This window comes from Phacochoerus africanus, chromosome 6 (genome assembly GCF_016906955.1).
Source record: "Phacochoerus africanus isolate WHEZ1 chromosome 6, ROS_Pafr_v1, whole genome shotgun sequence".
Taxonomy (NCBI): domain Eukaryota; kingdom Metazoa; phylum Chordata; class Mammalia; order Artiodactyla; family Suidae; genus Phacochoerus; species Phacochoerus africanus.
In genome coordinates, this window is record NC_062549.1 from 115,503,711 (window position 1) to 115,575,799 (window position 72,089).

Below are 72,089 nucleotides of genomic sequence, written 5' to 3' on the forward strand. Positions count from 1 at the left end.
TATATATATAAAATCCTATATATAAAATCCTATATATAGATATAAAACCCTATATATAGATATAAAATCTTACACATACACATATATATATAATCTCATTCCAAAACTACAGTAAGTAAATTTTATCTCTAAAGAAATAAAGACTAGACTAATCTTGAGATGAAATGACTTTGTTATTTTTGCCCCAGTTGAGCTCCTACTTTAATAAGGCCACATGAGTGATATCCATTATGTCATGTGGAAAGGAAAAACAAATCAGCTGATCTCAGAATCATAGAAAACACTTATAAGTACTTGTTCTCATACATCAATAAGGTTTTTGGTGTGTTTTTATGACAGCAATACATTGGTGATATATAAAATGAGGTCCTGGTATTACACAAACACAAAATATGTGGCACTGGCTTTGGGACTAAGCAGCAAAGGCCTGGCTAGAAGAGTAGTGAGAAAATTGCTATTGGAAGCTCGACAATGATTTACCTAATTTATATATTTATGGAAGATTAATGAGAATAATGACCGTGTAACTTGTAAGATAAAACATGTACCTAATGACTTTGTGATTCTGGCTTTGTAATTCAGGTGATTTTTCAGACGAGATGTCAAAAGTGCCAATTGACTTCTTACAGTTACCTATGATATGGTTTTATAGGAGAAAAGTGAATGAAAGAAGGAACTATTTGGTTTCGAGCAGAGTTTAATGAAAAGATTTCTAACATAAGATCAGCTGAATTTAGAATTTAAAATTGATTTTCATCCCCAGGTTCTCAATGGATAAAAGGTTATCAAATTAGTAAACTGGGTCACCACGCCGTATAGCAGAAAATTGACAAACACTGTAAACCAGCTATATAATGTAAAAAAATAAAAATCATTATATTAAAAAAGAAAAGAATAGAAAAGACTAGAGGTGAAAATGAAATCCAGGTACTAATAGAAAAATGTGGCCTCAAAGTAAAATTCAAATCAAAACTATGACTATTAAGACGCTTTGTTAGCACCTAGGAAAGCCTCAAGGTGTTTCTTAGATCCCCTCAGCTAGAGAAAAGCCTCCTAAGAATTTTAAGGATGTTTGTTTCCTTAAAGCACATCAACTCATATCTCAAAGCAGAAGGAGATCTGTCTTGAAAATACATGTCCCTGTTACTTTTGTTCAGTGGAATGGATATGTAGAAAGTCCATACAATTTTAAAGAGGACTTTAGTATTGAAAACACTATCAGGGACAGTTCAAAACAATTTGGGCCGTCAACTTTTCTACAGCAGAAAACAGGCTGAGAAATTTACTTAGCTACAAGCAAAAGTAATTTTTTACTAAAAAACCAGGGGGAAAGAACCCAGAGAGTTGAGACAAGGGACACAGGTAGCCACTCCCAAACAGAAGATGTGGGCTTAATCAAGAAACATTCCCTGCCCCTGGAACAAGGGAATTCTGGCATGTACCTGACTGGATTCGAGAATTTCTCTGTGTCTCGACTTCCTCTCTCCTTTTTAGTGAGAGTGTCTAGCATATCTTTTTTCTATCTCACCTTTTTATGAATCTGTGTAGAGGGTGGGGGGGCTGGTAATTTACCTTTCCAGGTCATAGGCCTCTGTACGCAACTGAATCCAAGTGATTGCACCTAAGGAATCACTCTGAGCATTATTTAGATTATTTAGATTATTGTTTAGATGAACTTCAAGATTAGGCTTGATGACAATTAGTGGGATAAGACTTTGGGGTCTTGGAGAGAGCATTTTTGCATGTGAGAGGAATGGATCATCAGAGATCAGAGAGATCATGGAAAAATGTTCAGTAGCCTTAACCCTCAGTGTTTCAGCCCTTGTGAAGTCCCCTCACAGTGAACCTAGAATTGGTCTTGTGACTTGTTCTTGCCAACAGGACATTTGCAATTGTGATGCAAGCTGAGGATTGATAAGCATTTACACATTGGAATTTGTCTTTTTGGAAGGCTCCCACTAGGAATTTAGCCAACTAGCTATAAGGTTGTACAGACTAGACCGCTGAATCATTAGCGATTACATGGAGATAAGCTCTAAAGGATAAGAAGCCACCTTGGATCTTCCAGGCCAGACACACTGGCTAAAAGCAGCCATGAGTAATCTCAGCTTTATCACACAGAGCAGTAAACCTACTCAGATGAGCCCAGGCAACACACACAATAATAAAAAATGATTAATCAGTGCTTAGTCTCAAAATTTTGGAGTGGCTTGTTACCCAGGAATAGCTGACTGAAACAATTTATTTTGAAAATGCCTCACATGGAAGTTTTGTTAATCTCTTCCATGTTACTCTAAACTGTTTTTAAAAAACAAAATTCAGCAAATTCTTTCTTATTTTTCTGATAAAGTTTAAGAGAGTGTGAGGGCAATTCCTAATGATCTAGGCAGAATTTTCCTGAGTTTTCTACCTAAAAAATTCATTGATAAATAGAGTATCTGAGAGTTGTTGTTTTTTTTTTTTTTGCTGGATTCAAAAATAATTGTGACCTATATACCTAACAGAGATGATCATCCAAGTACTGACAGTTGTGAGGTAATGATAATTAACTACCAAAATGTGTTAGGCATTCTGTTAAAAACCAATGCCTGAATAATACTTTTAATCATTTTCAGTTTAAAGTGTATCATGAAATATTATTATACACATTACAATTCTTGTTTAAAATTCTAAGCATAAGTCAATGTTGAAAATAATACTCAAAAGCCAAATAAATTGGATGCTTTACATCAATTTCAAGACTATCAAAAACATTAAAAGATATTTACTATGATCTTGCATTATAAGGTTGACATTTTATTTCATATAAATTCAGTTTTAACAAAAAAGTTATTTGACCTGTTCTAGTTTATTTGTTGGTCTAATTGAGTAATACATTACAGGAAAAAAAAAAAAGAGAATCCATCAGAAAAATAAATCAGTTCAGCAAAAAAAAAAAAAAATCTAGAAAGTTTCACTTCATAAATCTATAAAATAATGTGACCATCCACAATAGCAGATTCAGAGAATGGCATTCTTTTCAACATGTAAATCTCTATGGTTTCTAGTAAAGACTTGCTTAAATAAAAATATACTCAAGATCTAATAATTTTCAAGTTAGTCTTTATAAAGACAAATTAATAAAAAAATTATGCTGGATATTGATATAAATTCTTGAGTTGCCTACTGCTACTTTCTAAAAAAAAATCAGTTACCTTTCTTTCTAATTACAAAGTGTCTATTTATTTATTTATTTATTTATGGCCATGCCCACAGTACCCAAAAGTTCCTGGGTGAGGGATTGAGCCAATACCACAACAGAGACACAACTGGATCCTTAATCCATTGCTCCACCAGTGAATTCCACAAATAATTTATTTTTAAAACGATATGTAAATAAAAATCATGAGACAGTTAAACAAGAACAGAATATCTTGAAACTGAATCTGGACAATCTGAATCTGAAAAAAAAATGCATCAATGGATATGCTGAGTATATACTGAATGATTTAAATTTGTGATACATTTAAGATGTCTGCATTTTCATCTCTAAATTGAGAGTAACATTACCTTCTCTGTAATTACTTACACAAGCTAATGAGAAAAGAAATGAAAGAGCTTTATATACCACAAAAATCCACTGTTCTTCAAGAGTAAAATATTATTACCATTACATATGATGAGACTACTTAGTGACTATTTCAAAGATGTCGTGTATTTCAAAATTTTGTAAGTCTCTAATCTTTCTCTGAATATTGCGAATCATGTTCTCTCAGGTGGCAATTTACCTTATTGTATGTAAAAGAGGGAGGCAGTATTAACTGAAAAAGAAAAATCAGACCCTTTGATATCAAAGAGCTCTTACACATTAATCTTGGACAAGTTTACTACCCTCTTGAAACTTCACTGCATATACATTAAAAAGAAATGTAGAGAGTTCCCTTGTGGCTCAGCAGGTTATGAACCCGACTAATAACCATGAAGATGTGGGTTTGATCCCTGACTTCCCTCAGGGGATTAAGGATATAGCATTGCTAGGAGTTGTGGTGTTCGTCATAGATGCAGCTTGAATCCTGTGACTGTGGCTGTGGCCTAGGCTGGCAGCTGTAGCTCTGATTTGACCCTTAGCCTGGGAACTTCCATATGCTGTAGGTGTGCTCCCTGCCCTCCCCCCAAAAGGAAGTGTAGAAGTCATGTATAAAAAGCATATCTAGGAAGGGAGTTCCCTTCGTGGCTGAGCAGTTAGTGAACCCGGCTAGCATCCATGAGGACGCGGGTTCGATCCCTCGCCTCGCTCAGTGGGTTAATGATCCGGCGTTGCCGTGAGCTGTGGTGTGGGTTGCAGATGTGGCTCGGATCCTGACTTGTTGTGGCCGTGGTGTAGGCTGGTGGCTACAGCTCCAATTGGACCCCTAGCCTGGGAAACTCCATATGGTGCAAGTGCGACCCTAAAAAGGCCAAAATAAATAAATAAAAAGCATATCCAGGAAGGATCAAGATGGCAGAGGAGTAAGACATTGTGCTCACCTTCTCCCATAAACACATCAAAAAAAACACATCTATATGTAGAGCGATTCACACAGAACATCTACTGAACACTGGCAGAAGAACTTAAACCTCCAAAAAGGACAGGAAACCCTCCACATAACGGGGCAGAACAAAGAAAAAAAAATAGAAAGAGAAAAACGAATCAGGACAGGACTAGCATTCACGACAGGGAGCTGCGAAAGAGAAAAGGAATCCACACCCTGAGAAGCTACCTAACAGATGGGGAGATCAGGGACCTCAAAGTCACCCAGAAAAGCACACCAGGTGGACTGAGGAGGGCAAAGCAGAGGGAGAACCGCACAGACCATCTGCGCCACCACCAACCTGGACACCGCAGCCTGAGATGCTTGCGGGGTGGCTGGGCGCTGAGGCTCAGGCTCCGGAGGTAAATTCCAGGGAGAGGACGAGGGTTGGCTGTGTGGAGACAGCCTGACTGGCTAGGGAGCGGTGTGCCATGGGCTGCAGAGAGGAATGCCACAGCCGAGGGAACCCGGGAGGAGGTCTGGGCTGGCGGGAGAAGCAAGGCGCCGTTGCTGGAGAGGGCTGGAGGAGGAGGGGCGGACCACCACAGGAATCTCCCCGCACATGCGCGGGCTGGCAAAGGGCGGGGCACCTCTGGCACAGGCTGCAGGTGGTAAGAGGCCACTTGCTGTGGCTACTTGAGACTAGGCACTTCTTGAGCAGGCTTTGTGGCTGGGCAACTTTTGTGGGGGCTAAGAGCAATGGGGGGTTAAGCTTGATGTGGTGCCTCTTCTGTGATCCACAGGTGGCAGCGACAAACCGCAGCAGTCCTCTCAGAAACCAGAGGGAGGTTATGGCCCGCCATTAATAGGGTCTGTGAATAGGCTCCACCTGCGGCACCAGTCGCCTCAGAGGTCGGCAAAAAAGAGCACACTGCAACTGAGCACCACCTGTTGACGCTATCCCTCCCCTGGGAACACACCCACTCTGCTGCTGTCACTGCAGGCAGCGCCCCCATGCTTGATCACTGTCCCTTTCCAGGACCCTGCAACTGGGAGCAGCCTGTGCAGCACCTCCTGGGTGGGCTACTTGGGATGGGATGCTTCTTGCAAGGTCTGCAGGTGGCTGGGGCAAAGCACTGCAGTTATCTCTGACTCCAGAGGAGGGTCTGGCCTGCTACCCCTAAGGGTCCATGAACAGGCGCTACCTGTGGCCCCAGTCACCTCAGAGGGCACCACAGAGGAGAGCATTGTGACCAAACACCACCTGCTGTTGGTCTCACTCCACTGGGAACACACCCACCTGCTGCTGCCACTGCCAAACTCTCCGGGAAGTGCCCCCATGCTTGATCACTGTCCCTTCCCAGGAAACCTGCCTGGGAGCAGCCTGTGCAGCACCTCCTGGGTGGGCTAAGAGGGACGGGATGTTTCTTGCATGGTCTACAGGTGGTGGGGGCAAACCACCGCAGTTATCTCTGACTCCAGAGGTGGGCATGGCCCGCCACCACTAGGGTCTTGAACAGGCATCACTTGCAGCTCCCTTGTTGTACAATGTGTTAAGAATCCAGCATTGTCATTCAGCTGCTGAGTCGCTGCTATAGTACAAGTCTGTCTTTGGTCTGGGAACTTCCACATGATATGGGTACAGGAAAAAATAATAATGACAGTATTATTTATAAATAATTTGATTCTAAAGTAATAACAGGGACATATTTTGGTGAGAGGGTCCAATGGGTACAATTTTTCTTTGTATATATGTATGTATCGGTGTGTTTGTGTATATGTACATGCACGTAGTTTTTACTCAAGGATGTGGGAAATAGTTTCAATATGTTAAAAGCTAGTATTTCATAGTTGTAAGGCTATATCATAGAAGTCCTTTAAGAAACTGATTTAAAACATAGATTTGTTTTGGACAAATTAATATAATATAGAATATTAATTAAAATATATATTTTTAAAAAGAGGTTTAATTTAGTCATCCCATTCAATTTAATCCATTACAGATATTTCTTTTAATCTCACTCTTACAGTATCATAAGGATAATGGAACATTTCTAGTATTATAATCTATGCTTTCTACTTTTCCTATTTTTAAATAGCACTGTCTGTACATGCAAAGTAAGGTGGGTAAATGAAGAAAGTATCTCTATAGTCTAGATTTTAAAATTCCTTTTGTCTCACTTATGTAGACCTGAGTTTATCAATGAAGTAGCCACAAGCCACATGTGGTTATTGAGCACTTGACAATAAAACGTGGTGATATGAGTTGAGACGTGCTGTAACTATAAAGTAATTATAGGATTTTGAAGACTTAATAGGAAAAAAATTCAATGTATCTCATTAATAAGTTTTATATTGATTAGATAGTAGATATATCAATATATTAGGTTAAACAACTGTATTATTAAAATTATTTTTACTCTATATATTTTTACTGAGACTACTAAAACATCTGGAATTACATAGGTGGTTCACATTACATTTCTATTGGACATCACTTATCTGGCTAATTTAAATTAGTTTTTTTAAATTTTTTATTGGTTAAGAGAAAGAGAGCAATCTCTTTAATTATCCATTTTACCTTGTGAATATGAATACAATCTGAAATATTATATTTCTTTCTAAAGCTAATGTTTTATATAGAGTCAAATAATTTATGTTTTTAAATTATACTAAGTCTAAAAAAGCAAGAAATCCAACCAAAATAATTTTGTAATTATACTGTCTAATCTAGTAGACTGTTCCCAGATTTTAACTCTGAATTTTCCCCCTAATTTCTAACCTATACTTATATCAGTACATATATATTACACACATACCTAAACACACATACCTAATACAGATATATATATAAATGAAGGGAAATGGAAATATTCCTTACATAAAAATGAGAGCTAATAAATGCAGAAGAATTTTAAAAATCACAATTGGTAAATTATTATAATGATAATTTTCTCAGACAAGAATGAACAATTAATGAATATTAAAATGGATAAAATTTTGCTGAAGACAAAGATATTTATTTTATTTCATTTTATTTCTTTTTTTTTTTTTCCCCTAGGGCTTCAGGTGTGGCATATGGAAGTTCCCAGGCTAGGGTTCTAATTGGAGCTCCAGCTTCTGGCATACACCACAGCCATAGCAATGTAGGATCCAAGCCACATTTGTGACCTGTATTGCAGCTCACAGCAATGCCAGATCCTTGACCCACTGAGCGAGGCCAGGGATCGAACCTGCATCCTCATGGCTGAGTCAGGTTTGCTGACTGCTGAACCACAATGGGAATTCTGACAAAGATATTTAAATAGGTATACAAGTGGCAAAGTATTTATTCATTAAAAAGGGAAAAATACTAATTTTACAATGGAGCTGCCCAGCAAAACATCACCTTAGCCAAGTGATGAAGGAATCAACCTCATGTTGTTATGATATAAAGAAATCACTTCACTGATATCCCCACCAAAATGCAAAAAAAAATGAATTTAATCGTGAGAAAATATTAGATAACTCAAAATTAGGAACACTGCAAAAGAACTGGCTTTACTCCTCAAGATCACAGAAGTCATGAAAGACAAGAGAAGGCTAAGGAACTACTGAAAGTACTCAAGGGGTATTTCAACTATATGCAATAGGTAAGCCTAGACTGGATCTGAATAGGGAGAAAAACTTTTTTTTTAATGTATGATAATTGATGAAATGTGAATGGAGTCTGTGAATTTATTGATAATATTGTATCACTGCTGATTTTCAGATTTTAATAATTGTACTGTGGTTACATACAATAGTGTCTTAGTCTTTTAGGAAATACTAAAGCATGCAAAAATAGTGGGTAAAAATGGCAACTTAGTTGGTTCAGATGAAAACATTACATTCATAACACACAAACACACATACATATACACCCATTTATATGTACCCATGCTTGCATACAGAGAGAGACAAGACAGAGAATGGTAAGGAAAATGAGATAAATTGTTGATATTTGACATTTTTCCTGGGTGAACTCTCTGTTCTATTTTTGAATCTTACCTATAAGATTAAAATTATCTTACAATAAAAAGTTTTTAGGAGTTCATGTCATGGAAATGAATCTGACTAGTATCCATGAGGTCTCAGGTTCGATCCTTGGCCTCACACAGTGGGTTAAGGATCCAGTGTTGCCATGAGCTGTGGTGTGGTTGCAAACTCAGCTTTGATCTGACCTTGCTTTGGCTGTGGTGTAGGCCAGTGGCTACAGCTCTGATTCAACCCCTAGCCTGGGAGCCTGCAAAAGCCATGGGTGCGGCCCTAAAAAAAAAAAAAAAAAAAAAAAAAGATTAAAAAAGTTTTTAAAACACATAAGTGGCATCCAAGGTAAACCTTGGGAAAGTGCTGACATTCTTCCCCTGGATAGGAGAGAGAAGCTATTTTTAGATAGACAGGAAGCATCTAATGGTATACAAATATTGCGAAAAATATTAGAACCACTGATTCTCTTGCTTAAGTTCCACAATTCCCTTAGTTTTCTTCTTGTCTGATCATATGCAAAGGTGGGGAAAAAAAAAAAAACTGCTCTTCAAGTGGTAGGGAAGAGACGTTCTTAAAATGCTTTGTCCTTGAGCTAAAAAATGAGAGAAAAGTCCTACTGAGTTTTGCTTTTTGATTAGCCTCAGTCATTTAAAATAAGAACCATTTCCAAGGCAAATAGAGAGCTCCACAGCAATCCTCACTTCCTTAGTAGTGCTACATGTGTTTTGGAGGGCTTCTCAACACCCTGCCTTCACGTCTTGTGAAAAGGTTTGTGGGGCATGGAATGAATTTGTAAGCACTCTTGGGAGACTCTCTTTTACTTACTTTTAGAATTTACAATTCTGGAACTATTTTACCTTTTTTAAAATGTACTTTCATGCAGAGTTTTTATAAACACTGAGCCAAATACACAGTTATTTTAATTCTACCTTCTGAGCAATCTTCCTCTTTTATGATTTCGATAACATAGAATTGCATATAGAAATAAAAAAATAAACTAATAAGCATAATAAAGTTATCAACATAACCCCACTAAGTCTGTTATAAATTCTGTTATTTTAAGCTGATGACAGTCTTTTGTCTGTGCCCCTTTGAAAAATAAATCATATTAAGTGTTTAATACTTTTCAATTTGTAGTATTAACACAAAATAAACATGAAAAATAATATAGTAGATAATTGTTTTCCCTAAACTCACAGAATAAGAAAAATATAAGCAAAATGAAGAAGCTCAGGAACCATTCCCAGTTAAAAGAATGGGAGAATTCCCCTGAAGGAGCAAACAATGAAACAGACCTCTGCAGTGTCACTGACACTGAGTTCAAAGAGAGGTAATGAAAATACTGAAGAAATTAAGAGCAGATGTGAACAGTAATGCAGATTACTTTAGAATGGATTAGAAAATCCATTTGCAGAGAGTCAATCTTAGTTAAAGGCACTGAAGAGTAGAATGATTAATGCACAGGAATGAATAAGTGACTTGGAATGGAAAATGGAAATTACCCAATCAGGGCAGCAGAAAGAAAAACAAATGAAAAAACAGGAAAGCAATATAAGAGATGTATGGGATAATATTAAGTGGGCCAATCTATGCATAATAGAGATTCCAGAGGAGAATAAAAAGGGTATTGAAAATATATTTGAAGAAATTATGGCTGAAAACTTTCCAAATCTAAAGGAAAAAAACACCAAGATACAGGAAGAACAGAGGGCCCCAAACAAGTCAAACCAAAACAGACCTGCAATAATACATGTAGTAAAAATGGCAAAAAAATAAAATAAAATAACAAAAATAAAAGTTAAGTAGAAGATTCTAAAGGCAATATGAGAAAAACAAAAATAAATTTAAGGGAACACCAATAATCAGGTTATATCTCTACAGAAACACTACAGGCCAGAAGAAAGTGGAAAGATATATTCAAAGATCAAAAAGGGAAAAAAAAATTGCTACCTAGAATACTCTACCGAGCAAGATTATCATTTAAAATTTTAAAAAGAAATGAAGAATTTCTTCGACAAACAAAAACTAAAAGCAATACTGTTCTAAGAGAAGTACTGAAAGGTCTCCTCCAAGTAAGAAGTAAGAAGATATAGGATAGAGGGAACCGCAATTGGAAAATAATCACTTAAACAAGCCAGTATATATATCTAAAAGAAAAAATATCCTATTTGTGAAAGTGATGATAAACACAAGGAATTGCAACAGGATAAATATAAAGAAGTAAAAAAGGACATCGGAACCATAGAATGTGGGGGAGGGGAGTAAGAAAATATAGGCTTTTTTTCCCCTTAGAGTGCGTTTGACCCTATAGGACTATCAGGCTAAAGTAAACAGATACAGGAAGCGGTTAACATACTTGAAAAATGAGCGACCACAAATCAAAACCAAACAATACATTTGCAAAAAACTAAAAAGAAGATGACACAGGATAAAATAAGAGGAAATTATCCAAACAAAAAAGAAAGGAACAAAGGAGAAACATAGAATCAAATAGAAAATAAGATTAAAATGGCAATAAATACATATTTATTGGTAATTACCTTAAGTGTCAATGGACTGAATACTCCAATAAAAAGACATAGAGTGGCAGATTAGATTAAAAAAAAAGCAAAAAAAGACCCGACAATATGCTTCCTACAGAGACTCAATTTAGGGCAAAGGACACATATAATTTGAAAGTAAGGGAATTGAGAAAGATAGCTCATCTGAATGGAAATGATAGGAAAGTGGGAATTGCAATACTCATATAAGACAAAATAGACTTTAAAACAAAGGCCATAAAAAAAGATAAAGAAGGAAGCTATTTAATGATAAAAGGGTTGCATCAAGTAGAGGATATTATACTCGTCAAGATATATGCTCCTAAGATAAAAGCACCCAAATACATACAACAAATACCAACAGACATAAAAGGAAAAATTGATAGCAACACAGTAACAGTAGGGGAATTTAACACCCCATTTATATCTATGGATAGATTCTCTAGACAGAAAATCAATAAGGCAACAGAGATCCTAAATGACACAATAGAACAGTTAGACTTAATTGACATTCAGAACATTCCATCCAATAAATAAATAAATAAATAAATATCTGATAAATAAATGGAATATATGTTCAAGTACACATGGAACAGTCCCTGGGATTGACAATTGACAACATACTGGGGAACAAAACTAACCTCAACCAATTTGAGTACAGAAATTATTTCATTCTTCTTCTGTGATCACATGGCATTAAACTAGAAATCAACTACAGGAAATAAAATGAGAAAAAAACTGACTACATGGGAACCATGTTACCTAAAAACCAATGGGTCAATGAGTAAACCAAACAGGAAATTAAAGCATACCTTGAGACAAAAGACAATGGATTTAATTTGCTAATATTTTGTTCAGGGCTTTTGCATCTAAGTTCATGACAGACACTGGTCTGTAGTTTTCCATTCTTTAAATTATTTTCAGTTGTATATTATAACCCAGTATGTGGTCTATCTTGGTAAATGTTACATGCGAGCTTGAGAAAAATATATATTCTGCTGTTGTTGGATAAATGATCTATAGATGCCAATTATATACAGTTGGCTAATGGTGTTGTTGAGTTCAACTATGAAATGATTTTGTACTTGTTGGAGCTATACATTTCTGATACAGGAATAGTAAAGACTCCAACTGTGTTAGCGGAATTCATGTATTACTCCTAGGAGTTCTATCAGTTTTCCTCACGTAGTAGGAGCATTCTCTCTTTTTTTTTTTTTCACTTAAGTGTGTTTTAATTTATTTTTTAAGCATTTTAATTGTGGCTGCTTTAAAATTTTTTCAGTTAATTCTAACATCTCCGTCATTTCATTGTTGACATCTATTGACATTCCATTCACAATTTAGCTCTTTCTCATTTGGACTATGATGATTGATTTTCAACTGAAACCTGGACATTTTTGTATTATGTATGAGTCTCTGGGTTTTATTTAAATCTTCTGGTGTAACTGGACTTTGCTGACAACACTTTGATAGGAGAAGTGGGAGTTCTACATTGTTACTAATAGATGGAAAGTATTTGAGCTGAAGCTCAGTGATAATATAGCAGGGCTTATTGTACGATTTTTTCTATTTTTGTATATGCTTGGAAATTTTCATATAAAATTAAACAAAATGGAAGAGTATATAATAATTTTTACATTGAATATTTTTTTTTCTTTTTATGGCCACACATATAGCATATGGAAGTTCTCAGGCTAGGGGTCGAATTGGAGCTGCAGCTGCAGGCCTCTGCCACAGCCATGACAACACTGAATCCAAGCCACATCTGTGACCTGTGCCTTAATTTGTTGGATCCTTAGCCCTCTGAATGAGGCCAGGGATGAAACTTGCATCCTCATGGACACTGTGTTGGATTCTTAAGCTGCTGAGCCACATTGGGAATTCCTGAATAAATATTTTATTTATCAGAGGCTAACCTTTTCACTGGACGCTAAATGCATAATAAGTAAATAAAATACCTATATCACCAAAATATTTATATTGGGATTTTAAGGTGAAACTCCATTCATTTTTAGGCTATGCTGAGCACATTAAGCCTATGTGATAAATCTTGGGCTTCAAAATATGAAATACCATCAATGAGTAACAAAATCTTTTTACATAAAAATTCTCATTCTTTAATTTACTTTTCCATAATTTTTATAAGTGAGGTATGTCAGTGGGATAACACAGTTAAGATATATTTAATGCAAAATGAAATTGTCTGCTTTGGGTTTCTTATTAAAATTTCATATTAATGGCTTGTCACTTTAAGATGTATGCTTTAAAATGACATACTATGGTTTTGAACTTTGGATAAACTCACATTGTGGAACATTTTATTTTTTATTTATAGTTACTTCTGCCCTTCCAAAGAAACAAACTTCCTTCAGGCATATTTAGGGACTTTGGAAGAGACATATATTAGAAACCAGAAGGTACCTTAGCAATCATGTAATTCAAATATTTCATTTTAACAGATAAAATCATTTAGTCCCCACAGAGGATATGAATGTGATTGTTTGTACAACATCCTTTCCTCCAGATTTCCTGAAAACTACATTTCACCTATTTTATCTACAATGATTTTTTTACTTTCATCTTAATTTATTTCATTTACCCCTGACCACTGTTGATTATTTCAGAAGTTGGTACCTTCACAAAGATTGTTAGATTTTGATAAATTCTAAGTTATAAAATTGTTAGAAGCTGTGTTTTCCATCATTTGGGAAAAAAAAACTTCTTGGCAACAAGAGAGAAGGCTGAAACCAACAGAATCAGAGATAAGAGCCCCATAAGGACTCAAGTCTCTGACCACTGCATCCCTGAACCTCTGCTCAATGTTTTTTTATTCCACTAGATACCCCAATATCATTCAAATAAATTTCTTCTTCTGCTTTGAAGTATTTGTCATTGCAACACCAAGAACCTTAATCAATGTTGCTAAGCGACTTATCCATGGCTTCAAAACAAGTTCAAAAGTTGTTTTGGAAGCCATATATTCTCCCAGCCCAGTAACAGAAACCATTAAATTCTTGTTGAAATCAAATAGATTGCAATGTATCATGTTTTCTAGACATTTTTTATAATTTCATGTATATTTATGACTACTTAATTGCACTGTCTTTAGTAGAAATTTGTCTAAAGTAATGAAATGTGCTATATTTGTAACTTCTGACACAATTGGGAAGTTCTTATAATGGAAATAATGTTGTGTCTGGGATTTTCTTTAAAATACTATAGCACTGGATTTCCCGTCATGGCTCGGTGGTTAACGAATCCAACTAGGAAGCATGAGTTTGCAAGTTCCATCCCTGGCCTCGCTCAGCAGATCAAGGATCTGGTGTTGCTGTGAGCTGCAGTGTAGGTCACAGATACAGCTCGGATCCCACATTGCTGTGGCTGTGACATAGGCTGGCGGCTACAGCTCCAATTAGACCCGTTGACTGGGAAGCTCCATATGCCATGGGTGCGGCCCTAAAAGGACGAAAAGACAATAAAATAAAATAAAATAAAATAAAATAAAATAAAATAAAATAAAATAAAATAAAATAAAATAAAATAAAATAAAATACTATAGCACAAAAAATGGGAGGCAGCAATGTATAAAACAAGATTAACAAAATAATAATTGATAAAGTTGAGATATGAGTAAATGAAGTTCATTATAATACTTGCTCTTTTGTGTATATTGGAATATTTTCATTACACAAAATTATGAGAAAATTATGTTTGATAATACGGCATATTATAGTCCCTCACTAAATACTGGCTAACTTTAAATAACCCCAATGGCCCAATTTTGGGGAAAAATAGTAAGAAAAGAGACAAACCAAGAAAGGCAGGGCCATACTTCCTAATGCTGGGTACCTCTGCTTCCTGAATTATGAGATAGAAGGACTTTTAAAGTTCAGATCTTAGTAGCTAGTTTCAAATTGTATCTACTTTTATGTTGTCTTTCACCATTTTCCATTTGACCATTTGACAATTTCTCTGATACTTTTTTTTTCTTTTTGCCTTTTCTGGGGCCACTCCCACAGCATATGGAGGTTCCCAGGCTAGGGGTCTAATTGGAGCTGTAGCTGTTGGCCAACACCACAGCCACAGCAACGTGGGATCCAAGCCGTGTCTGCGACCTACACCACAGCTCACTGGCAACGCCAGATCCTTAACCCACTGAGCAAGGGCAGGGATTGAACCCGCAACCTCATGGTTCCTAGTCGGATTCGTCAACTACTGAGCCACGACGGGAATTCCCTCTGATACATTTTTGTGCAATTTCACTTTTTGATTCACAATTCTATAGGTATAGGAAATGAAAACATTTTATTTGTTAAAGAGGGATTCTTATCACTTGTACTTTGGTACATTGCAAGTTATGCTTTTTTCTTCTCAGCTTTTCTGTTGTGGCTAAATTTAAATGAAACTGGAGAAATTCTCGTACTTATTCATTGGAGAAAAAGATAGACAAATGCATATATACAATATATTTTCTTTCTTCCTAAGTGTTTTATTTTACTTTTTTAAAAATGGAAGTAAAACCTCGAATGCTAATGGATATATAGCACGAGGAAATTTTGTTCTATTTATCTATAAAACACAAGCATGCAAAAGGATGTGCCAGGCCATTTGTTATTTAGGTATTTAGGATAGAGACAAGATAAGAAGGTAAATAAAAGGAAAGAGTTGGTTGAAAAGGAAAGGGGGGACATAGAGAAAATAATAAGTACAAAATAAACATTTTTTATAAAACAACCTCTTTCTATGACTACCTACACAAATTTATGTATATGTTGAGGGAATCTTGCTGAAGAATTATCACTAAATCTTTTACAGTGGTGGTTGTACACCACTACCAAGAATAACGTATAAAGAAAATTGTACATTATTTTAAATTACAAAAAATAAAGTACATGGAGTCTGAAATTAGAATATCCGGATTTTTTTTTCTTTTTTTTTTGTCTTGTCTTTTCTGGGGCCACTTCCCGCAGTATATGGAGGTTCCCAGGCTAGGGGTCGAATTGGAGCTGTAGCTGCTGGTCTACGCCAGAGCCACAGCAACATGGGATCTGAGCCCCGTCTGCGACCTACACCACAGCTCAAGGCAACGTCAGATCCTTAACCCACTGAGCAAAGCCAAGGATTGAACCGGCAACCTCATGGTTCCTAGTCGGATTCGTTAACCACTGTGCCACGACGGGAACTCCTAGAATATCTGGATTCTTATACCAGCTCACTGTGTGGTATTAGACAAATTGCCATATCAGGATCAGTACTGAATCTAATTCTTTCAGATCACCCCCAAAAAGAGAAAGGATAGCCTCATATTTGAAACAGCAGTGCCACCTTGTGATGAGTTGTTTCAACATAATTCTGCTCCTTATTTCCTTATTCTTAACCAACTTTATTTACCTATAAACGTATAAAGATAGAATGAGGAAAATAATGCACTTTGATTTTTTTTAGGACACTTTAAAATCATTTATTAAAGGGGATAAATGTCGATTTTCCTTTATTTATTAACCATCAGACTAACAATCATCAACGTTTTTAAAGCAGCCACTATATTAAAATATTTTCATAAGCTCAACACAAATTTGTAAACGAAATAGTCATTGGCTCTGACTGCGCTTGAGAAACACATAATAAAATAGAAAAATTTACAAAATTGCGCTCAAGAAACAAACATTTGGTAAGTAAATTAAACAACAGAGAGTGGTTTTGTTTTGTTTTGCTTTGTTTTTTCATAGTACTTCAAACTAGGAAGGCATCCTGGAGAAGAGAGAAAATTTCTATTCCCATACAATTCTTCGCTTAGAATGGAATGATTTTTTTTTTCTTTTAATGGCTGCACATGCAGTGTATGGAAGTTCGCAGGCTAAGTGTTGAAACATAGGCCTATGGCACAGCAACACTGTATCTGAGGTACATCTGTGACCTATACCACAGCTTGTGGCAACACCAGATCTTTAACCCACCGAGGCCAGGGATTGAACCCACATCCTCGAAGACACTATATTGGGTTCTTAAACCCTGAGCCACAATAGGAACTCCTGAAACAAATATTTTAACAGGGCCTAATAAGGACATTCTCTTTATCTTGCCTGATGTTGTTGTTTTGTTCTATATTCCTACTCTATTTTTCTAGATATAAAATATGTAAATTTTTAAAATTTAAATTAAAAGCAGGAAAAGGACCAATACAGTGAAATTTTTTTCTGTGCTGGAGGCCTATACTAAATAGACACTATAAAAACTTTTTAATGTTTTCTAGCGTATTCTTTTCTTCGGGGTTAGAGGGTGCAAGCTATTATATTTAGAATGGGTAAAAAACGAGGTCCTGCTACATAGCACAGGGAACTATATCCAGTCACTTGTGATATAACACAATGGAAGATAATGTGAGAAAACTGATTAAGAAAAAAGTTCCTATTGCATACACAGGGAACAATATCCATGATTCTGTAAGAGACCATGATACAAAGTAGGATAAAAAATGTATATATGTGTATGACTTAGTCACTTTGCTGTACAGGAGAAATTACAAAATATTGTCAGTCAACTACACTTTAAATTAAAAAAATATGAAATATTCTTACTGAGATGAAGGAGTATGTATTTAGCTAGAAACAATGATTACCATATTACATACGATATTTCATTTAATACATCAGGCTAAAAAATTAGATATTACTTTCATTTTATGGCTGAGGAAACTGAGGTCAAAGAGGTGATTCAAAAATGTCCTTTATTCGAATTGATTATGAAAATATATAATCGTTTCATGACAAAAAATATTCTTAGTAGTTTCAAAAATCTGAATTGGATCTTGCAGAATTGCAATTGCAGTTACAGGAAAATAACAGCTACCACCTTTTATTCGTGTGTAAGTGGTACTTTTTGTACCTTCACACTTCCAACGCACCCATTTCTACCTAAAACAGATTATGTTATGTTTTGGCTCTTAGCCACACGTTTTTTTGGTGGTGGTTGTTTTTTTCCCCAGAGCTTATGTTCAAGGACAAAAAGAGCAAGCAGACTGTGTATTTGCCCATCTGTCCAATTTCCTGTGGAAGATCTTGAAAGGTCTTTTAATATGTCATTTCTCTTTTTTTTTAAGCATTGTTTTTATTGGCACTCTTGAACAATTTCTCCTAAAATTTTATAATTCTCTGCAACAAATGGTAAGGTGCGTCTGATAAATCAACATTATTTTCCCCTTTATTTCTAAAGGAAAGAGACTTTAGAGGAAAGAAGACAGAAGGAAAATTGAGTTAAATAACTTAATTAAACTAACCCTGAATATAAAGACTGAAATTGTTTCCAGTCGATTTCAACTAGATGAAGGAATTTGTTTTTACATATTCATAAAAACAAAGTGCACGTTCTAAAAGTTTTGGCTTAAATAACTAAAGATTTTTTTCATCCTTTGTGAAAGATCACCACACTTAACTCTTCATACCACAGAAAGTAATCTCTTTAGGAATTTGGTTTATTAAACGTATGTGTCTTTTCGGAAGCAATAATGACATATTGGCCCAGCATCTGGCTGCACTTTATTTGGAAGCTGAATGATAACCAACGAAGCTAATAATCAGACTATTAAGATGACTCTGCAAAGGCATGAGCTAATGCCCCAATCATTCTCTGTGATCCGTCATGTTCTACCACGATGTTTGCTGGTTCAGGTTTGAGTGATAAATGAGTCCAAGCATACGTCATAATTTTTCAACACAAATAGCTATTTTGCTTTCCGCAAGAAGAGACATAACTCAGTATTCACAGGCAGAATTACTTCTGCAGATAAAATCAAACACCTATACGAAGAAACTGGTAACATGTTATTACGTAGAAGAGTATTAGAAAGCACTATGAACAGAGTAAAAATAAGTTTCCAATTGATTATCTCCAGACCAAGTGGCACCCTTTTGGCTGTCTTGAGCATACTTGGTTGACATACCAGGGGTATAGCTCACCACAAAGTTGAATGATCTTATGACGTAAAAATCCTGAAAAGTGCTCACCAGGTTAAGAACCTGACTAGTATCCATGAGGATGTGGGTTTGGTTCCTGGCCTGGCTCAGTGGGTTAAACGATTCAGCGGAGCTGTGAGCTGGGGCAGAGGTCGGAGACACGGCTCAGATCTGGCTTTGCTGTGGCGGTGGCACAGGCCAGCAGCTGCAGCTCCTATTGGATCCCTATCCCAGGAACGTCCATATACCACAGGTGTGACCCTGAAAAGAAGACAAAAATTAAACTTTCAGAAAACAAAAAATCCTCAAAGCATGATGGAGCTTTGCCAAGATACTTGACTTCCCCAATTGTTATGTTTTCTAGCTTTACTGAGGAATAAGTGACAGATGAAGTTGTGTATATTGAAAATGTACAATGGGATGCGTTGCTATACATAAACACTAGGAAATGCTTGCCACGATCAAGTTAGTTAACATCTTCGTCACCTTGCAGAGTTAACTTTCTTTGCTAACAATTACTAAGACCTTTTCTAAGCAAATTTCAAGGGTCACCCTACTGTGCAATAGATCCTCAGAGTCAACTTATAACTGAAGGTTTGTACCCTGTGTCCCATGACTCTCCGTTTCCTCAGCCCCGAGGCCCTGACAACTACAGATTCTACGTGCTGTTTCTATCAGTTTGACTCATTTTTTAAGATATCACATGTAAGTACTACAACAGAACATGTGTTTCTCTTTTCTGGCTTATTTCATTCAGCGCAATGCCCTCCAAGTCCCTATGTAACATTATCTTTATCCATTCACTACGGACAGACTTCAAGTTGCTTCCATGTCTTGGCTATTGTGTGTAATGTTGCCATGAACTTGGGGGTGCAGATATCAACTCAAAATATTGATTGCATTCCTTCAGAATATATACCCCGGAGTGGGATTGCTGGGTCCGATAGTCGTTCTACTTTTAATTTTTGGAGGAACATCCATACTCTTTCCCACAATTGCTGTACCAATTTAAATTCTTAACCACTGTGGACTTGGGTTTTCTATTCCACATCTTCGTTAACACTTGCTATCTCCTGTCTTTTGGATAATGACATCCTAACACACATGAGGTGATATCTTATGGTTTTGCTTTGCACTTCCCTGAAGATAAGTGATGTTGAGTATCTTTGCATGTATCTGTCGGCCATTTGTATGTCTTCTTTGAAAACTACTTTCAGGTCCTTTGCCATTTGAAAGTCAGATTCTTTGGGGTTTTTTTCTCCCGAGTTACAAGAGTTCCTTATATATTTTGAATAGTAGCCCTTTATCAGAGAATGGTTTGCAAGCATTTCCTCCCTTTCCATAAAGGTTGCCTTTTTAATTACATCGACTACTTTCTTTGCTGTGCGGGAGCTTTCAGTTTTTAGTGTGATGTCATCCACTTGTTTATTTGGGGGTTTTTTTGCCTGTGCTTCTGATGCATTATACATGGAAACATTGCAAAGACCAATGTCATAAAGATTTTTTCTATTTTCTTCTAGGAGTTTTATGATGACACCTGAGAGGTTCTACATTTAAGTTTCTAAATTCTTTTTTTTTCACTTTTTTGTCTTTTTAGGGCTGCACCCACAGCATATGGAGGTAACTAGGCTAGGGGTCAAATCGGAGCTGTAGCTGTGGGCCTACACAGAAACTGAGGATCCTAGCCCCATCTGTGACCTACACCACAGCTCACGGCAACACCAGATGCTTACCCCACAGAGCGAGGCCAGGGATTGAACCTGCATCCTCCTGGAGGCTACTCAGATTCATCTCCACTGAGCCACAATGGGAACTCCCTAAATCCATTTCAAATAAATTTTCAAGTGCTGTAAAACAGGGGTCCAACTGTATTCTTGCCTTGAGGATATCCAGACTTCCCAGTACAACTTGTTGAAGAGACTATCCTTTTCCATTGTCTGGTACCGAACTCCTTGGCAAAGATAATTTAACTATGTACATAAGGGTTTGTTTCTAAGTTCTTTGTTCTGTTCCTTTGCTCTATGCTTTATTTTTATGCCAATACCATACTATTTTGATTACTGCAGTTTCAAACTTTAGTTTGAAATAAGGAATTCTTATGCATCCAGATTATTCCAATTCAAGAACACAGGACCTGTTTCTGCTTGTTTGTGTCTTCTTCAATTTCTTCCACCAATGTCTTCAGCATAAAGATCTTTCACCTCCTTGGCTAAATTTTTCCTAAGTACTCTTTTCTTTTTGGTGCTGTTGCAAATGGAATTTCTTTCTTAGCGTCTCTGTTAGTTTGTTGTTAGTGTATTGAAACAAATTTATTTTTTCAGGTTCGTCTTTTATCCTGTAACTTTACTGATTTTTATGCCTTCTCACCAATTTTTGGTGGCATCCTTAAGAGCTTCCATATATAAGAGCACATCATTTGAATGCAGGAAAAAAAAAAATTCTTCATCTCTGACCTTGATGCCTTTTTATGTCTTTGTCTTGCTTAACTGTTATGGCTAGAGCCTCCGATATTATGCTGAATAGAAATGAGGAAAATGGACATTGCTGTGTTTTCCTGATTTTAAAGGAAAAACTTCCAGCTTTTCATCTTTGAGTAGGATGTTATCTGTGGGCTTGACATACATGACTTCTATAATGTTGGGGTATATTCCTTCTACACTTCATTTCCTGAGAGTTTCTCCCACGAAGACATGTGGAACGTTGTCAAATAGAGGCATACCTCACTCCTTGTTTTGTTGTGCTCTTTATAACCTGAAGGTCTGGGCAACTTTGAATTGAGCAAGACTATAGGGCATCACCGTTCCAATGCTATGTGCTCACTTGGTCTCTCTGCTACATTTAGGCAATTCTTGCAATATTTCAAAAATTTCCCAAACTTTAGGGCAGTCTGTGATCAGTGATCTTTGACGCCACTACTGGAAAAAGATTATGACTCACTGAAGGTTCAAATGAGAGCTTCTTTTCCCAATAAGGTCTTTTTAGTAAGGTATGCACATTAGAAAGATATAATGCCATTGCATGCTTAACAGACTACAGTGCATTGTAAATTTAACCTTTAGAGGCACTAGAACACTGAAAAAAAAAAAAAAACCACAGCATGTAACTTGCTTTATTGATGTCTTCACAGTATTACAGTGCTCTGGAACTAAATCAGCAACATATCTGAGATATGCTTGTACTTTTTATGCTTCAGTGAGACCCCCATGACATTTATGACCTGAGATATCAGGGTAATCAGAAGTTAATTAAACTGGGGAAGACTTGAAGAGAGAATGGGGAGGAAGATCTCTATTCCTAGGCCTTCCTTTACAAATAAGTTTCCCCTCAAAAAGAAAAAAATGCATATACACATATTTCCTTTTCTTCTCTTTCATGATCTCAATTTATTTTACAAAGAATTATTGAGATCATAAAGCATATGTGCCAGAGCCTGTCCTGAGACAAAGGATTCAAAAAAGAGCAAAATAGACACAGTCCCACAGTATCATGGTGAGAGCTAAAGAGGCAAGTATTGAAAGTCATGGCATAATAGGGAGACTTGACCTAATCCTGAGTAAGTGTCCATGTTGACGTGGCCTTTGAACTAAGATTGAATGATGAATAGGGGTTAATTAAGAAAAGAACCTTCAAAGTAGAAGAAGCAGAATTTCCTAGAGTTGAACTTGAGGAGATAAAGGGATCTTGGCCAGCTTGATTAACTAAAAAGTTAGCATAGCTAGAGGGGAAAGAAAAAAAAAAAGGTAAGAAGGGAGTTTTAGGAATCCTGCTGTGGCTCAGTGGTTAAGGAATGCAACCAGTAACCATGAGGTTGTGGGTTCGATCCCTGACCTTGCTCAGTAGGTTAAGGATCTGGCATCGACAAGCTGTGGTGTAGGTCGCAGACGTGGCTTAGATCCCACGTTGCTATGGCTGTGGGGCAGACCAGCAGCTGTAGCTCCTGTCCAACCCTTAGCCTGGGAACCTCCATGTGCCTTGAATGCAGCCCTAAAAATACAAAAGACAAAATAAATAAATACATACATACATACATACATACATAAGACAACTTGCCTTAAAAAAAAAAAAAAAAAAAGAAGGGAGTTTTGTGAGGTTCCATTTCCGATACAGAAGGATCTTATAGGCCTGTTAATAAGTTTGTCCTTTTATTCTAAGGTGAGTGGTAATCCATTGATAGGATTTTGAAAAGGTGCTGGTGCTGGCAATGATGGAGTGGCTTTCTGATTTGAAAAGATCACTCTAGACGCACTGTAGAGAGTGTAATGATTTAAGGAAGGACTAAAGTAAATGATGCTGCTACAGCCAGCCTCACCAGAATCAACAGAAGATGAAGTTCTTTAGTCAACTAATCGAATAGCTAAAATTTCAATAGACATTCTTGATGTGTTATGTTCCTGGATAAACTCTTTAACCTAGAATATGCTCCTTGTACTATACAGTTCCATGAGAGCTGTAAATACACCCATAATAGGGGTTAAGAGGGGGAACAAAGAGCCATGCAATAGCATTAGGTTATAGCCATTAGAAAGGGAAAGTAAAGGAGAAAATGATGTAAAGTAGATGAGTCCTGTGAGCTCCATAAAATTAAGAATTACGGATTGCATTATTTTAGTGTCTTTTATTGTTTTACCTAATAAACCATGAAAGGGCCTATATATTGTGAAAAACACCCAGACCTTATACCTCTGTATGGGACTCATCATAACATCAGCTACCCCTACCCAAGGGTTAGGAACACCTTATGGAAGAAATACAGGCACACATGAGAGAGACACAGCTCGGCAGATTGTGTTCATGGCCAAAAAAATACTTGTCAGCATGCTTCTCTGAGTTCGTAGAAACTTTTCTGACAAAGAGGTTAATGTGAGTCTTCTGCCACCTGACAAACTGTTGTTTGCGATCATCTTATAATCATATATGTCATTTCCGTGCTTTTCTGAGTTTTCCAAGTTTATTGCTGATGACAGCTTTTACCAAAAACTAATGAACTGTAGGAAGTTATATGTCGCATACATAAAGAAAGGAAACAAACACTTCTTATTGCTCTTGGAAGATGTATTTAATTCAAATTTTATAATTTGGATTCAGCATGAATTGCAATAAATGGATCTTCAGCAGAGTTACTAATAGAAAACTGAGCTCTGCCATCACTGGAAACATTGACTTTAATTCCCGTACAACTGTTCCCAACTTTATCTCCAGAGATGACGTCGCAATATGTGCCACCAGGAAGACCAGTTTGCAAAGTTGAAGATAATTGCCTGTAAAATAAAAGTTAAGATGTAACTTGAGTTCAACACAATTAAAAGCAGGAACACGGGCCATCTCTAAAACAAGCAGCTTAACTCTGAGCCATAGAACTCTAAGAAGTCGGGGTCTCCGTGCAAGGAAAATACAACACAAGAACTTCTCCAGTGGGTGTAAATCGTTTCCTCAGGGCCAAAACTATTCTTAGAGAAAACACAGCAATTCCCCAGTCAATAGGGAACATTGTTCTTAAAAAATTTAAGGTTGAAGAGTATCACTGCAAATTGGACTGGATCGCCTCTCTTAGAGAAAAGTGCTTCTCGTGGTAAACGCACGTATCTTAAATGTGTCCTCATCTGAGCACAAGAAAATACCGATTACTTCCAAGAATTTAAATTTGATTATTTCCTCAAAAATTTATTCTTTTCAAGAGGAGATAAAAAGTCGCTTGCATTTCTGTGAAGCAGTATATGGTTTTAAAATGTAAAGCTGGAGTTCCCGTCATGGCGTAGTGGTTAACGAATCCGACTAGGAACCATGAGGTTGCAGATTCGACCCCTGCCCTTGCTCAGTGGATTAACGATCTGGCGTTGCCGTGAGCTGTGGTATAGGCTGCAGACGCGGCTCGGATCCTGCGTTGCTGTGGCTCTGGCGTAGGCCAGTGGCTACAGCTCCGATTCAACCCCTAGCCTGGGAACCTCCATATGCCGAGGGAGCGGCCCAAGAAATAGCAACAACAACAACAATAACAACAACAACAAAAGACAAAAAAAAAGGTAAAGCTATCTCATAAATCTATTTTGCTCTTCCCATCTATAAAAGATAGAAATTAAAGAACCAGCCGTGGATTCTTTGAGCAAGAAAGAAATGAATTTGATTTATTTTTCATTAGTAAAATACAGTTTGGGCTAGAATGAGCTAATCATGACTGGAGGCTGACCCTGGACTGACACATGTCAACTGCTTGCAAAGTCAGTAAGGAGAAGTCTCAGAACTGAACTCTCCTGAGGTCAATCACTGAATGTAACACACATATTCTTTACACATGAGCTTTAAAAAACATTATTTGTCACAGAGAGATAGGACAGTGAAAACAGAACTAGAAAAAAATCAAAAGCACTGGAGACCAGAATAGGCCAGAGAGAGACAGAGAGAGAACGGTGTTTTAGTCCTGAGGCAGAATTTTTCTTGATTTCAACAAAGGCTGTAAGTCATTCTTCCAGGGATTTCGCAACTTTTCTATTAACTACTTTGTGTATTTTGTGTGAAGTGTGTATATGTAAGCATATACACGGGCATCCTATCTATCTGCATATGATACACAAAAGTGCACGGGAAGTAATTGCGCAGAACAGAAAGCCCTTAGGAGAGGGCTTATAAGGAGCAGATCAAAAGAATAAAGCTATGTTTTTCTTTGGGCCCTTTTCTCATCACTATGTTTTCTTAATCCACTGACTAGAGGATTTTTCAGGTGAAAAATCTGGAAAAATCAGACTTTTTCACCTATGAAAAAATTAGGTGAGCAGAAAGAAAACAGCAATAAACCAAGAGCATATAAAAGCACAAACATTATTTCAAATGGGTATCAACTTACCAATCATCATTGTTAAAGACAATGAATCCTCTGTTTCCTCTTCCAAAAGCTATCTGGTTGCTTCCGTTATCCCACCAGTTTGCAAAAGGTTGGCCGTCCACCACGTTACGGAACCAAACCATGTTCCTAAAACAAAATGGCATGTGAAACGTTGATGAGTAATCCCATGGTTTCAGATAAAGTCTTAAGAAGGTTTATTATTAGAGGGAGGATACCTCTAAACAAGTAGTCTCACCTTATCTGACGCCATCGATGCTCACAGACCCAGCCATTGCCACAGGTAGTATCTGCATTAATAGTAACTTCCTTAATGACCCCGTTATTATTTGGTGGCCCAATCCAATCATTAACATCCTTGATTGGCAAAAAGAAATCATTGTAAAAGACGGCATTTTTAACACAGCATGTTCCCCAAACTCAATCTGTTCTATTGGGGTCTTCATGGTGTCTTCATTTAGAATCCAACTCCTTCATTACTTTTACTTTTCTCCTTCCAAACTTCACCTTCTCCGGGCCCTTATTTCAAACAAGGGTATGACTGGTTTTGGTTTTTTTTACTCTCTCGTTTTCTTTCCAAGGAATTGCAATGATTTCTTAACATCACTTGTACATAGATAATGTAATGTCGTGGAAACGGCAAGGACTTTTGCGTCAGAAACAGCAGGTTCTATGACAACTGGCCAAGAACACTTAGATAATATTCATCATTTCTGTGCCTGATTTTCCTCTTCTTAAAATGAAGCTTTTGCTTCGTTGCTATTAAACTGAAATAATTTAGGTAAAAATGCTTCAAAAAATCTGCTAAACAAATATTACTTTCTGTCATTCCTCCTTGTTGAGTAAGGGCACTAATCAAAACACCACAATAATCTTTACACACCTGACCAAACTTTTAATATTGTGCGTTTCTCTTTTAAATGCAGTTCTCTTTTTTCTTCAGTTTTTCAACGGCCACACCCACTGCATGTGGAACTTCCTAGCCAGGGATCAAACCTGAGCCACCGCAGTGACAATGCTGGATCTTTAACTTCTCAGGCATAAGGGAACTCCACTACTGTATTTTTCCGACTGGCAATTTTAATCATTAAATAAACAACAGACTATGCCTAGGAAGACTATCAGAGTCTGTCTTAAAATCATGCCGTATCACAAACAGTGGACAAATCAAACGTTTCTAGCATGCAGAAGTCCTAAAATGTCTTGGAAATGTTATGGGAAGAGGGAGAATGGACTTATGCCATGACTCCTGCCATCAGAAATTGGGCCAGTTACTGAAAATTATAGGAAATAGGCTCAGGAGAAGGGGACATCTTCCAAATATTAAAGCTCGCTAAAAACAAAACGAGGTCCTCGACAAAGGAATGAGCTTCTTAATTTGAAAGGGATCTAGGAGGAAGTAGAGAAAGACCTATCTTGGGTGCAATGAAGACGATGTTCTAATTCAGGTATGAAGTTGCTACTTGAGGCTGCATGGGAAATCTTCCGGTTAAAGAGAAAGTGTACCTCTAACTTTCCAAATACTTCAACACTCTATGTCTCAGTTCATTTTTAAAATTACTGCTCAGATTCATGTCTTTGCCACATTGTCAAAACGTCCCTCCTCTTTCTCCTTCCTAGAACAGACTGCAAACAGCTCTTCTTTAAGACACGCACTTTCCTTCTTCTTCTACTTTCCCTATTGAACCTCCCTTCGGCTAGGCAAATTCTCTGCACGCCAGCACAAAACTTTTTAGAAACGGATTTAACCAATATTTGTTATCTTCCTTGTGCTGTGGGCAGGTACTTTTTAAAGGTGTTGGCAAGTGTGGCTTTTTAATCCTCATATCAATGCTATGAAGTAGGTACTTATGAGAAGCATACTTATTTTACTCGCTGTATCCTTACTTTCAAGTGGGTTATTTGGGGGCAGGAAGTAGGCTCACCATATTTGGAAATAGCTGGCCCACTCTTGGTCAATAGAGACCAGTCGTTTTTACTTTTTAATATCCACGGTATTGCTAAAAGAGCCCTGCAACAGGCTGGCCTTCACTAAATATTTGACAAAATACCTAGTGTATGTCACGGCATCATGTGAAAGTAAAACCTCTTCTCCTTGAGAAAAAGATATTTTTTGGACAACACCAAAACTTACTTTTCCATTCACAAAATTTCTTGCCCAACGGTAGCTTGACATCACTCGTGTGAATCCGTAAGGATGGGCGAGCATAAATCCAACTGCTATTTTGTACAGTCTAAAAGGCACAGAATACCATCATCACAGAAGAAAGCAATATTTTAATGTCAGTCAAGGGTAGCTTCCAAATCGGGGAACTGTGTTTCCTACCTAGCGTCCCAGAATGTAAGAATAGATGCTCCCCCAGCTCCATGCCCTCGCTGGTTGTCATGGTTATCAACAAAGACAAGGGCTCGATCAGAAGGCATGAAACCCCAGCCTTCTCCCCAGTTCCTACAAAACAAACAAAAGAACGTTAAATTCAAATAAATGCATTCTTTCATAACAGCTGCAGAGTAACCTAACATGTCGTTCCTTCAGTAGAGGACCCTCCAGGGAAATTCTCTAATGAAATGATTATTCCGTAGGGCCTTTGAAACATAAATTACATAGATATATGATCCTCAGACACATTCCATGTGTGTTTATATGTAGGAAGACTTCAATTACATTCATGTTACAGGTAGAAGGTGTGTGTGACGGAAATTAGTTTCGAAGAGTTTGGGTATATTATGATGGAGGTGGATTTCCAAAGGGTGAACGAACATTGATATCACACTCTACAGAATGACAAGTGGGGATAAAAGAAGGCTTACATACTGTATTCGTAGAAGATAGAGAGTTTATGTTTGAAATTAATTTCTTAATATATCTGAATTCTACAGTAGGACCACATTACAGCGACTTCATCCTTAATAGAATCTTCTGAATAATAACCTAGCACTAACAGATCATATACCAATATTGGTCAGGTCTAGTAGACTCCTCTAATACACAGATGCAAATCTCTATGTTTTGGCTTTCTAGACAGACTTCCTTGTGACTGGCATTCTAAATAAGAAATATAATCAATTGCAGTCTGGGGAATTATAACACCGTATGAGTCATTGAATCCGTGAAAGACATCTGCCTTGAGAAGATAACCCGTGTTGGGGCATGGCACAAATATGTGTGAAGTAAATCAAAGCATAATTCACATTTCACTTACTTCAAGTAAGACATCTTCTCTCCACTCCACTTGCGCACAACGGTGCCCAGTTTTGCACCGTATTTAAATTCTGTCACGCGGCCATTTCCAAAGTACTCACTGCTTTTAATTGGCTCACCACCCAAATCAATCACCTAGTAGAAATGGAGAAGAAACTCTCATGTTAAGGAAGAACTTTAACAAGGTAAACTAACATTACCCAGAGAATAGCTTTATACTGTCTGTGTTGCACCAAATGCCCCTGACGGTTTTCCTTATAGCAAGATTCCTGTTTCTTTGCTACGCCTATGCTAAGAGAGTACAAGTGATGGGACAAAATGACCTGTAGTCCTGTGAAATTACTGGCCTCATGTAGTCTCACATGTCAATGATAAGCATAGCTCACACTTATAACAGCACTTAATATCTGCATGACGGTATTTCTACGTGGTTGATAAATATTAACTCTTTAATCCTTCAAAGACATTACCATGACCCCTTTCGATTAATTTTGGAAAAAAAAAAAAAAATTGCTACCCAGAGAAGTTAGTTAGCCTAAACCAACACAGCTGAGAGTGCTAGAGCCAAGAGTGAGTCACACAGACTAGCTCAGGACAACAACTACATTACCACCCGTCTTCTCCAATGCTCTCTGGGCAGCTGATAAATGCCACAAGCTGTCTGCAGGCTAAGGAGATTCTCCGCGTTTGTATCAAACACCTCTTGTGATACAGCTAGATGTGCCACCTCTGACTCGAAGGGGGTTAAAGAACACCCTGCTGTGTAAATGATGTAGCCGCTAATCTACACAGAAATGCTACTTTCAATGAAACCCGCTACTGCTTTTCTAGCGAATTACATTACAGGGTTTTCCATGCACGTATACACATTGAGGTACCTCCTGGAATATGAAAGGTCGACTCCCGGCAGAGAACCACTTGGTGTTTAGGTTGCGAAGTTTATTCAAAACTGCTTTTATGTCTCCAGGCCACATGTGCTTAGAAGCATCAATTCGGAACCCTGCTACACCAATGTCAATGAGTTTGTTTAGATAATCAGCAATCTTGGAGCGCACATAATCTTTTTCCAGTGCAAGATCAAGGAGACCAACCAGTTGACAATCTCTGACCTATTGAGGCAAAAATGGTGTGACTCATACAGAAAACATCATCTTTCCCTGAGCATTCACCTGATTATGCATTCATTTACTCATTAACAGACATTCCTTTACTGCATTCTAGGCCTTGGTCTCTGAGGAGACTGCCATCCTCATATGCGCATGCCTTGAAAATATTTTCTAGTATGAAAAGGGAGAAGGTAGGAAGTAAAGAGGATGAGCTTTTTCACTGGGAGAAATTCAACTTGGAAAACACTATTTTAAGCATTGCCCTGAAATTCCTTTTATTTTACTGTATTTCTCTCCATGGCCCCATCTCTAGCATACGGAAGTGCCCAGCCCAGGGGTCCAATCAGAGCTGCAGCTGTGACTGATACCACAGCCTGGGGCGATGCCAGATCCTTACCCCACGAAGCAAGGCCAGGGATCATACCCACATCCTCATGGACACTCTGTCTGGTTAGTAACATGCTAAGGCACAGAGGAACTCCAGGTTCTTATTTTTAACAGTCAGACTTGGAACCCTGTTTTCCTAAGGAATCTGGACTAATAGCTCTTAATTGGAGAGCAATAAGCTACATGCTGAGAAGCACAGATAGTTCTTGCTTGCTTTATTTTTTTACTTACTTGATAAGGATCATTATAGCTCTCGATTCCTCCACTTGCAGTTTTACATTTACCATCGTTAAAATCCCAAGCAGAGAATGGGACTGCTGGAAAATCCCTACTTCCAGGGTTGCAATAACTTCCACAAGTGGTGCCCGTTCCTGCAGCTGCACTTCCACACATATGATTAATGACAGCATCCACATAAATACGCACCTGAAAGTCAAAGGTTCTATTTCAGTTTACCTTCTAAAGAGGCAGAAATTATAAGACTCCTGATCAAGGTGTACCGCATGTTAGCAACACTCTAGGATACCTCTTCCTTATCTTATGACTTAGCTTCCCAGAAGAGCAAAGGTCAAGTGTGAGAGGAAATCACTGGGAAGGCCCACAGGCGTTCTAGCCATTTGGCCAACTACCTGCGTGTGTGATACACTGAGAGAACCCCAAACTACCATAACCACGAAAAAAAAGCACAGCCTTTTTATGGCAGTCAGTAAGAATCAGTTGAGGCCGGAGCGATTATTGACTTTTGACATGTCCATAGGTCGTCCTTAGAAATAAGCAGCCAGTCTCTACCACCTGTGTAGGGTCAGAAGAAGGAAAAGTAGATATTCTCGCTCATTACGCTCCTCCTCAAAGAGAAAATAGTTATGGAATTATTTACCATCCAAGGACCTACAGGAAGCAAGACCCCCCCCCCCCAATTATGGGTGGGGACACAAGCCACATTAAGGCAACAGCAAAACCTGTAACCAGAATTCCAATTTCTAACTCCAAAAAAATGTCCCCCAGAAAGGTGTAGGGTCATATGGGGTCAAAGCTGATATTCTGCTTCATCAGTAAGTTCATGGCCTTAAACTCTTACTTATATCTCCTGTAGTAGACAGAGGGCTTACCAAAGTCAAACATAAGACAACAATTACATTTGAGTTTAGAGCTAAAGCATGCAGTGCACCTCGAAAATATAGGAAAACTGTTCTTCTCAAGAGGAAATTGAGACAGGAGAGAGAAATGAGTTCTCTACACAAGATTTTTAAAGGAAGCTGTAATTCACTTACGCCAACGTTGTTACATCTGGTCACCATGTCTCTGAATTCATTTTCGTTTCCTGATCTGGTACATAACTTGTAACTCACTGGTTGGTATCTCTCCCACCAAGGTCTTGAAGGGTTAGTGACTATTATATTTTCATTGGGGGGGGAGACCTGCAAATAAAACAACCTTAGTAAGTATCAAATTATGGCTCCCTCTGTATCACTGACCATCCTGGAAACTATTCAGTAACACAGCATTTTTTTCTTTTCTGAATCTTTGTATATGCTGCCACCCTTCTTTACAACCGGGTAAGAATATCAATATCACAGTGGAAATGTCCCGCTTAAAAAATATTGTATTAGAAATAAAACAGTGAGTTGCCAACAATTTCACGTGTGTTTCTTCTTCAGAAAACTGTTTTACTTCGCGTACTTAACCTGTGAACTAACGTCCCAGCTTCACAGACACAGATCGCAATACCTTTTACTCTAAGCACGGCAAAACCTCCAATTTATCCTGCGAACCATACCCACCTGTACCCCTCCAAATCCTTTGGGGCCCAAATACCGCTCACATTCAAGAGCAATGTCAACCCAGCGCCATTCAAACAGATGGACAATAGACGTTCGTCCAGACTTGGTTTGTGGGGCATACTGGGCCCAGCAGAACCCAATGGCTGAAAGCAGGAGAAACAACTTCATTTTGCTCTGAGGTTGTCAACGGTCTTCCCGGCAAGGATTTATAATCCTGCAAGAAGCATATTTTACAAAGCAAATATTGACATGAATAAATACTTAGAGCACAAACCGTGAATGCATACTCCGAAAATAACTATTGATAATTACACTAAACAGGTGAGGAACATCCCGAAAATCTCCCAGGAATACTATCTAAATGACCTTTTAAGACAATGTTTTCCTTACTGAGGGAACAGCAAGTTTTTAAACATCTGGCATGTTATCTGCAGAAAGGCCTTAATCATGTATTGTTTAGGTAGGATTAGATGTTATTTCTGAAGTCCTTCACTGACAGAGGCGGAATGAGAGCCAACTGAATTCACAGTCAAAATGTTGCCCTAACTATCTGAAAACACCTGCAATGTTTCCATTGTAAAAAGACACATGTTATTCAACTCAGTTCAGTTGGTACCTCCTACCCCAGCTGCTAGATACTTGAGATTCTCCACTAAGATTTAGGAAGTTATCTGGAAGTTAAATGACCACGACTTGAGGAGACAGATTTTTTTTTCCCCACGCTTACATTAACTCATGTGAAAATGCACTGGCTGTAGCAGGAAAGAATGGATTTTTTTTTCTCCTTCTAGCAAAAAGTCTCTTATAATTGCCAGAACACTAGTTAATGAATCCGCATCTATTTTCCCTCGTAAGGTACAAGAAATCCTAGTAAAGACATAACCGTACAGGTGGGAAAAACCTAATCCATTCATCCAACAGGTAGTGACTGAGTGCTTCTGCTAAATGCCGGCATGATACTCAGGATACAAGGATGAACAAGACAGACAAGACTCTTGTTCTCAGGCAGCCTACATTCTAGGGGAAGGTAAGAGAAATATAGCAGGAAGGAATGATAACAACAACGATACTAAATTAAAGAGAGCAGTGAGATCTAGCATGAACCCACGGTGCAGTAAAAGGGAAAAGGACTGACCCATCCCCATATTTTAGACTGGGAATAGTCAGGAAAGCTGTTTCAGAGGGAGTGATTGTCAGCCAGAACTGGACGGAGTAGAAGGACCCACTTATTTGAAGATCAGAGGAAAAGCAGTCTCGAAAGAGGAAAGTGCAATAGCAAAAGCCCAAGGTAGGAACAACCATGGCATACTCAAGTGACACTGAACAAAATTTAAACATCAGTGCAGCTAAACAATGTGTGAGCGATAAAGGGGAGAGTAAAATGAGATGAAATCAGAGAGGTGGGCCAGCTCATGTAGAACCTTGTAGAACATAAGGAAAGACAGGCCTTTTGAGGCTGAAAGAGGATGAGTGAAGAGATTCTGATTTCCTTTCCAAGAAAGTCATTCTTGCTCTGCTGTGAAAAACCGGATCATAGGAGGACACGACTGGGGGCCAAGAGATCAGGTAGGCTTTTGTAGTGGTCCGTGAAAGAGGAAAGTGGCCTGGCCTAGGCCCCTGATAGAATATATCTCAGAGGTGGAGAAGCAATCGGTTTATCGATAGATTAGCGCCGAAGACTGGGGGAAAGAGAAAAACTAAAGAAACAGGTATCTGATGACACCATTTACTAGGATGAGGAAAAATGAGGAAGTACTGGCTTTGTGGAGGGGGTTCCGAGAGCACTCTGTGAATCCCAACACTCTCCTTCGGTCCCTCCTCCAGCCCACGTCGTGAACATATACTCCGTGTCCTATTTTTCTCATTCAGTTCCAGCTGCTGTAACAAGAATGCCATACAGGCTGGATGGCTTAGCACAAATATTTCTTCCTCACATTTCTAGAGGCTGGGAAACCCAAGACTACACTATCAGCAGCTCCAGTGTCTTGCGAAAGCCCCATCCCATGTTCACAGACAGCAAGCTTCTTGTATCCTCACGGAGTGTAGAGCTCAGAGATCTTGATTTTCCTTCTCTTCGTACAAGCACACTAACCCATCATGGGGCCTCCACTCTCATGACGTCACTTTAACCTAAGTCCTTCCCAAAGACCCCACAGCCTAATAGCATACCATGGGGAGTTAGGAGTTCAATATTTCAAATTGTTAGAGGGGCGGAACACAAGTGCAGAGTCCCCAATATCCATCTGCTGCAAAAAATAAACGTTTTGCGTATTTGACAAGCAATTTTATTCTTTCATGACTTTCCAGGGCTTTTCTTCTTTCTTGCATCACCCTTCAATAGCTAGTAACTACTCCTACTTTCATATGCAGTTGAAAAAATACCTTTATGAAACTTATATTGATATTCCCAGCCAGCGTTAAGTACTCCTCTGTATGGCAGGTTTTAACCTATGGGATGTTATTAAGTGATATTGGATTAATGTTATAAAAAGTAAGGATTTACATGACTGGCATTCTGGATAAACCTTATTAAGAGCAGATTTCATATTTAATGTTCCTAGCAACACAAACAGCACGATGGCTCATTTGACCAATAAATGGTTTTCACAAATAGACTCTAAGTTGCAGGTATTATGCAAGGTACTGGTTCAGCTTATATCACGCCTGCATGCATGGATTTTTTTTTTTAAATAAATGAGCACTATGTGAGAAACTATATAATATGGTCAATTCTAACCCTTGAAATATCTTTGTATACAAAAAGAAACCAGGGCTCAGAGAGACTGAATGAATTGTCCAAGCTCATTTAAGTGATAAAGCCAGAAGTTCACAATCAACCCACCACAAGTCAACCTTCTCTATACTATACTAATGAGTCTCATAGAATTCTCATGATGGGTTGCCCAACATGGTAGCTACAAGCAACACTTCACTATTAAACACTTAAAATGCCATTAGTCTGAACTGAAATGTGCTCTGTGTATAAAAGATACTCCACTTTTTGAAGAGTGAGGGTGACAAAATGTAAAAGGTTAATTTGCATGTTGTTTACACGTTGTGAGAAGTGAAATTTCTTGTTAACATTAAATTTTCCAGGTTTTTTCTTTGCGTGTGTGTGTGTGTTTCTTTTAAACTGGCTACAAACTTTTTTAAAAAACATTTATGTGGTTTTCATTATATTTCTATTGGACGCCTGATGTAGCACCTTTCCCATGTTAAATCACAGAAAGGACGCATCCACACGCAAATACAAATAACAATAATAAAATGAAGGATATGATCACTATCTCACAAGAGACATGAGGAAAGTGCTTTAGCATTTCATTAACAGGAAAATCCTTGGTGATCCATGGTAATAGGTAAAAGTGACCTGAAGAGTGGGTTTGATTTTAACCAAAAGAGATAAGGTGATATGGCTTCTGCCTAAGAAAACAATACATCCACTGGGCAAGGATAACAGCAGGAAATCAATACACTTTTGAAGAACATTACTTAGACATGGAGGACCCATCATTTTCCATAGGGCTTAAAGTAGGAAAGCTATACCGGGGGTCTCTCAAAGTCAGGGAGAAGAAAGCTTTCTTTTGAAAGCTATGTCCAGCTAGAGAAGGCTTCTATCCATTTGTTTGTTTCTCAGCAGGAAGGTAACATGATTAGAGCTTTTGGAGTAGAGCAAATGGATTGAAAGACGAAGATAAAGGACACAGAAAAAAAGGAACACCTGTACGGGGGTAAAACAGAGTAGTGATGGAAATGGGAACTAGGGAGACTCGCTGTGGCTCAATAGGATCAGCAGCATCTCTGTCCTGGCACAGTGGGTTAAGGATGTGGCATTGCCACAGCTGTGGGGTAACTCGCAACTGCAGCTTGGATATGAGTCCTGGCCCAGGAACTGCATAGGCCTCTGGGCAGCCAAAAAAGAAAAAGGAAAGAAGAAAGAAAAGGGAAGAAAGGGAAGAAAGGGAAAGAAGGAAGGAAGGAAGGAAGAAAAAGAAAGAAAGAAAGAAAGAAAGAAAGAAAGGAAGAAAGAAAGAAAGAAGGAAGGAAGGGAGGGAAGGAGGGAAGGAGGGAAGGAAGGGAAAAGGAAATCTGAACTAGAGTTTCAGCAATAAAAATTAATGCTAGGAGACTATGGTAAAATGGTAACAAGAAGTGCCACCCTATGAAGGACACTTGCCAGCATCCCTATGTTTGTGGAATCTCTTCCTACACAGCCTATGGAATTGGTTTATAACTTGTTTTGTCCAGAAGAATGTCAGCAAATAAGACACAATAAACGTCTGACTAGCATCTGCACAGTGGGTCTGGATCTCTTGAAAATCTGCGATGGTAACTGTGACGCTAACTGGGATGCAAGGCCACATGGGGAGCTCTAATTGTCCCAAGCCATCCCAACCATGTGAGCTGATCCTCCAGCTGACTGTGGCTGAATGATTACTCCAGAGGCAAACCAGCAGAAGAACCACCTAGTCAACTTACACACACGCGAGACATCATAAATTACTGTTATTCAGCAAGAACTAATTGATACGGAGAGGAGAGAGGCAGTAGATGTAGCGGAGCTAATTCTACAGAAGGAGGGGAATAGAGAAAAGGAAGGGTCAAAAACAACGCTGCAATTTAAAGTTTAGTGAGAGGAACAGTGACAATGCTCACCGTGCAATCTAGAGGCAGACTTGGTTTAGGGAAACGGAGGAGCTAACACAGGATATACTGAGCTTGACATATCAAAACGCATTAGACAAGAAAAAAGACGACGACAGAGTTGGCAGTTTCCAGCAAGAAAATGATGGTTTCAGAAACGGCACACGAAATATTTAACAAACTGTTTTAGGACAGACACCAGCCAGTCAGAACAGCTGCTAGCCATAAGCAACTAGTATGCGTGGGCCAAATCACTTGGTGGAATTATCGGGCCTGTAGAGCTGGGCCCTCAGGAGTCCACAAGGTACACACAGAGATGTGGAATCCACCATCACAATTTGGGGCAAAGCCCAGCAGTCAATAGATGGGGCAGGTAGGAGGCAGCATATAAAAAGGTGCCTTCAAAGCAGGGAGAGGAGTTTAATTCCCTCCCTCCCCGCCCCCCTCCCCAAAAAGCTGTTCACAAACAAATAGGAAGAAAAACATTGCAAGGAAGGCAAAAGACTAGCTGAATGCAGATGCGTATTAGAAAGAGAATAGAAGACTGACTAGATGGAGGATGATATTGGACTGATGGTGATAAAGAGGTGAGAATTAGAGAAGAGGGGCATCATTTGAACTTCACACTGACTCATGGTTACAAATGTTAAATTGTAACGCTTAAGAACATGGCCTTAGGAGTTAAACTCTAATGTACACCCTGACCCTGCCACTTATCAGCTGTGGGATCCTGCAAAGTACTATCTCTAAATCCACCTGTGAACTAAAACATGGAACGTGTACCTCACAGAGCCCTTGTGATGAGTAAATGGATTAACACAGGCAGAGCTGTTACTACCACAGTGCATAGACACAGTAAAAGCTCGAGGCATTTGGTTGCTGTAACGCTGGTGTTATTAAAGTATGGTTATCTTTACCTCTGCTGCTATTCAAACTGCTGCAAACTCAGGTTCTCTTCCCACTTTCACTCATCATCACTTGGACATTCTGTCTTTTCATTCCACTCTTCCCAAATTCTAGTAATACTTTCTCTATCTCGGGAGTATTGTCATATCCCCCAGAGGAACAGATGGTGATGAGAAGGAACCAGCCATGTTTTCCACCTTCAATTTTTTCCCACATTTTCTTTTCTTTTGCTTTCTTCCTTGCTTGCTCTCTCGCTCTCTTTTTAAAAAATCTTCAGCGCTTTTGGCAAAGTACATGTTAGTGTGAAGTAGCTTCTCGTCATTGCCTCATCAGTTACCTCTGAACTGTTCTTTAAATAACAAGTGTTTTTCACAAAGTGTTTTAAAATTGTGTTAAAGGATCACTTTCGGACAAAATTTGGCAAATTTTATTAGCATCCCAGCATAGATGGAGATATCTAATCATCTAAGCTCCTACCCAAGGATCAACCAAGGATCCACATCTGAAGTGTATTTAAACGTGTGAAGTAAAATCTGCAAGCACATTCTGACATCTTTGGCATCAAAAACAAAACAAAAAAATAAGAACTTGAAATAACTGTTATGTCTCCTTCCCATTACAGTTTTCCTAAAATGGTTCTCCTCAGAAAAGCTATTCACAGTTAATGATACTTGCATCACTACTCTGTTGCTCACACCTCATATTTCCTGGATTTCCATAAAAGAAACTTTTTTTAAAAATTCAAATATCTAGTGGTTACTCTAATGTGCAAAATGAGATGTCTTGGGAATTCCAAAAAAATTAAATAGGATATTTGTTGCAAGACATGTTTCCCTGAAAACTCCATCTTGTCCTTCTTTACTTTATCCCATCTTCCTTCTTGGAGAAACAGTCACAGTGCTGGTAAATGACTTAAGCTTAACAACAAAGACCTAAAGGCATAAGTGACTTAAGCTTAAGAACTGTTATGTGCCTAGAGGTCAGAGTAAGAGCTTAACCCTTTACCACCTAAGTGGCTTTCTAAATAGTAAAAGAACTTACATAATAGCAAACAAACCCTGTATCATCCACCCATAGCCACTCCTCGCTTGATCTCATCTAAAGAGCACAATAAAAGCAGTGTGGATTCTTGAGGGCAGGCTTGGTCCCTGAGACCTTGAGTTCCCTGGCTCCCACCTCTACTTAAGATAAATGTCTCTGTGTCTTGTTTTATGTTAACTATTTTTCCTTAAGTTCCACAGCACCCGTTCTCCAACTCGATCCTGCTGAGCTGGCCCCGGCAAGTGGCGCCCAATGTGGGGCAGGCTCACAAACAGGCAGGCACGAGGAACGAAGGATCGCGACTACAGCGGAAATTATATTCACTGGAAGTGCTGTGGAGCCCTGAGAAGAAGGAGAGAGGAATTTTGTGTGGCCACGCTGAAGAAATCCTGCAGATAAGTTCCCTCTCTCAGGTATTTACGGGGTAAAATGGGAAACTATAATCCTTACATTTGTTTGTTTGGACAACTCCTTAAAAAGGGGGGTGCAAAAACAAGTGAAAGTAAGCTTTCAAAACTTTTTCAGACTATTGAGAAACATTGTGATTGGCTTTTTACATCAGAAACATTATATTTAAAGATATGGGAAATGATAGGAATGGAACTTAGGATATTGCATGATGAGGGCATTCAAATTCCTGTGTCCATTTGGAGTACTTGGAACTTAATTAAATCAGTTTTAGAACTTCCAGAGACCACAGAGGACTTAGAGGAAGAAGGGGAGTTTACACCTTTGTTGGAAGAATCTAAATATGCAGTCCCTGAACAAAATTATCATAGAGAATATCTGGCTCCTGAGCCTTCGGCTCCAATTGTTGATTCTGATATTCCTCAATCGCCTCCTATTAGGAGTAAGGTGACGAGGACTCGTCAAGCCTCTACTTCCAGGGTTGTAAAGAAAGTGAGTGCTATCCCTGAACACCACCTATCATCCATTCAACAGGGAATTTTACAGGCTCAAAGGGAAGGCGATTTGGATGCCATACACTTAGCCTTTCCAGTAACTGTCAGGGAGACAGTGGCTCCAGGCATTGATCCCGCCAACCCTGATGGAGTTTACGAGTTCATTCATGAACCCTTTCCTTTTAAAATACTTAAAGAATTAAAACAGGCCGTTCAAAACTATGGTGTTAATTCTCCCTTTACAAAAGGAATCCTGCAGGGAGTAGCTGAAGGAAATCGTATGATTCCTGCTGATTGGCATAGCTTAACCCGTGCTGTGCTATCACCTAGTGAATATTTACAATTTAAGTCTTGGTGGCAAGATCATGCCCAAATTACTGCTAATCGTAATCAGGTTCGAAATCTTCCAATTACAATGGAACAATTGTTAGGGATTGGTCGTTGGAGTAATCTTCAAGATCAATTAAAAATGAATGATTTGGCTATTGAACAGATTAGACAATGTTGCTTAACGGCATGGGATAAAATTGAATCTACAGGTCAAATAAATATTTCTTTTCAAAAGATCCTACAAGGCCCTAAGGAACCTTATACTGAATTTCTAGCTCGTTTACAAGAGGCATTAAAAGGACAAGTTACTAACTCTGAGGTGTCTGATACTATTTTTCAATTGTTAGCATATGAAAACGCAAACACTGATTGCAAAAAGGCCATAGGATTTTTAAAAGGAAAAGCTAACATGGCCGAATATATTAAAGCCTGTCAGGGAGTGGGGACGGAGTCTTTTAAGGCCTCAATGCTAGCCCAAGCAATGGCTAATTTAAAAGTTAAAGACAAATTTTCAGGAAAATGTTTTAATTGTGGTAAGACAGGACATATTAAAAAACAATGTCGCGCTCTTCCACGAGCCCGACCTTTCTTTCACGGAGCTTCAGCACCTTCTAGTAACAATAGTAAACAGCCCAGACTATGTCCAAGATGTAATAAAGGAAATCACTGGGCTAACCAGTGCCGATCCATCTTTCATAAAGATGGAACCCCCTTGTTGGGAAACTACCCTCGGGGCAAGCTTCCAGCCCCGTCAACCAAGGAAGCATTCCCCATTCAGAACAAGAGCCAGACTCCCTGGGACTACGCTCTGCACCAGAGTTCGACATCACAGTAGATCTCCCTAGTGTACAGGATTTAATTCTCCTTCCTAGTGAAACTCCTACTTCTATTACAACCAAATTGGAAAATCCATTACCATCAGATACAATAGGATTGATAATAGGAAGGGCAGAGCTAACAGAACAAGGAATTCGAGTTCATACCAGGATATTGGATAATAACGGGGATGATAAAGTACAAGTGATGGTTTCCACTGCGATTCCTTGGAAAATTAAAAAAGGGGATCGGATTGCTCAAATCTTAATTTTACCTAGAGTCCAGAAGAAAAAAGACAGGAATAATTTTAGACAGAAGAGATTCAATACCACAGGAGGGGCAGGAGTGTTTTTATCAGAAAAGGTCCTAGAGGAACGACCCACTTGTCAAGTTATCATAAATGGGAAGTCTTTTAGAGGATTGATTGATACTGGTGCTGATGTTTCAATCATTAGCCATTTACATTGGCCAGACACCTGGCCTCTTCAGCCAGCTGATGTTGAAGTCACTGGGTTAGGAAAAGCAGAGGGTCTCAAAAAGAGTGCCCAATGGCTTAATTGTGAAGGACCAGATGGGCAGCCAGCTAGATTGAAACCTTATGTTGCTCAACTCCCTATCAATCTATGGGGGAGAGATTTATTACGACAGTGGCATGCAGAAATTTACTTACCACCTGTAGATCAATATAGTCATCAAAGCCAAAAAATGTTGCAGAAACAGGGTTACATTCCCGGATTGGGATTAGGAAGACATCATCAAGGGAGAGTGGAACCTATTGAATCTGAGGTTAAAATGGACAAATCTGGTTTGGGATATCAGCCTTTTCATTAGCGGCCACTGCTTGTAAAAATAATTATGTTTCTCCTGAACCTATTCGACTGAAATGGACTACAGAAAAACCAGTTTGGGTTGAGCAGTGGCCTCTTTCTTCAGAAAAATTAAAGGTTTTAAGTGATCTTGTCCAAGAACAATTAGAGAAGGGCCATATAGAAGAATCCTTTAGTCCCTGGAATTCACCAGTGTTTGTTATACAGAAAAAAATCAGGAAAATGGAGATTGTTAACAGATTTAAGAGGAGTAAATGCTGTAATTCAGCCTATGGGTGCCCTTCAACCAGGCCTCCCATCTCCTAGTATGATACCAGCTAACTGGTTGTTAATTATCTTGGACCTAAAAGACTGCTTTTTCACAATTCCTTTACAACCAGAAGATAAGGAAAAATTTGCTTTTTCGGTCCCAGTGGTAAACAATATAGCCCCTAGAAGGCGTTATCAATGGAAGGTCCTGCCTCAAGGTATGTTAAACAGCCCTACCTTATGTCAGTATTATGTGGCTTCAGTTGTTGAGCCAGTCCGAAGACAATTTCCTAAATGCTATATTGTTCACTATATGGATGATATACTTTGTGCTGCACCCTCTCAGGAGCAGCTGACTGAGGTTTTCCAATGTTTGCAAGCCTGTCTAAAAGGAGCAGGATTGGTTATTGCTCCTGAAAAGATTCAAATGAAAAGTCCATATCAATATTTGGGAACTGTGGTTGAACGTACCACTGTTCACCCTCAAAAGGTAGAATTGAGAAGAGATCAAATTTCTACATTAAATGATTTACAAAAATTGTTAGGAGACATTAATTGGCTCCGACCTTATTTGGGGATTCCTACATATGAATTGTCAAATCTTTTCTCCTTGCTTAGAGGAGATTCTAAATTAAACAGCCCCCGCTCTCTAACTGCAGAAGCGGAAGAGGAACTAAAAAAGATTGAAAGTAAAATACAAAACTCCCAACTAAGTCGGGTCAATCTAAAACAACCCATTCAGTTAGTAATTATACCTTCTCCTCATTCTCCCACGGGAATATTAATGCAATTAGAAAATATTCTCGAGTGGCTTTTTCTTCCGAATAATGTCACGAAGTCTTTGTCTCCGTACCTGGACTTGATGGCACAACTTATTCTAAAAGGTCGCACTCGCTGTGTACAAATGTCCGGAAAAGATTTGAATCGTGTAATTGTTAGTTTAACTATTAAGGAAATCCAAAATTGTTTTCAAAACCATTTAGGTTGGCAAATTGCCTTTGCAGATTACGTAGGATCAATAGATAATCACTATCCAAAAAACCCTGTTTTACAATTTATAAAGCGTACTCAATGGATTTTGCCAAAAAAGGTGAAGGAGTCACCCATCATTGACGCCCCTGTGATCTTTACTGATGGGACTAGTAAAGGGAAGGCCGGATATGTGGCTAATCAATCTAAAATTATAAGAACACCTGGCCTTTCAGCCCAACAGGCTGAACTAACTGCTGTAATCCATGCCTTGAGGGATTATCCTGAGCCTATCAATATTCTTTCTGATTCAGCATATGTAGTTCATGCTGCCAAAATGATTGAAGCTGTTACCATTAAACAAAATTTACCTGTCTTGTTATTTGACTTGTTTACAAAATTACAAACTGTTGTAAGGGAAAGAAGATATCCATTTTATATTACTCATATCAGAGCACATACTAACCTACCTGGGCCTCTAGTTGCAGGAAATAAAGAAATTGACTGCTTGGTGACACCTGTGTTACAAGAAGCTCAACATTTTCATGATTTAACACATGTAAATGTTCGAGGCCTTAAGAAGAGATTTGGAATAACATGGGCTAAAGCTAAGACAATTGTTCGTCAATGTCCTGCATGTCAAATTATTAACAATCCTTCTCAATCTGAGCCTGGAGTTAACCCTAGGGGACTTGTCCCAAATGCTCTTTGGCAAATGGATGTTACTCATTATTCATCTTTCGGAAAATTGTCATTTATTCATGTATGTATTGACACTTACTCTAAATTTATTTGGGCTACTGCGCAGTCTGGTGAATCTGCTAAACATGTTATTCGTCATTTGTATGCCTGTTTTGCAGTCATGGGCCTGCCACAAGCAATTAAAACTGATAATGGTCCAGCTTATATCAGTTCTCAACTTAAAACATTCCTAGATACATGGCATATTGCTCACTCTACTGGTCTCCCTTACAACCCCCAAGGACAGGCTATTGTGGAACGAGCCAATTTATATTTAAAACAGGCTCTTCAAAAACAAAAAGGGGCAGACACAGAAATAGTTAAGTCACAACAAACACTTTTAAACAAAACCTTATTCACTTTAAATTTTTTAAACTTGGCTTCTGATGAAAAAACAGCTGCAGAGAAACATTTTTATACAGAACAAAATAAGATTAACTTTCCTCATGCTGAACAGCCCTTGATTTGGTGGCAGGATCCACTAACAAACTTCTGGTCTCCAGGAAAACTTATTACGTGGGGTAGGGGATATGCTTGTATTTCACCAGGTCATGGATTACAACCTGTTTGGGTTCCATCAAGAAGAATCAAACCATATCATGAGCAAGCTTGTGAAGCATCCCTCGACTCCAGACCCCAGAAGGAGGATGATAAGGGCTCATCTTCCCACTTGAGGTCAAATCAAACATCTAACCCAAGAAGCTGAAAATCTACTAAGAAAAGGAAAGCTTCTCACTCCAAATAATTTGGTCCTAGCTCTCTTTACTTTGGTTTCCATCGCAGTGAGTATTCTCACAACTGGCATAGGAATCATTTTATTACTTGTATAGTACAGGGATTAAAAGCCTCATGAGTAAAACCCATTAAAAACTATTGAAGGTTTAACAAGAGAGTCCATCAGCTTTCTTAGAAGGACTCAGAAGGGCACTGAGAAAACATACAAAGGAACCCAGAAACAATGGAGGGCCAAATAATTCTTAAGGATAAATTCATAGCTCAGCCGGTGCCAGATTTATGGAGAAAGCTCCAAAAATTGGCTTTTGGCCCTGATCAGGATCTGGAGCACCTCCTCAGAGTATGTTACAATCGGGGCCAGGAAGAATGAAAGGAGAACAAGAAGAGAGACGAGAAAAGGCTGAGGCTCTAGTTATGGCGCTACAGGGAGTCAACCTGGGGGTTTCCAAGGTGAGAGGACTAGGGCAAAGACCTATGCCCGGAGTCTGTTTCCTCTAAGAAAAAGAGGGACCCTTTAAATGGGAATGCCCCAAGACTCAGATCACTGGAAGAGGGATTGCCCCTGAAGACGAAGGTCTCTGTGGTTGACCCCTCAGGCCCAGGATCAAGACTGATGGAATATTTCCATAATGGCTCCTGTCCTTATCACCACTCAGCCCTGGGTGACTCTAAATGTAGGAATACAGAGCCACTTTTCAGTCCTCCTCTCCAATCCTGGGCCCCCTCCCTTATGAATCTGCGACATTTATATTTCTGGCAAGCCGGTTACAAAATTCTTTACACAACCTTTGAGTTGTGACTGGGAATCCATTTTCTTTTCTCAATACCTTTCTGATTGTTTCAGAGTCCAACTCCTCTTTTAGAAATTCCTAAAATATGGAAGGTAACTACATACACGTTGTTACAGTTGTCAACATAAGGTATAATATCTTATCGTACCTAGGTTTAACAGAAGTCAAATGAGACACTGAAACATCAGTTACTAAACAGAAACTAAAGGTCTTTAGAATGATGAAATATGATCAGTGCCACCCTGAGATGGTCTCTATAAGAAAAACTTGTTTTTAGAAATTATAAAGGTCAGTCCGTGGTTGCTTTAGAAAAGTAGGATATGTGTGTTTTCAATATAGAAGGAATGAGGAATGGAATCGCATCTCATTAAGGCAAAAGAAAGATAGTCTGTCTTCAGCTGATTGCTCTGCTTGGAAAATAAGTGACAGACTAATATGGATACAGAAAAATACACAAGGTGTGTGGCAAGTGGACATTGAGAAGTGAATTTTGAACATGGTGGGGACTGTTTAGAATAAATTTGAGTAAGTTAACTTTAAGGTGATGCCATAAATCATACTGTTCAAAAGGACATAAGGTAGCTTTCCATTGCATGCTGACCAAGGCATACAAATGTTTCATAACCAGCCAGAGAAATCAGAAGAATCATGAGTTACCTGTGCTATTATAAAATCTAAATGTTGTATTCATCAGTAGATTCATGAGCTGTCCAATCCAGCTCCAGCTTTTGGAGCTGCCCTGTGGAACCAGCTGACCTCCTCCTCCCGGTGAAAATATTTCTTTCAAGTATCCAAAGCAATGTTATCAAAGCCCACTTGACCATTCCATGAGTGGAGACCTAACTGCTTTCCCTAACGACGCCCCTTTTCAGCAGGAAGAAGTTAGAGCAGTCGTCGCCCCTTTTCCCACAGTTAGAGTCTCCAACTCAAAGGGGGGGAATTAAGGTAGATTTTTAACTCAGGTAGTGAGTGTAGGGATATGGGCTTTGATACATTCTTTGTGGTTATTTATTAACATTTGTAAACTGAGGGTCGCATAGCAAGCCCAACTGCTATAAAGGTTGTGGGTATTGCCCCATGGATCCATCACATCAGAGTGAAGAAGGTTGCATCTGCTGCTGACATGGACACCGGGAAGGCTGTATTGCACCTCAAGAATCTCTTCATGGTCAAGTTCCAGAGACTTCCTTCATCATCAGAGTGCTAAGCCCTGCTTTGGCCACCCATGGAAGTTGGTCAGTGTATGAGTTCCACTTGAGACTTAAAACTTGAACTCTGAGACTTAACTTGGACTGTGTTCTGTCTAAGTGAATAATTCAAGAAGAAATGAAAAAAGTTGCAAGACCTATTTTTGTCTTCCCACAAAAACAAAAAGGGGGAGATGTTGCAAGACATGTTTCCCTGAAAACTCCATCTTGTCCTTCTTTACTTTATCCCATCTTCCTTCTTGGAGAAACAGTCACAGTGCTGGTAAATGACTTAAGCTTAACAACAAAGACCTAAAGGCATAAGTGACTTAAGCTTAAGAACTGTTATGTGCCTAGAGGTCAGAGTAAGAGCTTAACCCTTTACCACCTAAGTGGCTTTCTAAATAGTAAAAGAACTTACATAATAGCAAACAAACCCTGTATCATCCACCCATAGCCACTCCTCGCTTGATCTCATCTAAAGAGCACAATAAAAGCAGTGTGGATTCTTGAGGGCAGGCTTGGTCCCTGAGACCTTGAGTTCCCTGGCTCCCACCTCTACTTAAGATAAATGTCTCTGTGTCTTGTTTTATGTTAACTATTTTTCCTTAAGTTCCACAGCACCCGTTCTCCAACTCGATCCTGCTGAGCTGGCCCCGGCAGATATTTGATAATATCTCAGCACCAAAGCAATACTCCCGAGGGAGTGCTTATATTTGAAGTTTTAGCAAAACACCTGCAATGTTAAGAACGAAAAATTTTTTGTTAACTCGGAGTTTCCAAAAAGTTTGTTAGTTACTGATATTCTCAAGTGTTTTTTTCTCAATCAGTATTATATAAGAGGCTTTTGTTATTTTATTCACTGTGCCCAATATAAGTGGCACTACAGGGGATAGGCTCTAAGAGAAATTCATGATTTCTCTTCACATACTGAATGCCATAAATTTAGTGATTTAGCTTCAAGCCTGATTAAAGTGCACCAAAACTGTGACATAAATAAAATAAAGAAGACCTACTAAAATGTTAGAAAAAAACAGAAGTAGGCAACAAACTTGTATAATTCTATAGCTTCCTTTCTACTTATAGATATATTAGTTACCTATTTTCAAAGCTCATATCCTCTATCCAAAGTGACTTCACATCTCAGATGTGATTGGGCAGATACTAATATCTTCTAACATGTAAATAAATTAATGCTAACCAAGAAGAGACAAGTTATCCTCCCTCACCATTTATACTTACTAGCCCAGATACCTCTTAAGTATCTTCATAGCAAATAACATCATAAAATATTTTAATGGAAATACTTTCAATGTCACGTTTACACTTGATATTTTATCACATATTTATCTCCAAGCGTTTTTTTTTTCTTTCCATTTTGCCAGTTTTCAATGTTCTAGAGGTTGAGGTAGTGTTATTACTATAGTACTTGGTCGAGTTAGTAGTTTCTTGTACCAAAAAAAGCCATAATTTATCTTCTAAATTTGATACTGAATTACGTGCAAAATTCTCAAAACAGTATCCTGTCATCCCTGAAAAAAAGGAAAGAAAGGAAAATAAACTCAAGCTCAGCTTCACAAGTCACATGTGAAGATTAGAGAAGCAAAAGCAAAGATAATCAAGTTTGCATACCAGATTTATGACACATAAATACTTTGAGCCAAAGTCCAGATGCATTGCAAATACAAATAATACGTTTTGTGCTGCTGGAAATTGAAACCTGAGTTGTCAACAAGCCTAAAATAAACTGCCAAAAGTTGAACAATAGCAAAGCATACGCCAGAAAACACTTATTTCAAGACACAAAGAGAGGGGGGAGCTATATGATATTCAAAAATACCTTTAAATAACTTGCCACATCAACTTCCCTAAGTCAGCAATCTCCCAGACCCAGAGCTCAGTGTTTTCATTTATTAAAAAAGCAAAACCACACAGCTCTGATTTTGCTTTGTCTTCAATTAGGAAAAATGCTGACCTTAGATCTTTATAGATTTCCTAGAATACTTTTCATTTCAATAGGTGTTGTTATGGACCTGCTTTAATTCTCCAAACCTAATCTGTACAGAGTTTAAACCCCACAACAGCACCAGATTGGCCATTATCACTCCTGCTTCCTAGCAAATTACCGACTTCCCTTCTCTAGCTCAGTTTGCTGCCCTGCCACTTCTTCAAATTACACTGTACCTTTTCAGTTGCTGGCTTTCTCTTTTTCTTCCTGTCTCGTTCTCAGTATCCTCTCTCAGTGCGGGGAGCCGAGAAGATACAAGAAGCCGAGGAAGGGAGCTCGCCTGAACGGTGCAGTTCCGAGGACAAGCTCCTAATCAGGAAAAGGGGCCTGTCTGAAGGCTACAATTCCGAGGGCAGGTTCCTAAACGAGGGGATGCCTGCCTGTAGGGCACAATTCCGAGGACAGGCCCCAGAAGACAATAAGGCTCGCCTGCTGACATAGGTGGAAAACTAAATTTCCCAGGAAATAATTCCCGTTTTGTGGTGCTGAGTGGGGCTTGTCCCATGGATAACTTAGTCTTTTCTGTTATTCACTTGCTATTCAGTTTTCCTCAGTCTTTCCTGATTATTTACTGATTATTCTTATTTCCCATTCTTATCTTCCTGTGGTGATTTGTGATTTAACAAAGTTACAACAATAATATAGTAAGAATTTCATCCTGAAGGACTTTCCCCTATTTTAATCCATCTTAGTTAAAACATAGTGTTTATCTATTAACTAGTTATATAGTAAACTGTAGAGTCAGGATTTTAATGAGGTCCATAGAAGTTAGCCATATATTATCCAAAAAACCTAGCTGTGAGTTTTGTCTTTGATGTTAAAAGCTTTTGAGTGATAGCTAGTTTAGTTAAGTTGGCTTATATTTACTTACACTCTCTCCCTGCCATAACGCTTTGAATAAGCACCAGTCTACAAACAAGGTTTGTAAATGCCAAATTCTTGTGTCTGTGAACTCTTCAAATTGTAAAGACTGGCTGGTCATGGGATGATTTGTACTGGCTCCTCCTTTCCACACGATGTATTGTACCTAATTGCCCTTAAATTGTACTCCCTAAGTTTAGTTAAGATAGAAATCTTAAAACAGGATGTATTGTACCTAACTGCCCCTAAATTGTACCCACTAAGTTTAGTTAAAACAAAGATCTTAAAACACGATGCATAGCTGCTATACCATGTAATAGTTAACCAATGTACTTTTAACACTGTGATGCAATCTGCAGCAAAAAAACTGTCTATAGAATCAACCACTTATGCCAATAAAATTCTGAGCAGTCCAGCGCCCTGAAAGAAGGGACAAAGAGGCTGTCTCCGTAATTGTACATTCGCCGACGCCGTGTCCCTCTCCGATCGGGATGTATACTCCCTGGCCGCCGGAGCTGGCCTCTGGCAACATCCCAGCCTCCACTAGTCTTTTTCCCCTGAACCATTAATACCAATCTATAAGAAAAAAACTCTTTGCTAAAATAGCCTTAAAGACACAGAATATGATTATGTCAAATTAAATAAGTATGACTGGAATGGAAACAGTCTCTAAGCCAAGAATTTAATTTTAAATCCAAGTTTTGCCATCTACTATGTGAACCTCAGAGAAAGCATTAAGTCTAGAGATTGCATTTAGGTCCTCATTTAGAAAATGGTAAGAGCAACAGTGCTGATGAATATGATAAAAATACAAAAATAATCAACAGTAATTAACACTATGCATTGGGTGCTACTATATGCCATTTCCACGTAGTATCACTTTGATTCCTCACACATATATAAATGCAGAGCAGAATTATGATTATACTCAGTCTTCAGATAAGGAAACTGTTCACGTCCATGAACATATTTTAGTAAATGTTGGGGCTGAAATTCAAAACGAAGCAATCTAATTCTCGAGTGAGCTCATAGCTACTATTCTGTCTTTTTTTATCTCCCTCACTGGGTTGTTATAAAAAAATAAAATAAAACATTGTATGTGAGGATACTTTGGAATCAGAAAATGCCTCTGTAGCTAATACTACTATGTGCAGAAGACTGAAGAAATTGTAAGGGTTGTAAGGGTTGTTCTCAAATTTCCTGTTTTTCTGATTTGCACTCTAAATGAAATTAGTTTTGTTGTTAGTTTTTATTCCTCATCTCATACGCACCCACAGAATATATTATTGTTTATAAATATTTGGTTCTTCTCCCCGCAGGTGAAATATACGCCTCTGTCTTTTTAAATTCAGGAGTGCCCATGTGATTGGCTTTGGCAAGGAAATGCAAGCAGAAGTCATGTTTTACTTGGGGCTTCTCTGATTGTAAAACATGTATCAATATGATGTTTATGGGACAGACTGTAAAATGACTAATGAAAAGTATGCTTTTGGTCAGAGAGGAACATGAGAAGTAAACTTGGCTACTGTAAGGCAATGAAAATTTTTAGTTCTTTTCCACTGCAGCATAACCTATTCTATCTCCACTGATACAACCAATAAGTTTCCTTAAGCTCTCTGATTCACAAAGCATTCTTTTATGACACTGTCTTTGTCTTACGATATAGGAGGTCAAGGGAACAATAAACCAGAAGATCAGAGGGCTAAGACTGAGAGGTCCAATTGGAATAAACTAGTCCAATGGTTTCCAGATTTGAAGTAGAAAATAAAATTTCAAAAAAAGCGTAAAAACATTTTAATATAAAGTTATGGAATTTAGATTTATAAGAAAAATCTATCACTAATACATTGTCAGTGTCCCTTGTAATGATCATTTGAAACCACTTACCTAAAAATCTCATCTTAGGTTACTGATAAAGAAAACAAGGCCTAAGAACAAGATAAGCCAGCATTTACATCAGACCACTCTAAAATGCAACAAAACTGCCATGACATCAGCAACAGGGTGGTATGAATTGTTCTTTTCTTCCTCCCCCTGTGACTTACAACTAAATAGACATCTATAACCAAACAAAAGTCCTCTTCATTTTATACCAGATCCTCTAGGAGATTGCTACCCATTTGTGCATTCAAAATAGGTGGATAGGACCTCAGCAGGGGTTGCAGAACAATGGGAGTGGATGAGTCTGCCCTCTCCCACTTGCTCCAAATGGGAGAAGGGGAACCAGCAGAGCACACAACTGAGTGGACACACATAGGAGATAAGGAAATTTGTGGAGGTGCAGGCAGCCTTGTGGGAGAAGCCAGCATGTCACTGGAGCAGGACACAGGTAAGTCTGGGGGCAGAGGAGGGAGGGAGGAATTTGCTAAGGCAACCTCCTTCTCCACCGTGGCAGCAGAGGTAGCTGCCTGTCTGTAACAAGAGGAGAGAACAAAAGTGGTGAGTGAAAGACTGCCCAGGTACACAGGAGCTATATCTAGAAGGTCTCATTTCTCTCCAGCAGTATCTGGAGTTCTGAGGAGGGGCCTCCTCGACTGGGGGAATGAGAAGGAAAAGAAAGTAGGCAGGCAAGAGTATCAAAGGGCACTGAAGGAACATGTTCCCTGCTATCTGCTTCAGGGCTCTGGGGTTCCCGACTCTAGGATCTCCCTACCAGGCTATGGTACCCCAAAAAAGTCTCCCTTGCTAAGCCCACTCCCTCCCTGGACTCTGAAGCAAGCTTTTTTTCACACGTGCCCAAGAACAACCCCAAGAACCAGTTTCTACAGACTCTCAAAAATCGAGATATAGCGCCACCTTTGGGAAAACAAAAGAATATTTTCTAATTGTCAGACTTGAGAGGCACCAGCAAAAATAAACAAATACTTATTTAAGAAAAGCATGTGCTATTTCAAATGCAAAAGCAGAGGCACATATTCTCAAACACTGAGAAAAACCAAAGAAATAGGGTATCACAAAAAGAAAATAATCCTCTAGCAACTGAATTCTAAGATACAGAATATTGAGATCTGATACAGAATTCAAAGTAGCTATTAGTAGAAATGCAGTAAGCGACAAGAAAACTCAGAAAGGCCGGCCAATGAACTCAGGAATAAAATTAACGGCCAGAAGGGATTCTCTACCAAAGAAAATGATTTTTTTTTTGTAGGAACCAAACAGAAATACTGGAACTGAGGAAAACAGGGAATGAAATGAAGAACTCATTGGATGTGAGGCTATGAGGTGGAAGAAAGACTAAGTGATTGCGGGGATAGGAATTCAGAAATGATTCAGTTAGAAAAGGGTAGAAAAAAAATATATTTCCTTAGATGAAAAAAACCCTATGAACCTTAAGAATGTGAACAGAAAAGCAAATATAAGAGTAAATGTTATATTAGCTGGAGATGAGGAGGAAAAGGGGGCAAGGAATTTATTTTAAAAATAATAGCTGAGAGATTTTTAAACCTGGGGAACTAATTGGACATACAAGTCCACCAAGCTTATAGAATTTCCTACTATCACAATGCAAAAAAAAGGATCATTTCCAAGACACATTATAATGGTAAAGAAAGAAAACTAAAATTGTCCAAGGAAAAAAAGAAAGTTATCTACAAAGAAACTCTACTAGGTTATCAGTAGATTTCTCATCAAAAGCTTTACAGAACAGGAGAGGATGAAATGACATATCCAAAGTGATAAAAGCTTAAAAATTGCCAGCCGAGAATGCTTTATCCAGCTAAGTTATCCTTCATATATATGGGAGAAATAAAGGCTTTCCCATACAAACAAAACCTGAAGCAGTTCACCACCGTTAGACATGACTTGCAAGGGTGCCAAAAAAGTTCCTCAAGTAGAAAAGCAAAGAAGCTAATTAACAACATGAAAACATGTGAAAGTACACAATACCCTGGTAAAGGTTAAAAATAGGCAATCGCAAATAGAAAATTGTTACTCTATATTAGAGTGGTGTGTTAACCACTTAATGCTAGTATAAAGTTAAAGGAAGAAAACATTAAACAAAATTTCAGCTATTACAATTTGGTAATGAATTCACAGCATAGAAATAGGAAAATTGTAACATCAAAAATATAAAAGGAATAAAAGAGTAAAACCATTATAGTCGCAAAAAGAAAAGTCGTTATCATGAAAAAAAAAGGACTATTTTATTCCTATGAGATGCTTTGTGTAGGCCTCATGGTAACCACAAGGCAAATATCTAGAACAGAATCAAAAACCATAAAAATGGGGTACTGAGACAATCGCTAGGGAAAAACCACTAATTTACAAAAATAGACAGAAAGAAACGGGGAAAAAAATATGATAAAAAATAAGAGGAAGGCAAATAATGAGAGTGATGAGTCCTTATACAGCAACAATCACTCTAAATGTAAACAGATTGGATTCACCAATCAAGCGGCACAGAGTGAGTTTGGGGAAAGAAAAGGAAAAAAAAAAAAAAAAAGACCCAGATATATGCTGCTGAGCAGAGACTTATTTCAGGTCAAGAGGCATACGTATGCTCAAAGTGAAGGGACAGGAGATAGTCCAAGTGAGTGAAAACCAAAAAAAGCTGGGTTAGTCATACTTAGACAAAATAGACTTTGAGCCAAAAATGGCAGTAAGAGACAAAGACGGTTATTCTATAATGGCCAAGGGGTTAATAGATCAAGAAGATATAAGCAATTGTAAATATACAAACGCCCAAAATCAGAGCTCTGAAATATAGTAAGCAAATACTAAAAGACCTGAGGCAAGAAATAGACCACAATACAATAGTAAAAGATGTCAATACACTGCTGTCACCAATGGACAGTTCACACAGAAAAAGCAACAAGAAAACACTGGATTGAACCACACTTTAGAACAAATGGATCTAAACAATAAAACATTCCCCATCCAAGGAGCAGATTATACATTCTTCCCAAGTGTACATGGAACAGTTTCCAGCATATATTCTGTGACAGGAAATTGCAGCAAATTTAAGAAGACTAACATCATACAACTATCGTTTTTGACCACAATGGTAAGGAACTAGAAATCAACAAGAGGAAAGCTGTAACTCTATGACTACATGGAAACTATAATACAGTTCTGAACGACCAATGGGCTGAAGAAGAAATCAAAATGGAAATAAAAAATTAAATCAAAACAAATGAAAATGTATCCAAACTTACGGTATATATCAAAAGTAGTTCCGGGAGGAAAGTCTTCAGTGATAAATACAGGAAGTAAGAAGCACAAAAACTTAAAAATAAAAAAATCAAAATTTACCTCTCAAGTAACTAGAAAAAAAGAACAAATTAAACCCAAAGTTAGCAGAAGAAAGGACATACTAAATATCAGAGAGAAAATGAATGAAATAGAGACAAGAAAACTAAGAGCTGGTTCTTCCAAAAGATGCCTTCTTTCCTTCCTTCTTTCTTTTCTTTTTTTTTTTCTTTCTTTCCTTCCTTCCTTCCTTCCTTCTTTCTTTCTTTCTAAGGCTGCATATGTGGCATATGGAAATTTCTGTGGCTGGAGGTCACATAGGAGCTGCAGCTGCTGGCCTACACCACAGCTTCACTGGATCTGATAGCAACACTGGATCTGAGCTGCCTCTGAGACCTATACTGCAGCTTATGGCAATGCCACATCCTTAAGCCACTGAGGGACGCCAGGTATCAAATCAGCATCCTCATGGACACTTATGTTGGGTTTTTAACCGGCTGAGCCACAACAAGAACTCCAAACCAATTTTTTAAGTGACACACCTTTAGTTAGACTAATAAGAAGGCTCAAATAAATAAACTTAGAACATAAAAGACATTAAAATTGCCACTATAGAAACATATAAACTCATTAACAAAGAATTATGAACAACAACAAATTATGACAACAAATTAGATAGAAATACAAACATCTCTAGAAACACACAGCCTATCAAGACCGAATCAGGAAGAAATAGAAAATCAGAAAAGACCAATAACAATTTAAGAGATTGAATCAGAAATCAAAATCTCCCAACACAGAAAACCCCAGAACCAGACAGTGTCAGAGGTAAATTCAACCAAACATTTTAAGGAAAAATAATACCAATCCCTTCTTAAGCGCCTCCAGAAAACTGGAGAAGGGACTACTTCCAGACTCATTCCATGAGGCTTGCTTGACTCTGGTAACAAATCCAGATAAGGGCACCAGAAGAAAAGAAAACTACAGACAAATATCCCTGATGAATGTAGATATAAAAATTCCCAACAAAATATTAGCCAACTGAATTCAAGAGCACATTAAAATATTTATACATCATGATCAAATGGGATTTATCCCTGGTATGCAAGAATGGTTCAACACACAAATCAATAAATACAATACAGCCCATTAGTAAAATGAAAGATAAATAGCATAGAAACAGAAAACGCATTTGGCAAAAGACATCTTTTAGTGATAACAACAATAACAATAATAACAATAAAACCCTTCACAGATTGGGCATAAGGAACACACCTCAACATGATAAAGGCCGTATTCCACAAACACAAAGCTAACATTATACTCAATGGAGAAAAATTGAAAGCTTTTCCTCTGAGATCAGAAACAAGACAAAAATGTCCACTCTTAACACTCTTATTCGATAGAGTTCTAGAAGTACTAGATAAGGCAATTAGATAAGACAAAGAAATAAAAGGCATTCAACTCCAAGAAGCAAAATTGTAACTATCTGCAGATGATGTGAGTTTGTATGACGAAAATCCCCACGACTCAACCAAAAGTCCTGTGGGTACCAGCCAACAGTTTCACAGAAGTTGCAAAATACAAAATAAACATACAGAAATCAGTTGTATTTCTATACACCAATGGTGGACCATCAAAAAGAAAAAAAAAAAACTACCCTGCTAAAAATAACACCCAAAATAAAATATTTAGGGATAAATTTCAACCAAGAAAATTAAAGCTCTGTGCAAGAAAAACTATAAGACTGCAGAAAGAAATTGAAGACGACACAAACAAATGGAAAGACATTCTTCTAGGAGTTTTATGGTGATACCTGAGAGGTTCTACCTTTCAGTTATTAAATCCATCAAATAAATTTTTTCAGTGCTGTAAAACAGGGGTCCAATTGCATTCTTTTTCATGTGGATATCCAGATTTCTCAGCACAATTTGTTGAAGAGACTACCCTTTCCCCATTGACTAGTATTGAACTCCTTATCAAAGATAACTTAACCATAGATATAAGGGTTTATTTCTAGGCTCTTTCGTCTGTTCCATTGGTCTATGCATATATTTTTATGCCAATACCATACTATTTTGATTACTGTAGTTTTAAGATTTAGTTTGAAATAAGGAATTCTGATGAAACCAACTTTGGCTTTCTCAAGATTGATTTTCATATTCAAGGTGTGTGTGTGAGTGTGATTCTACATGAATTTTAAGAATATTTTTTTATCTCTGTGAAAAATGCCGCTGGGAATTTGACAAGGATTGCATTAAATGTGTAGATGACTGTGGGTGGCATGGACATTTTACACTATTGACTCTTCTCCTCCAAGAATATAGGATATTATTCTGCTTCTTTGTGTCTTCTTCAACTTCGCCCATCAATGTCCTCAGCTCCTCAGTTAAATTTATTCCGAAATACTGTTTTATTTTGATGCTGTGTAAATAGAATTTCTTTCTTAGTGTCTCTGATAGTTTGTTGTTAGTGTATTGAAACAAATTTATTTTTTCAGGTTGGTCTTTTATCCTGTAACTATACTGAATTTTATGCCTCCCCACCGGTTTTTGGTGGCATCCTTAAGAGCTTCCATATATAAGAGCACGTCATGTGCAAGCAGGGAAAAAATTTGTTTCTTCATCTCTGACCTTGATGCCTTTTTATGTCTTTGTCTTGCTTAACTGTTATGGCTAGAGCCTCTTGAATAGAAATGAGGAAAATGGACATTGCTGTGTTTTCCTGATTTTAAAGGAAAAACTTCCAGCTTTTCATCTTTGAGTAGGATGTTATCTGTGGGCTTGACATACATGACTTCTATAATGTTGAGGTATATTCCTTCTACACTTCATTTCCTGAGAGTTTCTCCCACGAAGAGATGTGGAACGTTGTCAAATACAGGCATACCTCACTCCTTGTTTTGTTGTGCTCTTTATAACCTGAAGGTCTGGGCAACTTTGAATTGAGCAAGACTATAGGGCATCACCATTCCAATGGTATGTGCTCACTTGGTCTCTCTGCTACATTTAGGCAATTCTTGCAATATTTCAAAAATTTCCCAAACTTTAGGGCAGTCTGTGATCAGTGATCTTTGACGCCACTACTGGAAAAAGATTATGACTCACTGAAGGTTCAAATGAGAGCTTCTTTTCCCAATAAGGTCTTTTTAGTAAGGTATGCACATTAAAGATATAATGCCATTGCATGCTTCACAGACTACAGTGCACTGTAAATTTAACCTTTAGAGGCACTAGAACACTGAAAAAAACACACACACACACACACACACACATCATGTAACTTGCTTTATTGATGTCTTCACATTATTGCGGTGATCTGGAACTAAACCAGCAACATCTCTGAGATATGCTTGTACTTTTTATGCTTCAATGAGATTCCATTTATGACCTGAGATATCAGAGTAATCAGAAATTAATTAAACTGGGGAAGACTTGAAGAGAGAATGGGGAGGAAGATCTCTATTCCTAGGCCTTCCTTTACAAATAAGTTTCCCCTCAAAGAAAAATTATATATATACCCACATATTTCCTTTTCTTCTCTTTCATTATGTCAATTTATTTTACAAAGAATTTTTGACTTCATAAAGCATATGTGCCAGAGCCTGTCCTGAGACAAAGGATTCAAAAAAGAGCAATAGACAGAGTCCGAATGCATCACGGTGAGAACTAAAGAGGCAAGTATTGAAAGTCATGGCAATAACAGGGAGACTTGACCTAATCCTAAATGTCCTTGTCATTGTGGCCTTTGAACTAAGATTGAATGATGAATAGGAGTTAATTAAGAAAAGAACCTTCAAAGTTAGAAGAAGCAGAATTTCCTAGAGTTGAACTTGAGGAGATAAAGGAAACTTGGGCAGCTTGAGTAAATAAAAAGTCAGTATGTCTAGAGAAAGAGAGAAAAAAAAAAGAATGGAGTTAAAAAGAAAAAGGTTAGAAAATGATAGGTGATAGGACAAACAGATTGATTTATAGGCAGAAAAGTGGAGATTTCCTAAGTTTTGGTTTCTATTTTCTTAATCAAACATGAAAAACTAAACTGAGAGTGATAAGACCTAGACAAGCATCTTAATAAATTCCACATTTTAAAGTCCAGGTGAAGGAGAATGAACAGCAAGAGTATCATGAGAAAAAAAAAAAAAAGTGAAGTATACACACCGATATTACGGGGTTAAGAGGCAGAACAAAGAGCCATGCAATAGCATTAGGTTATAGCCATTAGAAAGGGAAAGTAAAGGAGAAAATGATGTAAAGTAGATGAGTCCTGTGAGCTCCATAAAATTAAGAATTACGGATTGCATTATTTTAGTGTCTTTTATTGTTTTACCTAATAAACCATGAAAGGGCCTATATATTGTGAAAAACACCCAGACCTTATACCTCTGTATGGGAATCATCATAACATCAGCTACCCCTACCCAAGGGTTAGGAACACCTTGTGGAAGAAATACAGGCACACATGAGAGAGACACAGCTCGGCAGATTGTGTTCATGGCCAAAAAAATACTTGTCAGCATGCTTCTCTGAGTTCATAGAAACTTTTCTGACAAAGAGGTTAATGTGAGTCTTCTGCCACCTGACAAACTGTTGTTTGCGATCATCTTATAATCATATATGTCATTTCCGTGCTTTTCTGAGTTTTCCAAGTTTATTGCTGATGACAGCTTTTACCAAAAACTAATGAACTGTAGGAAGTTATATGTCGCATACATAAAGAAAGGAAACAAACACTTCTTATTGCTCTTGGAAGATGTATTTAATTCAAATTTTATAATTTGGATTCAGCATGAATTGCAATAAATGGATCTTCAGCAGAGTTACTAATAGAAAACTGAGCTCTGCCATCACTGGAAACATTGACTTTAATTCCCGTACAACTGTTCCCAACTTTATCTCCAGAGATGACGTCGCAATATGTGCCACCAGGAAGACCAGTTTGCAAAGTTGAAGATAATTGCCTGTAAAATAAAAGTTAAGATGTAACTTGAGTTCAACACAATTAAAAGCAGGAACACGGGCCATCTCTAAAACAAGCAGCTTAACTCTGAGCCATAGAACTCTAAGAAGTCGGGGGCTCCGTGCAAGGAAAATACAACACAAGGACTTCTCCAGTGGGTGTAAATCGTTTCCTCAGGGCCAGAACTATTCTTAGAGAAAACACAGCAATTCCCCAGTCAATAGGGAACATTGTTCTTAAAAAATTTAAGGTTGAAGAGTATCACTGCAAATTGGACTGGATCGCCTCTCTTAGAGAAAAGTGCTTCTCGTGGTAAACGCACGTATCTTAAATGTGTCCTCATCTGAGCACAAGAAAATACCGATTACTTCCAAGAATTTAAATTTGATTATTTCCTCAAAAATTTATTCTTTTCAAGAGGAGATAAAAAGTCGCTTGCATTTCTGTGAAGCAGTATATGGTTTTCAAAGGTAAAGCTCTCTCATAAATCGATTTTGCTCTTCCCATCTACAAACGATAGAAATTAAAGAACCAGCCGTGGATTCTTTGAGCAAGAAAGAGATGAATTTGATTATTTTTCATCAGTAAAATACAGTTTGGGCTACAACGAGCTAAGCATGAGTGGCAGCAGACCCTGCACTGACACATGTCAACTGCTTGCAAAGGGGACTTCTGGGTATGTGAGGGAATCACTATACCCGAGGTAGAGAATGCAGGTATCACAAATAAAAAGTCAGTAAGGAGAAGTCTCAGAACTAAAACTCAAAAGATCTCCTGAGGTCGATCTTTGAACATAACATACATATTCTTTATACATATGCTTTAAAAAACATTATTTGTCACAGAGAGATAGGACAGTGAAAACAGAACTAGAAAAAAATCAAAAGCACTGGAGACCAGAATAGGCAAAAAAGAGAGAGAGAGAGAGAAAGGTGTTTTAGTCCTGAGGCAGAATTTTTCTTGATTTCAACAAAGGCTGTAAGTCATTCTTCCAGGGATTTCACAACTTTTCTATTAACTACTTTGTGTATTTTGTGTGAAGTGTGTATATGTAAGCATATACACGGGCATCCTATCTATCTGCATATGATACACAAAAGTGCACGGGAAGTAATTGCGCAGAACAGAAAGCCCTTAGGAGAGGGCTTATAAGGAGCAGATCAAAAGAATAAAGCTATGTTTTTCTTTGGGCCCTTTTCTCATCACTATGTTTTCTTAATCCACTGACTAGAGGATTTTTCAGGTGAAAAATCTGGAAAAATCAGACTTTTTCACCTATGAAAAAATTAGGTGAGCAGAAAGAAAACAGCAATAAACCAAGAGCATATAAAAGCACAAACATTATTTCAAATGGGTATCAACTTACCAATCATCATTGTTAAAGACAATGAATCCTCTGTTTCCTCTTCCAAAAGCTATCTGGTTGCTTCCGTTATCCCACCAGTTTGCAAAAGGTTGGCCGTCCACCACGTTACGGAACCAAACCATGTTCCTAAAACAAAATGGCATGTGAAACGTTGATGAGTAATCCCATGGTTTCAGATAAAGTCTTAAGAAGGTTTATTATTAGAGGGAGGATACCTCTAAACAAGTAGTCTCACCTTATCTGACGCCATCGATGCTCACAGACCCAGCCATTGCCACAGGTAGTATCTGCATTAATAGTAACTTCCTTAATGACCCCGTTATTATTTGGTGGCCCAATCCAATCATTAACATCCTTGATTGGCAAAAAGAAATCATTGTAAAAGACGGCATTTTTAACACAGCATGTTCCCCAAACTCAATCTGTTCTATTGGGGTCTTCATGGTGTCTTCATTTAGAATCCAACTCCTTCATTACTTTTACTTTTCTCCTTCCAAACTTCACCTTCTCCGGGCCCTTATTTCAAACAAGGGTATGACTGGTTTTGGTTTTTTTTACTCTCTCGTTTTCTTTCCAACGAATTGCAATGATTTCTTAACATCACTTGTACATAGATAATGTAATGTCGTGGAAACGGCAAGGACTTTTGCGTCAGAAACAGCAGGTTCTATGACAACTGGCCAAGAACACTTAGATAATATTCATCATTTCTGTGCCTGATTTTCCTCTTCTTAAAATGAAGCTTTTGCTTCGTTGCTATTAAACTGAAATAATTTAGGTAAAAATGCTTCAAAAAATCTGCTAAACAAATATTACTTTCTGTCATTCCTCCTTGTTGAGTAAGGGCACTAATCAAAACACCACAATAATCTTTACACACCTGACCAAACTTTTAATATTGTGCGTTTCTCTTTTAAATGCAGTTCTCTTTTTTCTTCAGTTTTTCAACGGCCACACCCACTGCATGTGGAACTTCCTAGCCAGGGATCAAACCTGAGCCACCGCAGTGACAATGCTGGATCTTTAACTTCTCAGGCATAAGGGAACTCCACTACTGTATTTTTCCGACTGGCAATTTTAATCATTAAATAAACAACAGACTATGCCTAGGAAGACTATCAGAGTCTGTCTTAAAATCATGCCGTATCACAAACAGTGGACAAATCAAACGTTTCTAGCATGCAGAAGTCCTAAAATGTCTTGGAAATGTTATGGGAAGAGGGAGAATGGACTTATGCCATGACTCCTGCCATCAGAAATTGGGCCAGTTACTGAAAATTATAGGAAATAGGCTCAGGAGAAGGGGACATCTTCCAAATATTAAAGCTCGCTAAAAACAAAACGAGGTCCTCGACAAAGGAATGAGCTTCTTAATTTGAAAGGGATCTAGGAGGAAGTAGAGAAAGACCTATCTTGGGTGCAATGAAGACGATGTTCTAATTCAGGTATGAAGTTGCTACTTGAGGCTGCATGGGAAATCTTCCGGTTAAAGAGAAAGTGTACCTCTAACTTTCCAAATACTTCAACACTCTATGTCTCAGTTCATTTTTAAAATTACTGCTCAGATTCATGTCTTTGCCACATTGTCAAAACATCCCTCCTCTTTCTCCTTCCTAGAACAGACTGCAAACAGCTCTTCTTTAAGACACGCACTTTCCTTCTTCTTCTACTTTCCCTATTGAACCTCCCTTCGGCTAGGCAAATTCTCTGCACGCCAGCACAAAACTTTTTAGAAACGGATTTAACCAATATTTGTTATCTTCCTTGTGCTGTGGGCAGGTACTTTTTAAAGGTGTTGGCAAGTGTGGCTTTTTAATCCTCATATCAATGCTATGAAGTAGGTACTTATGAGAAGCATACTTATTTTACTCGCTGTATCCTTACTTTCAAGTGGGTTATTTGGGGGCAGGAAGTAGGCTCACCATATTTGGAAATAGCTGGCCCACTCTTGGTCAATAGAGACCAGTCGTTTTTACTTTTTAATATCCACGGTATTGCTAAAAGAGCCCTGCAACAGGCTGGCCTTCACTAAATATTTGACAAAATACCTAGTGTATGTCACGGCATCATGTGAAAGTAAAACCTCTTCTCCTTGAGAAAAAGATATTTTTTGGACAACACCAAAACTTACTTTTCCATTCACAAAATTTCTTGCCCAACGGTAGCTTGACATCACTCGTGTGAATCCGTAAGGATGGGCGAGCATAAATCCAACTGCTATTTTGTACAGTCTAAAAGGCACAGAATACCATCATCACAGAAGAAAGCAATATTTTAATGTCAGTCAAGGGTAGCTTCAAAATCGGGGAACTGTGTTTCCTACCTAGCGTCCCAGAATGTAAGAATAGATGCTCCCCCAGCTCCATGCCCTCGCTGGTTGTCATGGTTATCAACAAAGACAAGGGCTCGATCAGAAGGCATGAAACCCCAGCCTTCTCCCCAGTTCCTACAAAACAAACAAAAGAACGTTAAATTCAAATAAATGCATTCTTTCATAACAGCTGCAGAGTAACCTAACATGTCGTTCCTTCAGTAGAGGACCCTCCAGGGAAATTCTCTAATGAAATGATTATTCCGTAGGGCCTTTGAAACATAAATTACATAGATATATGATCCTCAGACACATTCCATGTGTGTTTATATGTAGGAAGACTTCAATTACATTCATGTTACAGGTAGAAGGTGTGTGTGACGGAAATTAGTTTCGAAGAGTTTGGGTATATTATGATGGAGGTGGATTTCCAAAGGGTGAACGAACATTGATATCACACTCTACAGAATGACAAGTGGGGATAAAAGAAGGCTTACATACTGTATTCATAGAAGATAGAGAGTTTATGTTTGAAATTAATTTCTTAATATATCTAAATTCTACAGTAGGACCACATTACAGCGACTTCATCCTTAATAGAATCTTCTGAATAATAACCTAGCACTAACAGATCATATACCAATATTGGTCAGGTCTAGTAGAGTCCTCTAATACACAGATGCAAATCTCTATGTTTTGGCTTTCTAGACAGACTTCCTTGTGGCTGACATTCTAAATAAGAAATATAATCAATTGCAGTCTGGGGAATTATAACACCGTATGAGTCATTGAATCCGTGAAAGACATCTGCCTTGAGAAGATAACCCGTGTTGGGGCATGGCACAAATATGTGTGAAGTAAATCAAAGCATAATTCACATTTCACTTACTTCAAGTAAGACATCTTCTCTCCACTCCACTTGCGCACAACGGTGCCCAGTTTTGCACCGTATTTAAATTCTGTCACGCGGCCATTTCCAAAGTACTCACTGCTTTTAATTGGCTCACCACCCAAATCAATCACCTAGTAGAAATGGAGAAGAAACTCTCATGTTAAGGAAGAACTTTAACAAGGTAAACTAACATTACCCAGAGAATAGCTTTATACTGTCTGTGTTGCACCAAATGCCCCTAACGGTTTTCCTTATAGCAAGATTCCTGTTTCTTTGCTACGCCTATGCTAAGAGAGTACAAGTGATGGGACAAAATGACCTGTAGTCCTGTGAAATTACTGGCCTCATGTAGTCTCACATGTCAATGATAAGCATAGCTCACACTTATAACAGCACTTAATATCTGCATGACGGTATTTCTACGTGGTTGATAAATATTAACTCTTTAATCCTTCAAAGACATTACCATGACCCCTTTCGATTAATTTTGGAAAAAAAAAAAAAATTGCTACCCAGAGAAGTTAGTTAGCCTAAACCAACACAGCTGAGAGTGCTAGAGCCAAGAGTGAGTCACACAGACTAGCTCAGGACAACAACTACATTACCACCCGTCTTCTCCAATGCTCTCTGGGCAGCTGATAAATGCCACAAGCTGTCTGCAGGCTAAGGAGATTCTCCGCGTTTGTATCAAACACCTCTTGTGATACAGCTAGATGTGCCACCTCTGACTCGAAGGGGGTTAAAGAACACCCTGCTGTGTAAATGATGTAGCCGCTAATCTACACAGAAATGCTACTTTCAATGAAACCCGCTACTGCTTTTCTAGCGAATTACATTACAGGGTTTTCCATGCACGTATACACATTGAGGTACCTCCTGGAATATGAAAGGTCGACTCCCGGCAGGGAACCACTTGGTGTTTAGGTTGCGAAGTTTATTCAAAACTGCTTTTATGTCTCCAGGCCACATGTGCTTAGAAGCATCAATTCGGAACCCTGCTACACCAATGTCAATGAGTTTGTTTAGATAATCAGCAATCTTGGAGCGCACATAATCTTTTTCCAGTGCAAGATCAAGGAGACCAACCAGTTGACAATCTCTGACCTATTGAGGCAAAAATGGTGTGACTCATACAGAAAACATCATCTTTCCCTGAGCATTCACCTGATTATGCATTCATTTACTCATTAACAGACATTCCTTTACTGCATTCTAGGCCTTGGTCTCTGAGGAGACTGCCATCCTCATATGCGCATGCCTTGAAAATATTTTCTAGTATGAAAAGGGAGAAGGTAGGAAGTAAAGAGGATGAGCTTTTTCACTGGGAGAAATTCAACTTGGAAAACACTATTTTAAGCATTGCCCTGAAATTCCTTTTATTTTACTGTATTTCTCTCCATGGCCCCATCTCTAGCATACGGAAGTGCCCAGCCCAGGGGTCCAATCAGAGCTGCAGCTGTGACTGATACCACAGCCTGGGGCGATGCCAGATCCTTACCCCACGAAGCAAGGCCAGGGATCATACCCACATCCTCATGGACACTCTGTCTGGTTAGTAACATGCTAAGGCACAGAGGAACTCCAGGTTCTTATTTTTAACAGTCAGACTTGGAACCCTGTTTTCCTAAGGAATCTGGACTAATAGCTCTTAATTGGAGAGCAATAAGCTACATGCTGAGAAGCACAGATAGTTCTTGCTTGCTTTATTTTTTTACTTACTTGATAAGGATCATTATAGCTCTCGATTCCTCCACTTGCAGTTTTACATTTACCATCGTTAAAATCCCAAGCAGAGAATGGGACTGCTGGAAAATCCCTACTTCCAGGGTTGCAATAACTTCCACAAGTGGTGCCCGTTCCTGCAGCTGCACTTCCACACATATGATTAATGACAGCATCCACATAAATACGCACCTGAAAGTCAAAGGTTCTATTTCAGTTTACCTTCTAAAGAGGCAGAAATTATAAGACTCCTGATCAAGGTGTACCGCATGTTAGCAACACTCTAAGATACCTCTTCCTTATCTTATGACTTAGCTTCCCAGAAGAGCAAAGGTCAAGTGTGAGAGGAAATCACCGGGAAGGCCCACAGGCGTTCTAGCCATTTGGCCAACTACCTGCGTGTGTGATACACTGAGAGAACCCCAAACTACCATAACCACGAAAAAAAAGCACAGCCTTTTTATGGCAGTCAGTAAGAATCAGTTGAGGCCGGAGCGATTATTGACTTTTGACATGTCCATAGGTCGTCCTTAGAAATAAGCAGCCAGTCTCTACCACCTGTGTAGGGTCAGAAGAAGGAAAAGTAGATATTCTCGCTCATTACGCTCCTCCTCAAAGAGAAAATAGTTATGGAATTATTTACCATCAAAGGACCTACAGCAAGCAAGACCCCCCCCCCCCAATTATGGGTGGGGACACAAGCCACATTAAGGCAACAGCAAAACCTGTAACCAGAATTCCAATTTCTAACTCCAAAAAAATGTCCCCCAGAAAGGTGTAGGGTCATATGGGGTCAAAGCTGATATTCTGCTTCATCAGTAAGTTCATGGCCTTAAACTCTTACTTATATCTCCTGTAGTAGACAGAGGGCACATACACAAATGCTTACCAAAGTCAAACATAAGACAACAATTACATTTGAGTTTAGAGCTAAAGCATGCAGTGGACCTCGAAAATATAGGAAAACTGTTCTTCTCAAGAGGAAATTGAGACAGGAGAGAGAAATGAGTTCTCTACACAAGATTTTTAAAGGAAGCTGTAATTCACTTACGCCAACGTTGTTACATCTGGTCACCATGTCTTTGAATTCATTTTCATTTCCTGATCTGGTACATAACTTGTAACTCACTGGTTGGTATCTCTCCCACCAAGGTCTTGAAGGGTTAGTGACTATTATATTTTCATTGGGGGGGGAGACCTGCAAATAAAACAACCTTAATAAGTATCAAACTATGGCTCCCTCTGTATCACTGACCATCCTGGAAACTATTCAGTAACACAGCATTTTTTTCTTTTCTGAATCTTTGTATATGCTGCCACCCTTCTTTACAACCGGGTAAGAATATCAATATCACAGTGGAAATGTCCCGCTTAAAAAATATTGTATTAGAAATAAAACAGTGAGTTGCCAACAATTTCACGTGTGTTTCTTCTTCAGAAAACTGTTTTACTTCGCGTACTTAACCTGTGAACTAACGTCCCAGCTTCACAGACACAGATCGCAATACCTTTTACTCTAAGCACGGCAAAATCTCCAATTTATCCTGCGAACCATACCCACCTGTACCCCTCCAAATCCTTTGGGGCCCAAATACCGCTCACATTCAAGAGCAATGTCAACCCAGCGCCATTCAAACAGATGGACAATAGACGTTCGTCCAGACTTGGTTTGTGGGGCATACTGGGCCCAGCAGAACCCAATGGCTGAAAGCAGCAGAAACAACTTCATTTTGCTCTGAGGTTGTCAACGGTCTTCCCGGCAAGGATTTATAATCCTGCAAGAAGCATATTTTACAAAGCAAATATTGACATGAATAAATACTTAGAGCACAAACCGTGAATGCATACTCCGAAAATAACTATTGATAATTACACTAAACAGGTGAGGAACATCCCGAAAATCTCCCAGGAATACTATCTAAATGACCTTTTAAGACAATGTTTTCCTTACTGAGGGAACAGCAAGTTTTTAAACATCTGGCATGTTATCTGCAGAAAGGCCTTAATCATGTATTGTTTAGGTAGGATTAGATGTTATTTCTGAAGTCCTTCACTGACAGAGGCGGAATTAGAGCCAACTGAATTCACAGTCAAAATGTTGCCCTAACTATCTGAAAACACCTGCAATGTTTCCATTGTAAAAAGACACATGTTGTTCAACTCAGTTCAGTTGGTACCTCCTACCCCAGCTGCTAGATACTTGAGATTCTCCACTAAGATTTAGGAAGTTATCTGGAAGTTAAATGACCACGACTTGAGGAGACAGATTTTTTTTTCCCCACGCTTACATTAACTCATGTGAAAATGCACTGGCTGTAGCAGGAAAGAATGGATTTTTTTTTCTCCTTCTAGCAAAAAGTCTCTTATAATTGCCAGAACACTAGTTAATGAATCCGCATCTATTTTCCCTCGTAAGGTACAAGAAATCCTAGTAAAGACATAACCGTACAGGTGGGTAAAACCTAATCCATTCATCCAACAGGTAGTGACTGAGTGCTTCTGCTAAATGCCGGCATGATACTCAGGATACAAGGATGAACAAGACAGACAAGACTCTTGTTCTCAGGCAGCCTACATTCTAGGGGAAGGTAAGGGAAATATAGCAGGAAGGAATGATAACAACAACGATACTAAATTAAAGAGAGCAGTGAGAACTAGCATGATCCCACGGTGCAGTAAAAGGGAAAAGGACTGACCCATCCCCATATTTTAGACTGGGAATAGTCAGGAAAGCTGTTTCAGAGGGAGTGATTGTCAGCCAGAACTGGACGGAGTAGAAGGACCCACTTATTTGAAGATCAGAGGAAAAGCAGTCTCGAAAGAGGAAAGTGCAATAGCAAAAGCCCAAGGTAGGAACAACCATGGCATACTCAAGTGACACTGAACAAAATTTAAACATCAGTGCAGCTAAACAATGTGTGAGTGATAAAGGGGAGAGTAAAATGAGATGAAATCAGAGAGGTGGGCCAGCTCATGTAGAACCTTGTAGAACATAAGGAAAGACAGGCCTTTTGAGGCTGAAAGAGGATGAGTGAAGAGATTCTGATTTCCTTTCCAAGAAAGTCATTCTTGCTCTGCTGTGAAAAACCGGATCATAGGAGGACACGACTGGGGGCCAAGAGATCAGGTAGGCTTTTGTAGTGGTCCGTGAAAGAGGAAAGTGGCCTGGCCTAGGCCCCTGATAGAATATATCTCAGAGGTGGAGAAGCAATCGGTTTATCGATAGATTAGCGCCGAAGACTGGGGGAAAGAGAAAAACTAAAGAAACAGGTATCTGATGACACCATTTACTAGGATGAGGAAAAATGAGGAAGTACTGGCTTTGTGGAGGGGGTTCCGAGAGCACTCTGTGAATCCCAACACTCTCCTTCGGTCCCTCCTCCAGCCCACGTCGTGAACATATACTCCGTGTCCTATTTTTCTCATTCAGTTCCAGCTGCTGTAACAAGAATGCCATACAGGCTGGATGGCTTAGCACAAATATTTCTTCCTCACATTTCTAGAGGCTGGGAAACCCAAGACTACACTATCAGCAGCTCCAGTGTCTTGCGAAAGCCCCATCCCATGTTCACAGACAGCAAGCTTCTTGTATCCTCACGGAGTGTAGAGCTCAGAGATCTTGATTTTCCTTCTCTTCGTACAAGCACACTAACCCATCATGGGGCCTCCACTCTCATGACGTCACTTTAACCTAAGTCCTTCCCAAAGACCCCACAGCCTAATAGCATACCATGGGGAGTTAGGAGTTCAATATTTCAAATTGTTAGAGGGGCGGAACACAAGTGCAGAGTCCCCAATATCCATCTGCTGCAAAAAATAAACGTTTTGCGTATTTGACAAGCAATTTTATTCTTTCATGACTTTCCAGGGCTTTTCTTCTTTCTTGCATCACCCTTCAATAGCTAGTAACTACTCCTACTTTCATATGCAGTTGAAAAAATACCTTTATGAAACTTATATTGATATTCCCAGCCAGCGTTAAGTACTCCTCTGTATGGCAGGTTTTAACCTATGGGATGTTATTAAGTGATATTGGATTAATGTTATAAAAAGTAAGGATTTACATGACTGTCATTCTGGATAAACCTTATTAAGAGTAGATTTCATAGTTAATATTCCTAGCAAAAAACAGCACGATGGGTCATGTGATCAATAAGTGGTTTTTACTTATAGACTCTAAATTGCAGGTATTATGCAAGGCATTGGTTCAGTTTATGTCATGCCTGCATTGATTTTTTTTTTTTAATAAATGAGCACTATGTCAGAACTATATAATAAGGTCAATTCTAATCCTTGCAATATCTTCAGATACCTAACAGAACTCAGGCTAAGAGAGGTTGAATAAATTTCCTAAGCTCATCTAAGTAACAAAGCCAGAATTTGACAATCAACCTACCTAACCATGTCTACTTACAATTTTAAAATAATCTGAAAGGACATTTCCACCCTAAAGACTGTTACATATAATCCCTTCTCTAGATTCACTGATATTTTAACTCTGAAAATTAAAGTGTGTTTTTCCCTTAGGCTTGATTAAGTGGAAATGAGAGAGATTAAAGAGGAAATGTCTCCTTACATAAGTTGTTAGAAAATAGAAAAAATTTTCCCCTGGAAATTTGTACATTGATGAACCACTTCCCCTCTTGACAATAAAAGACATTTATGAGCTGGAATTAGAAAAAAAAAAATATATATATATATATATATAAACTGGAAAGACAGAATGAACGTTCAGGGTCAGGAATTAGGGTTGTCCATAATCATTTCAGTTTGGATTACCCTGGAATTTATTTGTCTGTTTTTAAATTGGTTTTCACTTATATCAGAAAGTATATTTATTTAATATCTATCTCTATTTTTGTCAATATAAAAATTAAAACGCAAAAGGACAATGTGTAAAATTAAACAAAATTAAGGCTAGGATAATACTACAACTTATTCTTAATGTGTTTTAGGAAAGAAATTGGAGAAATACTTATTTTGCAGTTAAAAATTAACAAAGATTTTAGATTTCTATTTCAAAATTTAGCAAGGAGCAATTAGAGGTGTCACATATAATCCTTACACATTTTTTCATGATGAAAATTATAAGAAATGTAGCAACTGTAAGTAAGAGAAAAAATTGGACAAAAACAATACAACAATGTTCCTTTAGTCTTGAATATTTGTTGTGTGACCATTGTAAACATAAAAGAATGTCATGTAATATATATTACCTATCATTGGGTTATATAAATATATCCAATGTAAAGTTAAAGTAAATGAAATTAAAATGAATAATTCTGGGCACACTTGTAATACTAAATAACACTGGTATATAAAACAGTATGTAATCATAACTATAACATAAATAAAACCTTAATTATTAAATAATTATTTTTATGAAAAATGTTATTAATAAACATGGAATGGGATCAGTTGAAACTGGCAGAGTTAAATGATGAAACTGAGTCTCAAATGTATCTGAATTATACCCATGCTGGAATCTATCTAGTAAAATCAGTGCTCTGTTTACACATTGCTGATCATCTGCCAGGTCACCTAATGTGATCCTATTATGAAACAGAATCCAAAGATATCTTATCTTCTACTCCTTGTCATTTCTGCATGTCAACATAACTTTAACCAGCTAAAAAAGGTGGATACTCACTACCAGCTTATCCTCTAGGATATGTCAATGAAATTATATTTTACATTCATGGCAGTATAGTAAACATCTTTTATAATTAAGAGCAGTTATTAACTTCCTATATTCTATCAGAAAAGGAAAGTCACTTTCTAAGTAACATAGTAAAGATGTTAAATAGTGATTAATAAGTTCACTTTAAAAGGTGAGAATTTGGTGGTAAAGTGTGTGAATGTGTGTATACACTTATATAAATATATGTATTTGACTATATATATTTATAAATTACAGGGAGAGATGGTGAGGGTAAACTATTCAGAGAAAATACTTTTTTGGGAAGGTAGCAATGACCTGTGGAGGAAGGCATGACAAACCAAAAGAAGAAAGTAAACCAACACTCTATGCAAGAATCAGTATTTTTCCATATGGGCAAAAAGTCTGCACATTTTCACCAGATTTGTCAATTTTAGGAATTAACACATTTTAACTAAAAATATTAGAAGTTAAGCAATAATTCTAATGTTAATTTTGACCACCGTTGTTAGTGCAAGTTTGGAGGCCCAACACACAGTGAGGCCAAACAAACCAAAACATTGGAGTTCGGAGCAAAGAAAGTTTTGCTGCAGGCCATGAAATGAGATGGGCGGCTTGTACCTCCAAAAACCCCTGCACTCCCTGAACAAAATTGTAAACCACTTTTGAAAACCAGGTGAGGGAGTGG

The 72,089-nt window shown here is 38.2% G+C and overlaps 2 protein-coding genes across 2 annotated transcripts; both read right to left on the reverse strand.

Moving 5' to 3' along the window:
• Window positions 1-24,024: 24,024 nt before the first annotated feature.
• LOC125129917 (pancreatic alpha-amylase-like) lies at window positions 24,025-48,779 on the reverse strand. The gene is made up of 11 exons (XM_047785164.1): window positions 48,624-48,779; window positions 32,302-32,515; window positions 31,792-31,938; window positions 30,752-30,946; window positions 29,906-30,136; window positions 29,029-29,162; window positions 28,152-28,274; window positions 27,960-28,059; window positions 26,064-26,182; window positions 25,829-25,954; window positions 24,025-24,248 (listed from the first exon to the last, which is right to left on the reverse strand). Exons 2-11 carry the CDS (start codon window positions 32,467-32,469, stop codon window positions 24,059-24,061), a joined length of 1,533 nt encoding a protein of 510 aa, XP_047641120.1. The 5' UTR covers window positions 32,470-32,515; window positions 48,624-48,779; the 3' UTR covers window positions 24,025-24,058.
• Window positions 48,780-59,228: 10,449 nt separating this feature from the next.
• On the reverse strand, window positions 59,229-67,549 carry LOC125129918 (pancreatic alpha-amylase-like). Its single transcript, XM_047785165.1, has 10 exons — window positions 67,304-67,549; window positions 66,794-66,940; window positions 65,740-65,934; window positions 64,894-65,124; window positions 64,018-64,151; window positions 63,141-63,263; window positions 62,949-63,048; window positions 61,053-61,171; window positions 60,818-60,943; window positions 59,229-59,452 (listed from the first exon to the last, which is right to left on the reverse strand). The coding sequence occupies exons 1-10, from the start codon at window positions 67,469-67,471 to the stop codon at window positions 59,263-59,265; spliced, it is 1,533 nt and encodes a 510-aa protein (XP_047641121.1). The 5' UTR covers window positions 67,472-67,549; the 3' UTR covers window positions 59,229-59,262.
• Window positions 67,550-72,089: the final 4,540 nt, after the last annotated feature.

Coding starts and splice junctions, on each gene's coding strand:
- LOC125129918 (XM_047785165.1), bottom strand. CDS start 67,471: ATGAAGTTGTTTCTGCTGCTTTCAGCCATTGGGTTCTGCTGGGCCCAG. Junction 65,125..65,739: donor GCTATAATGATCCTTATCAA/GTAAGTAAAAAA, acceptor TTGCCTCAATAG/GTCAGAGATTGTCAACTGGT. Junction 63,264..64,017: donor GAGAAGATGTCTTACTTGAA/GTAAGTGAAATG, acceptor TTTGTTTTGTAG/GAACTGGGGAGAAGGCTGGG.
- LOC125129917 (XM_047785164.1), bottom strand. CDS start 32,469: ATGAAGTTGTTTCTCCTGCTTTCAGCCATTGGGTTCTGCTGGGCCCAG. Junction 28,275..29,028: donor GAGAAGATGTCTTACTTGAA/GTAAGTGAAATG, acceptor TTTGTTTTGTAG/GAACTGGGGAGAAGGCTGGG. Junction 28,060..28,151: donor CTTACATTCTGGGACGCTAG/GTAGGAAACACA, acceptor TGTGCCTTTTAG/ACTGTACAAAATAGCAGTTG.